The 71,857-nt window shown below is 44.1% G+C and overlaps 3 protein-coding genes and 1 long non-coding RNA gene across 6 annotated transcripts; 2 read left to right on the top strand and 2 right to left on the bottom strand.

The window, feature by feature from the left end:
- Window positions 1-447: 447 nt before the first annotated feature.
- Window positions 448-2,567, top strand: LOC112901925. Its single transcript, XR_003230439.1, has 3 exons — window positions 448-775; window positions 1,704-1,792; window positions 2,518-2,567. It is a non-coding gene; the product is annotated as an uncharacterized LOC112901925 (long non-coding RNA).
- Window positions 2,568-50,448: 47,881 nt separating this feature from the next.
- LOC112903655 lies at window positions 50,449-51,273 on the bottom strand. Its single transcript, XM_025972889.1, has one exon. The coding sequence runs from the start codon at window positions 51,271-51,273 to the stop codon at window positions 50,449-50,451; it is 825 nt and encodes a 274-aa protein (XP_025828674.1).
- Window positions 51,274-54,458: 3,185 nt separating this feature from the next.
- Window positions 54,459-57,189, top strand: LOC112903217 (DNA-directed RNA polymerases I and III subunit RPAC2-like). Of its 2 annotated transcripts, none has more exons than XM_025972450.1 (4): window positions 54,459-54,598; window positions 54,713-54,843; window positions 56,150-56,226; window positions 56,735-57,189. In XM_025972450.1, the coding sequence occupies exons 2-4, from the start codon at window positions 54,743-54,745 to the stop codon at window positions 56,875-56,877; spliced, it is 321 nt and encodes a 106-aa protein (XP_025828235.1). In that variant the 5' UTR covers window positions 54,459-54,598; window positions 54,713-54,742; the 3' UTR covers window positions 56,878-57,189. The 2 variants fall into 2 exon arrangements, with proteins under 2 accessions (XP_025828235.1, XP_025828237.1); XM_025972452.1 differs by having other exon boundaries at window positions 54,465-54,598; window positions 54,684-54,843.
- Window positions 57,190-57,847: 658 nt separating this feature from the next.
- Window positions 57,848-61,894, bottom strand: LOC112903159 (uncharacterized protein At4g06598-like). 2 transcript variants are annotated; one of them, XM_025972374.1, is made up of 5 exons: window positions 61,734-61,894; window positions 60,621-61,318; window positions 59,972-60,047; window positions 59,758-59,884; window positions 58,355-58,554 (listed from the first exon to the last, which is right to left on the bottom strand). In XM_025972374.1, the coding sequence occupies exons 2-5, from the start codon at window positions 61,295-61,297 to the stop codon at window positions 58,355-58,357; spliced, it is 1,080 nt and encodes a 359-aa protein (XP_025828159.1). In that variant the 5' UTR covers window positions 61,298-61,318; window positions 61,734-61,894. The 2 variants fall into 2 exon arrangements, with proteins under 2 accessions (XP_025828158.1, XP_025828159.1); XM_025972373.1 differs by lacking the exon at window positions 61,734-61,894 and having other exon boundaries at window positions 57,848-58,554; window positions 60,621-61,297.
- Window positions 61,895-71,857: the final 9,963 nt, after the last annotated feature.

Below are 71,857 nucleotides of genomic sequence, written 5' to 3'. Positions count from 1 at the left end.
GATATGGTAATTGTTATGAATAGCACTTGTATTCAATATGAGGGCTCTAGGCTCGAATATACACATGTACAGTTATTAGCAAATATGCACAAAATCCCTTATACAATAGGGAAACTACAAAAGGTACATATACATCTAGCACCCCCCAACTCAAGGTGGATCAATGATATTGAGTTTGGAGAGATAGAACCTGTGATGAACTCTCGTCCGTGCCTTAGTGAAAAAGTCTGGCAACTGAAGCTCTGAAGGCACATACCGAAGCGTAATAACAACATCCTATACATATGCTCGTGTACATGAAGCATCAACACCAATATGCTTAGTGAGCTCGTAATTCACCGGATCATGAGCAATGCTGATAGCACCAGTGCTATCAGACAAAAGAGGAGTCGGCCTAGAGTCGGTCTAGAAACAGAAACATCAAAATCCTCAAGCAGCCACCTGTAACACAAAGGAAAAAAAAAAAGAAAAGAGGCTTGTTGGGCTGGACAGGCCAGGCCTAAGCCCATATCTCTCCTAAGCTTTCAAGCAAAAACCCTACCTCTACACTTCTACTCTCCAGATCGACACCCCCATCTCCAGCTCGTTCCCTTCCTCCCTCCCTACTTGCTCCCATGTCTTCCCTGCTCTAATCCCCTCTATTGGCGGCAAATCCATGGGAGAAACCAGCAAAATGGAACGAGGACAACAAGAGGAGCAAGAAGACGGGCATCTTCGAGGTGGATTGGTCCTTCCCCCTCTCTTCCCGCTGCCCTAGGATTTGGGGAAGACCAAGGTGAGTTCGATTTGCACCTTCCCTGCACTAATTAGGAGCTCACGATGATGTTTGGCCGTGGGATCAAGTGGATTAGTGGGAAGGAAAATCGTTTGCTTGTTTGCCTTCGAGTTTCAGACCTTCAATTTCTGCAGCTTTCCTTCGGGCGTGATTTGGTCAAGCTAGGGGCCGAATCAAAACTTTTGGTAAACTAAAAAATTGTAGAGGGCTCCATTACCTAGTAGCTGGTTAAATTTCATAATTTTAGGCCTGGTGGCTGTCGAGTTCTGATGAGGTTCTGGACAGAACTGGATCTATAAGGATTTCGGAAACCTCAGGGTCAGAATAGGACTCTCAAAATTTGAGTATGTTGTAGAGAATTTTATAGTGTTTCCATATTGGTAAATGATATTTTTGTGGATATTGAAACTCCAGATATAGATTTTTAAGTTCAAGTGTCCTGTTTCGCCAGTAAAGATTTCAGTTAAGATTTTGTAATGATTTTAGGCATCCTGATGACCTCTGATGCAATTTGGAATAATACCAAAGTTGTAGATAATTGATTTATCTATAATCTGGTGAAGTTTCAGGATTTTTGGACGTCAGGATTTGGAGATATAAAAATGTTAAGCTTGCTGTCCTGATTTTTGGGCAGATTCTAAAGTCTGCTTTCACTTTCAGTTTATGCCTTCTTAAAGGCATGATAAAAATAAAGTTTCTATACAAAAGTTATAGGGGTTTCTCTTTAGATTTCATAAATGTATTTCTTTGCTACTATAGCATTTGTGGATTAAAAGATACAAAAAGTTGAAGCAGCATTGCTGCAGTTGGCTGGGTGTTTTGTTTGCGGTTGTTACTCGGATGTCAGGATGGGATTAGGAGCACTTTTACCTATTGTACATATCTGTTAGAAATAGGTTGTTATTCTGATCTTGTGGTGCCAAAGCAGGTGGTAATGATTCGTATGGCGCCTAAAGTGGTCATCCCTTCATTGGAGGCAAGTAAACGTAGGGGTGATTTGCTACAAGCTAATACTATGTGAGCTATTTAATCATGCTTTAATCAATTTGATATATGTTATATGGTTACTATTTGTTCTATGTGAATATATATATATATATATATATATATATATATTCATATGGAGTTTTTGCATGATGGCGTATATGGTTTATCATACTCTATGGCATTTGCACTGCATCTCATTCGTTGCATTCAATGGCATATGGAGTTATGTCACCGCTTCTAGCCGCGACCGTACTGGTACAGCATCGTTTATGGATGCGGCTTTATACCTTGTTAGGTATGAAGGCAGGAGACATGGCATTTGCAGTATATTATTACTTTCTATGGCATTTGCATTGCATTCAATGGCATATGGAGTTATGTCTCTGCTTCTAGCCGCGACTGTCCCGGTACAGCATCATTTATCGATGCGGCTTCATACCTTGTTGGGTATGAAGGCAAGAGACATGGCATTTGAATTGCATATGCATTATGATTTTGGATCATGGCATATTTATCTTGGATTCAGGCTTTGGGAGAAACACTGAGAAGCAATGCTTCTCCAAGGCTTGGTGGTGATCGGTATTTATCTTGCATATGAAGTATTTATTTGGTTTGTTATATCTCATGGATTATCATTAGTTTACCTTTAATTGGGAGATTAAATCGATGCTTAATTGAACTTCTAGTTTAAATAGCTTGTTAAAGCAATTTACTTGCTGAGATGTCACATCTCACACCCGCTTTTATCTTTCCAGGTACTTGAGTAACTTTTCTTGAAGGGTGGGAAAGTATAGTAGCAGCACACATCACACTTCTGTCATTATCAATATTAAAACTTATGTTGCAATCATAATCCTAATAGAAGTTGGTTCTTCTCCTTGTCGTTTTCCTTAAATTTGCAATGTGGTTCATGTTGACTAGTTTAGAAATTTTTTTTGGTGGTTTCATCTAGTCCTTAATGTGTTATATCATGCTAGTGTGCTTATATTTATATCTATATGTTGTTGCTTCCGCGATGCACCTTTTTGCAGGGGAGATGCTGCCAAAATTTCTATTAGTTATATACGTTTCTATCCTTTTGGTGGCATCTTGGTTATATTTGGTTTTGGGGTATTACAGTAGCCAAGTAACCTCTGCCGTCACAAGAGCCATAGCCCGCAACTTAGCCTCTGCACTTGAACAAGAAACTGCTACCTGCTACTTAGTCTTCCAAGCAATCAGAGAACCACCAAGAAAAAAACAATAAGCAGAAATAGATCGACGATAAGAGGAATCACTAGCCCAAGTAGCATTAGAATATGCATGGAGCTGCAAAGAGTTGGAGCGAGGAAAGAACAAGCGACGAGATATAGTCCCACGAAGATAACGCAAAACACGAAGAAATGACTATAGTGCATCTGAGTGGGAGCCGAAACAAACTGACTCAAGATATGCACATAATATGAGATGTCAGGACGAGTGAAGCCAAGATAAACAAGGCTCACAACAATGTGGCGATAACAAGTGGGATCTGCAAACGGCTCCCCATCAGTGGCACGAAGATGAACAATAAGTTCCATGGGAGTCTATGATCCGGTGGTCAGTGAGAGAAGTGTTGGTATTTCTTAACAATCACAAAAGAATCCGCAAGCGCATGGAGATACCGTTGTAGGACTTCACCCGGAGAGTATTCAGGGAAATGGAGATGCAACGTATTCTAACTAGTTCCCTTTCGAGAAAAGGAGATAGAATGGCCTCGGTGGTGTGATTGGTCTAAGGGAAAGGATCAAGGAAAGATAAACATAGACTGCTACTTGTTTACTTCAAGCACCAGTCTAACCTTGGTGTGCTAAGGACCTCCATCTATTAGCTCTACTCCGAACCCGAATGTAGGGGACTTCAGTAACCACGACAATTCTGCCGTAGCGGACGGATAGGGCTGTCACCACCTGCCGTCTACCTCTCAACACCATGGGACTCGCGGCAAACAAAGGTAATCTAAGGACTAAACACCATGTTTATACCGTCGACTACTACTTTAGCGTTGCGTAGGGTTATCCCATCTCTATCAGGGCCCTCTACTAGAGTATCTGCTAAAAGAACGGATGATGAACCTGCAAACAAATAACAACGTAAGGATAACTTTACCAAGAGCTTACCAGTAGACAAACCTGGATACTTACTAAAATGGATCGTACTGTTGAGATACAAAGTCGGAGAGAGGCTGACAAGTCCGGCTCTTCTCCATACTTCTTCCTCACAAACTCCCTATCCTAATGATACAAGTGGAAAGAGTCTCCCTACTTCTTCTTCTCCAAAATGTGTTTTTTGAATAGGGGGGAAGGCCTCCTTTTATAGCCTCCAAGGGGGGTTCCCGCCATCTCTTTGTATGGAAACCTTAGCCACCACATCCAAAGAGACAAGAATGATCTTCCAGCCAAAGATTGGGCAGCTAGGAAGACGTCCAGGTTCGGCCGAACCTGGGGGTCGGTCGAACCCAGATGTCACTCCCTCGGGTCTGCCTTCCTCTGGACAGCTGACAGGTGGGCCCTAGTGTTGATCCTTGGTGATGCGTGCCCATTTGGTCTGATTTGTGGGCCCTTCAATCCTGTGTAGCGCAGTGGACGATCTTATGTGCATTTATGTTATGTGTTCTTCATCTTTTCTTCTTATTTCAAACTTGTGTCCCTGAAATGGCTAGATAGACAGTATAACTGTGGAACTAGGTTAGTGATACAAATATTTGAGTAAGAGTTATAGTTTTCCTTTATTTGTAAGTATAGTTGACAATCGGATTTCGCATTTAAGTACCGTCAACAACACCCCCACACTTAGCCCTTTGCTCGTCCTCGAGTAAAGGTTCAAGGACTAAGGTGGATGCAACTCCTTTTGATGGAACCTGCATAAAAGTTATTCTAAGTTTCTTCCAATCCTTGTGAATCCTTTGAGTGGGTACCATGCTTTCTTGGATAATTGAAGAATTGAATGATGCAGACTTTAAGTTCTAGCTCTTTCTGCTTAGAAACTTGGGTTTTTGATTTTTGAAAAAGAACAATCTTGCTCCTCAAATTATTCTCACCAAGGCAAAGTTGTTGCCTTCTTTTCTCCTATCATCTAATCAGGTTTGTGTGGAGCTCAGGGTAGGAGAAAAGAGGCATGCTTGCTTTGCTCATGTTGCTAAGTTAAAGATAAGATCCAAGAAGAAACAAATCATACAATCTAAACAAAATGTGCGAGTGTGTGGTCTTTGTGTATGAACTCCTTTTTGTATGACTCTCTCCTTTGCTTTTTTTATATTTGGGATGTGGGTTATCTCTCTCTCTCTCTCTCTCTCTCTCTCTCTCTCTCTTCTTGGACTTGCAAATGTCCAACCCACGCTTTTGAGCATGCTTCTTTCTTCTCTCTCTCTTTTTTTTAATCTTTTTCTCTCTCTCTTTTGTATAGCCCACATCTTTTTGCTGAGGCAATTGGAGAGAGAGTCACCCTTAGTGGAGAATTATTTGAATGACGGATGAATGGATGGCATGTTTTTGCGCAACTTCCAATGTGAAAGTTGGCATGTATATGTGGAGTGTACGTGATATTGATCATGAGAGCGTGAAAGGTTTCTAACATGGATCACAGAATTTGACAAAGCTCAAAGCAAAGACATGCTGCATAAAAGGTTTTTCACGAAGGTTGTACTTTGGCTTTGGTAGGAATTTTAATTTGAGGAGGCAAGCTATTTGTATTTTTTATTTTCTAAAAAGAAAATCCCAAATACTTTGCAAGGAAGAGCAAGGTTCCATTCATCTTGATCATGTCACATTAATCAATCACTTAGCAAGCATGGGTTCCCTATGAAAATGTTGGTTCACAAAAACTAGAGAGAATGCAAGGAATTAGAGGTATGCAACTTTAATCATGGAAGCGCATGGAGTGAGAAGCCCTTTTTATTTTTGTTTTAGAAATTTCAGAGTTGAATTTTTATTTAATCAGGGAGGTGTGCAAGTTTGAAGTGCAAATCAGCATGTTGAAGGAAGCTTATGACGGGCTTTACATTGGTTCGACCGAACCATGGGTTCGGCTGACCCATAGATGGGCCTCCAGACCCTAGGCTGCAGTGTGTTGCTCTCCACTGGTCTGTGCAATGTGTTTGGGGGAGGTCCTTCCCACACATATTTCTGTACCTGTTTCATTCAAAGACAAGAGACAAAAGTGGAGACAAACAAGAACTCTACCGGTTCTAAACATCGGGGAGTATAAATTTTTATTTAAATTTTGTTAAAGTTATTTATTTATTTTTATTCTTTTTATCATGGCAAATTTGGCATGATGGGTAACTTAGCAGGGTAGAAACATGGGGAGAGGATGCATAAGGTTTCGGGATACTTACATAACAGATCTTCCAAAGTTCAAAACAAAATGCAGAAGTTGCGGGTGCAACAAAGCTTTGTATTCGTTCTGCTTGGTTTCTTACATCTTTCTCCCTGTGGAGCCAAGGTGCGCTTGTGGAAGTGTTGGAGTTTTATTATGTTTTGCTCCTTTGGATTTTTATCTTATTCCCTGCAAAAGGTTAGTGCACAACAAATACTCGAGGGATGCTTTAAAGAATTTTGAAAAGATTTTATTATTGCCTTGAGATTAGTTGTTCACATCCATGCTCAAGGAAAAACAAATTCAAAGATTTAATAGCATGGATCCCAAAATGCTTGCCATCAATTTTTTTCATTATTATTTATTTATTTCAAGAGATTCTTTTATTTCAAAAAGGTTTTTTATTATTGTTCACCAAATTTTTATCTCTCCAGCACAGCTCACCCAAGGCTGAGATACAACTGCATGAACATAAACAAAGGGGTATTTTGCAATATACTCATGGTGATCCTTGAAATGTGATTTGTGCCTACCTTGCATGCCGTGCAATTTTTATATGTTGAAGTGTGCCTCAGGCCTTGATTTATCTCTAGTATGAATTTAGCTTGACGACTTACCCATTTTATTTGAAATCTTTCTGCAGGTGTTAACTCGTTGGTCCATTAATCAAACTCAACACCATTTCTTATTGATTAAACAAGGTTGTTTTAACCTAAGCACCATGCTTAATTTAAAAAGACTATAGAAGCATTCAGCTGAAAGACATCCAAATCAGATACTTACTAAAATGGATCGTATCTGTCAAGGGACAAAATCGGAGAGAGGCCGACAAGTCTGGCTCTTCTCCACACTTCTTCCTCACACACTCTCTATGCTAATGATACAAGTGAAAGAGTCCCTCTACTTCTTCTTCAAAATGTATTGTTTTCTGAATGAGGGGGGAAGGCCTTCTTTTATAGCCTCCAAGGGCGGTTCCCGCCATCTCTTCATATAGAAACCTTAGCCACCACCTCCAAAGATATAAGAATGATATTCCCGCCAAATATTGGGCAGCCGGGAAGCCATCCAGGTTCGGCCGAACCCCAATGGCACTCCCACGGGTCTGCCTTCCTCTGGACAGCTAATAGGTGGGCCCTGGTGTTGATCCTCGGTGATTCGTGCCTTGGCGCGCCCGTTTGGTCTGATTTGTGGGCCCTTCAATCCTATGTGGCATAGCGGACGATCTTATGTGCATTTATGCTGCGACTTCTTCTTGTTTTCTTCTTATTTCAGACTTGCGTTCCTGAAATAGCTAGATAGACAATGCAACTGTTTGGTCTGATTTGTGGGCCCTTCAATCTTGTGTAGCGACGCGGATGATCTTATGTGCATTTATGCTGCGTCATCTTCTTGTTTTCTTCTTATTTCAGACTTGCGTTCCAGAAATAGCTAGATAGACAATACAACCGAGGAACTAGGTTATGATACAAATATATGAGTAAGAGGTATGGTTTTCCTTTATTTGTGAGTATAGTTGACGGTCGGATTTTGCATTTAAGGACCATCAACAAGAAGTACGATCAAGAAGATCCTAAATGTACTTTTCTTGGGACAGATAGAAGCCATGAGGTGTGGAAGAAACCTCAATCCCAAGAAAGTAACGAAGAGGACCTAGAACGGGTATAAGAAACTGCTCACTAAGACGTGCCTTCACAAAGGCAATATACTGAGAGTCATATCCAATGATGATCATGTCATCATCATAATGAAGAAGAAGAGTCCGACCACAAAAGGAAGTGTGAACGAAGAGTGCAGGATCACGAGTACTGGCAAAAAAGCCAACAGCAGTGACCATAGAAGCAAAATGCTGGAACCAAGCACGAGGAGCTTGCTTGAGGCCATGAAGCAAGCGGCGAAGACGACATACCATACCCTTAGGGACCAAATACCCAGGTGGTGGCTGCATATACACTTCCTCACGAAGTTCACCATTAAGAAAAGCATTCTTCACATCAAGCTGAGATATAGACCACTCACGAACAGATGCCACAACAAGAAGAGTGTGAACAATGGTCATATGAGCCACAGGTGCAAATGTCTCATCATAGTCCCGATCATGCTCCTGCTGAAAACCACGCGCTACAAGAAGAGCTTTGTAGCGCTCAAGCAAACCATCAAAGCGGGTCTTAACCTTGTAAACCCACTTACATGTGATAGGACGGACATGTGCAAGAATAAGTACAAGATCCCATGTGCTAGTGCGCTCAAGAGCAGCAATGTCCTCTGCCATAGCATGCTGCCACTCCTGATTATGAATGGCATCACGGTAAGAAGTTGGCTCAAAAAGAACAGTACTAGCAAAACCAAGCCTATCTGGAGGCCGAATCAACTATCACACGCATTAGAAGCTGTCTCATCAAGAGGAGAAGGCGCATCAGAAGAAGATGGCTCATCAAGAGGAGAAGGCGCATCACAAGATGGCTCCGCAACCCACTGAGCACATGTGTAGACACGTGTGGCAGGAGGTTTACTATCATAAGCATTACCCATAGGAACCTGTGGAATAGCCTCCAAAAAAGAAGGGACCACAGGTGAAGGGGCCATAGAAGAAGGCGCCACAAGTGAAGGGACTACAGGCAACTCAACAGGAGCCTCAGAAGAAGGCACTAGGTGTGGAGAAAATATAGGGGCACTACGAGTATCACAAAATAGCAGGAAAGAAAGTGGCTCAATTACAAATGCATGAGAAGCATCAGGAGAAGTACGAGGATAGAAAGGACGAGACACATCAAAAGTAACATCTTGTGAAATCCTCATCCAACGGTCAACAATATCCCAACAACGATATCCCTTATGCTCAGCACTATATCCCAGGAAAACGCACTCAACAGAATGAGCGGTTAGCTTAGTGCACTCACGAGGTGCAAGAAGCACGTAGCACACACATCCAAAGAGGCGAAGGCTAGAATAGTCTGCCAGCTTGCCACAAAGATGCTCATATGGAATCCCACCCTGGAGAAAGGATGAGGGCTGAATATTAATCAGATAAGTGGCAGTAGAGACAGCTTCTGCCCAAAAATGTGGTGGAATAGAAGAAGCAATCATAAGAGCAGGAGCAGTCTCAAGCAAATGACGATGCTTACGCTCAGCGAAACCATTTCGAGCATGAGCACCAGGATAAGAGAATTGGGCAAGAGTGCCTTGCTCAGAAAGAAATTGACGAAGAGCTCCATATAGATACTCCCCTGCACAATCAGCATGAAAGACCCTAATAGAAGTATCAAACTGAGTACGGATCATGGTGGCAAAGTTTTTATAGATAGACAAAGACTCACTATGACTTTTCATAAAATAAATCCATGTGTGACGAGAAAAATCATCTATAAAAATGATATAATAGCGATAGCCTCCTTTCCAAACCAAGGGAGCCAGACCCCATACATCAGAATGAACAAGATCAAAAGGATGTTTTGACATCGACTCACTGGAATAATAAGGAAGCTGGAGCTATTTTTCTAGTCGACAACTGTAACACTGATATAGAGATACATCACCAGAGACTGACCCTAAAAGACCATGACGAACTAGCGTAGACAGGCGCGAGCCATAGAGATGTCCCAAACGATGATGCCACTGAGCAAAAGATGATGCGGATGACATAGATGCAGCAGAACCCACAAGATTGGCAGAAGCAGCGGAAGGAAGACGAAGCCAATCAAGTTCCCAAAGACGCTGAGAATCACGTCGATGAGGGCCAGTACCAACCAGAAGACCTGTGATGCGATACTGGATACAACAAGAGTTGGAATCGAGGATCACAGGACAACCATGATCAGTGAGTTGGCCAGCTGAGATAAGCTGCATGGTAAGTTTGGGAACATAAGAAAAAGCAGGAACATGAAAAGAGGGAGACAAAAGAGTTCCTTGCCCTGCAATAGAGAGAGAAGATCCATATGTAGTTTGAAAAGTGATAGGAATAGGTGTTGGACTAATGGAAGAAAGACTGGTTCGATCGGGAGTCATATGGAAAGAAGCACCAGAATCTAGAATCCATGAAAAAGTACCTGAGGAAGAAGACTGAGAAGCAGCAGCAGCACCTGACTGTGCAAAGGCTTGAGTAACAGAACCAGCAGCTCCGGGAGGTGTAGAGGCAGCTAGGCGATGAAGCAACATGAGCATCTCCTGTGTCTCGGAACTCCGCTGAGAGCCTCTTGTATCAGAACCACCAGCACCACCTGTACCCTGTGAAGGACAACCACTACCACCTCGGCGAGACTAAGCCTTCTTCTTCTTGTAGCAATATGCCTCCATATGAGTCTTCTTACCACAATAGTCACAATGAAGACGACCATCCCCTCCTCCCTCAGAAGAAGGCGCTGCTGAAGGAGGCACCACATGTGGAGGGGCAAGAGCCTTAACGAAGAAGATCGAGCAGCCAATACGGAAGAAGAAGAAGACTGCAATAGGCCAGTATTATGAAGACGCAGCTCCTCATTTCGAACAGCAGCAAGAGCCTCCATCAAAGAAACACAGGGCTCGCGAAAAACCAGATGAGCTTGAAGCTGCTCAAACTCATCACGAAGACGGGTCAAGAAGTCATGAGTGCGCCTAGTCTCCAGAGCAACCTGCTGAGCCTTACACGAGTCACAAGTGCTGGGTGATAATGGAGGACCAATGGAATCAATCTGATGCCACACTGCAGACATCTGAGCATAGAAATCCTCAACTGTAGAATCACCCTGGCGCAATAGCTGTTCTTGACGTAGAGCAGCAATACAGGTAGACTGGCCGGTGGGCTCATAACGCTCACGAAGAAAAAGCCCACAACTGAACTGAATGCATGGTCAAAATTAACAATATCTGCAGAAAGATGCTCCTCCATACTAGCTGCAAGAACAGGACCAGCTTGAGCATCCTTATCCAACCATATCCTGTATGCAGCAAACTGAGACGCATATGACTCCATACAAGTATTATACTCATCAAGCAGCGTCGTCTTCACATCATCAGCAGCTTTATCACGAATAGTAGGCCTTTTTGGAGCAACAGGAGGAGGTGGGCAGGGTATATCACCGGTAAGAAACTTCCAAAGACAAAGATCACGCATGTGCCAGCGTAAACAAGGAACCCAGTAGCGATAGTTGGTGCCATTGAAAATCACCGGATATTGTGTAAGCCGGATGACGGAACGGAAGGAGACGCCATCCCAAACAGCAACAATCAACGGTGAGAGGGCAAACGAAAAGCAGCGGGCGACGGTGAGAGAGTAAGCGGAAAGCGGCAGCAGCAGCGGCAGCAGCAGTTTTTTTTTTACCTTGCGTGCTACTAGCACCTGGCAGCTGCAGGTGTTCTGCAGGACGAGAAGAACACTAGCAGAAGCAACGAACCAGGAACTGCAGAGCAGCAGCAAGTTTTCTTTTTGGTGCCTTACCTTCCCACGGTAAGGTAGGCACCGGGCTAGCGAAACAGAAGAGGGAGCCTCTGGTTCGACAAGCCAACAGAGAATGCAACAGGCGGACAGCAGCGAAAGGAATCGACGGGCGCCGGGCGGGACTCGAATTGATCTGATTCCGGCACGGAATCAATTCAGCGACGAATCAAATTGGGCAATCAGCTCCACGGGCGAGCCGGCGGCGACGCGAACCCCACTGACAAGCCTCCTCTGTTAGAACTGACCTTGACATGGCTGTGTGCGTTGTGTTGTGTTTCTGTCGCCAGACCGAGAGCGTGCCGCAGTAGAGCTGCAGCTATGGCGCGTCGGTGAGTAGTGGAGTGTCGGATCAAGCACACACGCGCAGGGACGCTGCGGTGGGTGGGGTCGGTGTCAGTCGAGGGGGTGGCGTGCGTGTCGCTGGCCGTTGGGCGTGCCCGCGTCGTCCGGGCGAGCGCGTCGCTTGGAGCGGCGTCGTGCGCGAGCTGCGGGTCATGGCGAGACGGCCGGGCGTGGAGGCTAGCTCCGGGGCGCGCCTGGGCCTTTTTTAGCCCCGTTCCCCTCTGTAACCTTGCTCCGTTCCATTCCAGTGAATAAGAAGCCAAGATACAGGCGAGTTCGTCGCCGCGGCGTTCGTCGCCGGAAAAACCCACTGTTCATCTTCTTCCTCGCGTTCCCGTCGTGAGAGAGAGAGTGAGAGCGAGCTAGGGCTGGGCCAACATCCTCAAGATGAAGAGGACGACAGAAGATACAGAAGGGAGCGACGAGCCACAGGTTGCCGACGGCGACGAGGTGGTGATGACTGATGACAGAACAAGGCAGCAGCAGCAAAAACAAGTCGCCAGCCGCAAAATTGAATGGAGCTGTGCTGCCAAGATCAAATTGATGGTGGAAAATCTATCCAATGGATGGAAAAAGCAACTATGGTGGCTGGGCAGCACGCAAGTGCAACGTGCTTTGCTTTTGGAACAGGAACAGCTAGGGTAGATCAAGATAAAACCTAACCCTAGTTTGGCTCGTTACCATATTATGAATAACACTTGTATTCTATGAGAACTCTAGACTCGAATATATATATATACAGATATTAGCAAATATGCACAAAATTCCTTGTACAATGGGGAAACTATAAAAAGATACATATACATCTAACCCTAATCACATATCACTAGTCATAAAAACTGTGTATGAATATGAAAAGATAAATGGAATATTATTTTTATTTTCTCAAGCAATACTTTGAAAGGAATCATGGGCCGAAATCAGCTCCCTTGTCCCTGCCTCCCCCTCTTTCTGAAGCAGGCACGCAGCAGCACCAGTGCGCAGCACGCCAGCACTCCAGGCTGCAGCAAGGCATTTAGTACCTTCTCGCTTTTGGAATCACTAGAACGTTTGGCGCGCAAAGCACGCCCCATCAAAGATAATACAAAGGTGGTTGGCGAATGAGCATGGTATATAAGCATTCTAATTATTAACTTTTTTGCTAATATAAACATTTGCCACTCATCAAAATTAACATATGAGTATGTGTATCTCTGAATTTGTCCGGCTATTTTTATCTCTCTATCATTGCATCTTCTGCAAACAAACACACAATCACGAGAATCATCACCATTTCGATAGCAGTTGTATTATGCTGGGCATCTCAAGCTCACATCAGGCCAACACATATTCATTCAGATCTCCCACAAATAGGAATACAACTCATATGTGGGCACAACCGTTTGAAACAAGCAAATACAGAATTAGAAAGGTAGAAAAAAACATTCAGATAATGGATATAAGAAAAGAAGTCAATGTAAAGATATAAAGAAAAAAAGATGGCAACATCTTTTGGAAGTGAGGAGTTTATGTTTGCATCCACAGCCATTCTTATAAAAAAAAGTTCTTTCACAATATTAACATGGCATCTTGTTAGATATCTGAACATATGAAACTGTAAGGATGTATAGTTTCTTAAATTAGTCAACCCTTCAATAAAGTCACACAATCCCCATGACACAAATGAAAATTCATCATTGTAGTCAGTAAATCAGAGCACACTAATCATCTAAGATTGATCTACAGTGAATGGGAAAACTATATATCTATCATTTGCACCAGATCTATTTGAGAAGTTCAACCTCTGATTAGCTATTTTGACATATAAATAGTCAGTCAGAACAGAGTCTTTTCATAAGCTGTCAAGGAAGTGTTTTCTTACTTCTCCACCATATTGTCTTTTCATTCCTAGGAGGTGGCATCAGTCCACAAAGCAAGTTTGGATTGATATTGCTAAACATTCTTAAAAAATGTCTTCCAATTGTTAAAACATAGCCATTGTGACATGGAATGCCAAGCCATATGGCCAAAAGTTATATGACAAAATTTATGCCCTGAATTCTGACTTTCCTATGATGTTAGATAGGGAGAATAAACATTTAGACAGACCTTATCCTTACGGTGGCTCTGCATGACTCTGTTCCTCAACCAGCCAATTGTGCAATTAGCGCATATAATGACCAATATTCCTCAGCTGTGAGTCAGCCAATGGCATCTGCTGCGGCGCAGGGTGACTGGAGGACATGTCCCATTGAAATCAGAACACACAGGCAAGTAATCACTACAGTCTAGTACTCCTCCATCTAACATAGCAGCAAACCCCCACTAAATAAAGGCCCCGCATATGAAGACATATTGTTAAGAAAAGATGAAACATCCAGTCCCACAATGCTTTGGCTTATATATTTATGTCGATGGCTGAAAGGATAGGTAAAATAAACTGAAACATCGCAGCAGAATTGTTTGCCCAGGATCTTTTACGAACCATACCAAATAAAAATACAGGTTTGAAACTAAAGGAGCAAACGAAATTATTGGAATCAAATTCATCATTCGCAGTGCCCGAAAAATATAGAGCTGTGCTCGCCCTTCAAACTTCTTCCATAATGACTGACAGCATCATTTTTCAGAATCAGATAACTCTATCCACTCTATTCGCACATTGACGTCTGGATTGAGTAATTAATAGAAACGTCCTGAGATTTGTGGTGGAAGAAAGAAGAACTCTGATGTACCTCTCCCACTGCTGCAGCAGGATTTGTTTTCGTGGGGAAGGCTGGAGCCTGGAGGCCATGGTACTCAGCGGTGGCGGAAGAGGAGAGCAGACGCAGGCGGGTTTGGTCGGCATCAGCACAACCTGGCCTACCGGCATCGCAGCCGGCAAGCCGGGGTCCGCGTGTTGGAATCACTCCTCACACAAGTACTAATCTCAAGCACTAAACACACTACTTTGCTTTCCGGTGGACTCACACACACGAGAAGCTAACAGAGCCTATAAAGGAACACGCTATTTGGCCTAAAAACAGCCTCACACTGCTTTTGCCGTTTTCACTAATTTATAGACTCAAATACATGCAAGTGATAACAACCAACAGCCCACTCGGCCGAGACTGACTCCATGATCATATTCTATAGCAACATGCAGGCCACACGTTCTACACAAAATCACTTCGTTCCTTGACTCATACTGCATGTCACCATACATGCAGATGACTCTCTACCTGATCAACTAAACAGAACGATGGCGAGTCTCACGCCACACCTCCATGCAGTCTGGCCACTTCTCGCAGCACCTTGATCGCTTCAAGCGGCAACACCGCATCACATGGCATGTCAACACCTTGCCCATGACCTGGAGCTCAACTAGCTGTGTATGATTCTCACGTACACATCTGCTAGCATGTGGCCTGCTCATACACTAGCATCTACATGCAAAAATGAGATATAAACATGCAGAGATATATGAATCAAGACTAGTTCTAACACCGCGGAGGCCGGTGAGCTCCGCCAGATCGGCGCACTGCCGATCTTGCGCGGCTTCCTCGCACCACTACGTCCGCCGAAGGCTGTCAAGCTTTCGCAACTCCCGTCGAACGTTGCCAGCATCAGACACCCATTGGCGGGATCCGATTGTGGACAAGAAAATGCTTCTAGATAAGGGAAAAGAGAAAGGGAGCAGAGAGACAGGGAGATAATGGCTGAGAAAACAACACGGTTTCTTCTTCCATACTCCCTCCGTATAGGAAAAGGAAGACGTCCTGGTGCCGTTGGCAGGTTGAGAAAAAGAAGACACCGTATGGACGTAGGGCTGTTTTGGACGCCGCTGCCCCTGCACGCGTGCTCCGGCTCTCACGCCGAGTTAATACGGCCGCCTCACTTGGGCTCCCGCGCCGCGTTTTAATACCGCCGCCTCGCAGAGGCTTGCACGCTGCCATCATCGATCGTCCACCCACCAGAGAGCCGCGCACATGGAGAGCATGCCGGAGGAGCTCCCGCCGGTGACAGACAAGTTGTTGCGGGAGTCGGAGGAGATCGCACCAGAGTGGCAGGATCTCATCGTGCCGGAATCGCAGGAGCCGGAGGAGGTCACGCCGAAGTCGGATGAGATCGCACCGGAGTGGCAGGATCTCATCATGTTGGAATCGCAGGAGCTGGAGGAGGTCATCACGCCGGAGTTGCTAGAGCTTGCGCCGGACTCCATCACGCCGGAGTTGCACGAGCACCATGAGGATCGCCAAGCATGGAATCATGCGCACTCGCGATTGTGGCCACGCTCTCGCTGCAGCCTCATCCACGTGGAATATAGACTCGGCACCATGCTTCACGGCCTCGACGAGTTCGACTGTGAGCTTTTCATTCCCGATCTTGATAATATCGTGATGGATGGCAACACTCTCGTGTTACCTTCACACGTGCACAAGATGCTCCACTAGAAGATGCTCAGTAAGATAACTAGCTTTAGTTCTAATTAATTGTTACAAGGATAGATGTCTCTACTAATTAAGATAATTAGCATCATTCTTTGTTTGATGCAGCAAGAATAGCCTCGGCTTCATGTAGCAAAGATGGTTCACAAGGGATAGAAATTGGCAGCCGATATTCTCTTTCTAATGTTTCTTTTTTCATGTGAGGAATCTTGAACTTGTTGCATCCTTTCACCTTCATAGCTTCCATCAAAATACTTTGTAGTGTTACAAACATTTGGTTTGCTTTGTGTGCCGAATACTCTATGAACGCCTACAAAACAAGTGTGCAAGAAATTAATCAATGATCAAATTTGTTGTTGAAGAAACAATGAAACATGTGTGAACAATTTACCTCTTGCACTGCTGGAACTAGAGCTTCTATTATTTTTGCATTCTTCTTGTATTGAATTGCTTGAATAGCTCGAAAAAAACCCAAGTCAAGAATGTTGAAATTGGGAGAATTGGGTGGTTGACAAATTAGGCGAATATCGAATCCTTCTTGCTTAGCAGCCTCACAAAAAATCGGATCATCCAATTTTAAATGGGAAGGTGCATTATCTTGTTGAATGAAGATAGGTTTGCCCACATCTTCTCTTGGCCATTTAGCTCAAATGGCTGGCAACACTTTGTTGATCATGAAATCTCTAATCACATCTCTTGTGATCGATGATATAGGCTTCATAACCAAGTCTCTACGGACACGAACGGTTCTCCCATTACCTCTTATTGCTGGTTCATAAGTAACAAGTGGAAAACAACCAATCCTACCATCAAAAATACAATTCCCATCTCTAAACCTTGGCCGAGCACAAACACACAAGAACATGAGTCTAGGGATGTAATTCTTGTTCTTACAAGTCCTATGAGGATTGTCTTCTTCGGGTAGCAAATAATATTTTTCAGATTTTTAAGAGAGGTAGAACCATTTTTCATCAATGAACACAAAGTCAAACAAATCCTTAAACCTTGGATCAGCAAGAAAATCCCTATTAATCATGTCAACACACCACTTTAATCTAGAGTCTTGTTAGTTTCGGTAAGATAAGGTTTGATGCTACTAGAGTGGCGCCTAAGCAAACCTTTTTTCAAAATACTTTTGAATCTTCCATTTGCTCATGCCCAGTTTGTTACAAACATCCTCTATAGTCATTCTTTCCTTTAGAGGAATGTTGCACAATGCTTCCAAATCAACAAGAATTGCATTACGGCCAACTCTACCCTTCTTTAGACTAGAAACCACAACTGGAACAAAATTTGCAAGTTGTATTTTACGTCGTTTCCATAAATGCTGAACTGACCGAATGTGGAGACCAAATTGATCAGCAACAATTTGAGTATCTTTCTTGCCTAGTTTCTCATTCTTGCTTCTAGCCAACAAAGCTTGATAAACTTGCTTTCTAAGATCTTCTGACATTTCTTTCCTCCGTTGGTTCACTTCAACATTAGCCTCCACAACATGTTCTATTTCAACAAAAAACATTCATTACAAATCAGCATGTTTTAGTAGTACCAAAATTTTAGAGCTAACTTTTACTTACCATTGATGTTTTGAACGAAATCAAAATCAACAGCGCTAAACTCATCTAGAGGTAAGTTCAAATCAAATCTTGTCCAAAGGAAGCATGGAACATGAGAGATGACGCAAGAAAATAGAAACAAATGAGTTGAGGTCATTACCATTGTCATTGTCCAAAGGCAAAACGTTGAGGTCGAATCCAGGAGCATCGGCTTCTTCTTCTACCAGAACAGGACATGCTAAAATAAAACTAATCCAACTGGTTTTACATGTTTACCATTTTTCTACCATTTGCTATGCATTTTCAAAGCTTGCAACCACTTAAAATAATACTTAGACTAGAGCAAAATTTTTCTAATAACACATACAAAATTATATACATACTACATAGATCTACTCACAAGGATTCTAAAACATCTTCATTTGATATTTTACGATTTATATATCACTTTCTATGAATTTGTAAAGCTTTAAACGATTAGGTCCATAAAAGACTATACCTATGAGTCTATGACAGTGCAGAAAACCCCCTGGACTTGTTCTAATTGTTGCGCGAGGTCCTTCCTGTGAGCTTGAAGCAGAGGAGGTGCTCGGGGGGGCTCGGTTCCAGTGGGAGGAGGTCATGCCGGGGGCCGGGGAGCTCGAGCCGTTCACCGGGAGTCCGTTTTGGGGGTCAGAAGGCGAGCAGGAGGGCCAAAAGGAGGTCCTCGACGGTGGGGAGGCGGGGCTCAGTGGAGCAGACAGCTCCGGCCGGGGAGGGCAGGGCGGCGGTGCAGTCCCAACCTGGGGAAGAGGCGGGGCGGTGCAGCTCCGGTCTGGGGCGGCGCTGGGCAAGGCCAGGAGAGCTGCTGGCCCGGTGGCGCGCAGGTACCGGGCGGCGTAAGCTTCAAAAATTTAAGTGCTAGTAAAAGGGTACTTTTGCAATTACAGAAAAACCTAGGGTTGTTTTTGCAAAATGTAATTGGATAAAAGGTAACTTCAAAATAAGTAAAGAGTAGTTTTGCAAATATGTTTTTATTACTTTATGTCTTGTAAAAATATATAATTACCCAACAGTTGCATTAGAAATGTAGGAGTTAAATTGTGTAAAAATTTGAGTAAAGTTGTGGAAATAGGGGTATTTGTGTAATTTATTAAAAGTACAAGTCTTTTTATGCGAAATAGGTGATTTACAAAAGTAACTTTCCAAAATTACTAGAGGCCAAAGGGTAATAATATAAGTAATCATGACTTACTTAGCAATTTGCAATTAGGCCCAAGGTTATATGTAATTTACCCTAACAAGAACAAAAATTTTATAAAATTCAAATTTAGTCCAAGTCTTAAAATAAAACTTCATATTTTGAGTTTTGGAGTTCAAACCCTAAAACAAAGTTGTAGAACTTGAAAAGTTGTACAACTTTCATTTTGGTCATATTTTTGTTTGAGCCCTAGAATGGTGGTTAAATTTGTTTTTACCAGAGGTCCCCGTAATTTTCTAAAATTACAAACAAGTCCTTGGGAAATCCCCATTCTCTTCCTCCTCTGGCGCTCCTCTGTATCTCTGCTCTGCTGTCCGCCGCTGTTCCGGTCGCCCTCGCCACCTCCTGCTGCAGGTCAGTCCACGCGTCGCCTCAGCTCTAACGTTGATCCAATCCTCGGCCACCGCCACCCCTTCGGCCCCTCCTCCTCCCATATCCGGCCGCTCTGCTTGCTCCCTTTTTCCCTGCTCAGCCACCGCGGCCTCCACGACTCCGCAATCCATCGGTTCTTTGCCTCCGTTTCTGTTCCACTCGACGGAATCCCCTCCCCCTCCTTCCCGTGCGTCTCCCCTTCCATGCCCTGCCCCTGGGCACCGTTAGCAGCTACTGCTGCAGCTAATCCCTTTCTTCCCCGGTCTTCCTCCCGCACGGTCACTACCTCTGCCGCCGCTTGCCCCCACGCCGCCCGGTACCTGCGCGCCACCGGGCCAGCAGCTCTCCTGGCCTTGCCCAGCGCCGCCCCAGACCGGAGCTGCACCGCCCCGCCTCTTCCCCAGGTCGGGACTGCACCGCCGCCCCTGCCCTCCCCGGCCGGAGCTGTCTGCTCCACTGAGCCCCGCCTCCCCACCGTCGAGGACCTCCTTTTGGCCCTCCTGCTCGCCTTCTGACCCCCAAAACGGACTCCCGGTGAACGGCTCGAGCTCCCCGGCCCCCGGCATGACCTCCTCCCACTGGAACCGAGCCCCCCCGAGCACCTCCTCTGCTTCAAGCTCACAGGAAGGACCTCGCGCAACAATTAGAACAAGTCCAGGGGGTTTTCTGCACTGTCATAGACTCATAGGTATAGTCTTTTATGGACCTAATCGTTTAAAGCTTTACAAATTCATAGAAAGTGATATATAAATCGTAAAATATCAAATGAAGATGTTTTAGAATCCTTGTGAGTAGATCTATGTAGTATGTATATAATTTTGTATGTGTTATTAGAAAATTTTTTCTCTAGTTTAAGTATTATTTTAAGTGGTTGCAAGCTTTGAAAATGCATAGCAAATGGTAGAAAAATGGTAAACATGTAAAACCAGTTGGATTAGTTTTATTTTAGCATGAAGAACTTTGGAAAAATATTTAATCTACTATTTGTTTAATGCTTTTATGATGTTGATTTAATCTTGAGTAATGCTTGTTTTAGCTTGCTTATTCGATATCTGCAGTACTAGAAGTCAAAAATTTATGAAATTTAAGCAGTAGCTTACTCTTTTGCATGTTTAATTTACTATAAAAATTTCGAACCTAGAAGCTATTGTGCATGTTTGTAAATCTATTTTTATTCAATTGTCTTGTTTAGGCTAAAATAAATACTTTAGGTCGGCAATAAATGCTGGTAAACTGTTTTTACACTCCTTATCAGTAGGTTATCATGCAAGTTAATCTGTGTTACCAGATCCTTGCTGCATGCCAAGTTGCGGCATTTATTTGGGTCCTAGACATAGTTTTCTTGTTGAATGTTGCTAAGAAGTGTTTTCCTACCTGTGAATCTCAGTAGCTGATCCTTGTTCCTAAATAAGTCATGTTACAACATGAATTAGGGTTACAACGAGTGTCTCTGTGTGGTTGCTCAAATTCCGAGCATATGCTTTAAAGTTTATTACTTAAGCATGATATTGTTTGTATGCTTGCTCAAACTAGCTCGAAACCTCAGTACAACTTAGCTAACATACCTGAGACCTTGTGACACTTGTACTATGATGTACGACTTGAAATGACTTATGAACCATTAAAAACTATATCTAATCCTATATGCTTATTGTTGCAATATGTTTCTTGTGCCACTCGTTTAAATCTTAATTAGACTTGTTGTGCAACTTTAAGGCATAAGAGATGTCTAATTCGGACATGAAACATTTAATTTATTTTTAGCCTACTGTTTGTGTGACGCTAAACTTAATTAGCTCTTGATAGCCAAAGTCCTTGCCATAGATTGACTAAAGGTAAATTGTGCACCATGCCTGATGTACTTGCTGCCCCTATGGCAGACTTTTTGTGATGATTGGTTAACCTTTATTCATATGGATGCTCATACCTTTGCTCTGGTCTTGATTACAATCTTGTTAGAGCCTCTTCCTATGTAAAGATCCTAGTATACCTTGTGTATCGACTACTTAGTTGATACACCCTTGCAACTATGCTTAGCAATCGGCTACTAGTTCAGCCGATTTTCGATAGGCGTGACTCCATCGGCCATGAGCCTTTTGACTTCTTCCCTACCGGTGAAAGCCCCTCGGCCCGATGTTAACCACCCTATCGGTCCGATCCGATGTTAGTACCCTGACCGACCTGGTCCGATCTAGACAACCGCGTCGGCTATGTGTCGATCGGTTGTTTTGCTGATATAATCGAACCAATCAAACACTAATTACTTCGGTTAAAACTCCAGTCATTAATCGGATTGGCACATCCAATAGAAAACGTAATTATCGGCTAAGCACAGCCAGTACAGCATAGGGAATCGGCTACTTGTGCCGATTCACAAATCTAACGCATGCGCACATATTAGCTCGGCCGATGCTCACACTTTCGACTAGTTTACCAATGCGCAATCAAATAGTTACATACCCTGATCGGCTAGCATGCTAATGTTCACAGATCGCCTATTTGCTAAAAACACAAATCGGCTATGCCGATGCGCACAGTGATCAACTAGCCATCCGATTTAGATAACGTATCGGCTGCACATAGTCGATATATCGGAGATGCACACACGATCTTAGAGTTCTGTTATCCACTGATCTAAGCCGATTCCAGTTGTTTCCCATAGCGGTCAATTATGGCGGTCAATCCTTAGTTTTCCCATCCTTATCCACACACTGTTATCAGCCGATTTATCGGCTGAGAGATCGGCTATATGCTTACCGGTTACATACCCTCAACCACATCTTCTTTAGTCTAATTCCGCACTTATGGTCTCACCAACCTAGTTTAATATTAGTGTTCTGTTACATCTAATTCTTGAAATAGGTCTAACTTAGATAACCCCATCGGCTGTACGGCACTCAATTGTTGTGTTGACGTAATCCAGCCGATGCAATCACACCTAGTTACCTAGAATAACACTTAAGCACATCTCAGTTAAGACACAACTGCTTTAGGAAACACCCCTTTGCTAAAGTAATCGATGTTTTCATCGATCAATTAGGAAACCGATGCACCTATCCATCGGCTACACAGGCCAAAGTATATAACTCTAGATCAGGAAGATAGCACAGTAGACACGCCTCTGTTAGACATAACCAAAGCACGTCAATCGGCTAAACCTGATGCATCCTCATCGGTTAAGGCCAAGACCTATACACCGACCAATTAGATAACCAAACATGCTACCTAATGAAGTTAGTATAGATGTTTAGGGTAACCCACCCTGTTGCTTAACGTAACTAGTTAGATTTGTTAATACTCAATAAATGACTACCCAGTACAGGGTAGTTAGGTTGTTTATTGAAATGTAATATTCTTTTATTTGGATTGCAACTTTATTGTGAATTAAATTAAAAGTATATGCATTCCATAATTTATAGCTTTGCACGTCATGTAGACTCGACCACTCTCGCCGACGGAGATTACCAGCTAATCCCGAAACCAGAAGGAGGTTATTCTGAAGACCCCGGGAATCTCGTCGCGGAATTCTCTGAAGCCCCGAACCAAGGTTCGGAAGATATTAACTTGACTGACCCCAGCCCCACCAGCGAAGGCAAGCCCCGGACATAACCCTACTTTATTACACTGCAAATTATACTATTTATATATATCTGTATGCATTAAGTTCTTAGGAGTTGTTTGGAAACCTTAGTTGCATAATTCCAGGAACCGATGTATTGAACACTAGTACTTAAGTCCGAATAGCTGCTCTGCTTATAGGACCGGTAGAAGTCGGGTGATTTCCTGTCACTCGCGCGACATAGGAATTGTAATGTTTACATTCCTGTTATCACTATAAGGATGACGGACGGGAGTTTGTGAGGTATCATGGTTGAGATGATATCCCGTCTGTGTTGTTGAATTGGATAAGGTCGCAGTGTGTGGTAGCGGTGGTTAAGCGTTTGAAAGTACTAGCCACATGCCGTGAAATATGGTAAGCGGTAAACCTAGTAACCAATCGGCCCGAGGAGTGGACATACCCCCACCACATGTATTTGCTTCTTTTGGTTACTTTGTTCGACGTGTAGGAATACGTGTTGCTGGGCAACCAGGAGTACGGGTTTTGTAGTCGCGCTACAGACGTACGTCCTGCACTTTGGAAGTGCGTATGGTCCTGCAGTCGCTTGTGGTGGATCTGATCCACGAGTCGGAATGAAAGGTAAACGGTTGCTTCGGAACGACCCTGTGGTGTTCCAAGCGTGTGAGTTAGGTTTACCTTGCAAGGTTGAATCTCGATTCAGGAATCGTCCGCTTCTCACGATGAATGAGACTGCTTGATCCCTTTACCACATAGAGTAAGAAGTGTAACTAATGATGGAACAATCTTGATGGATGATAATCTCTACCTTGCCTGCTTAGTGTAGGTGCTAATCTAGAATGGATAATCAATTAGAACCTGAAAGCTAAAAGTTGAAAATTAAGGATCTACTCTTTGTTGCTTTTCAGCTGAAAACTCTACCCAAAGCTAAAAGCCTTCATAAGTCTAGTTACATGGCTAAGTATACCATGAGACGGGTAAGCCTTGCTGAGTATTAGTATACTCAGCCTTGCTAGTTGTATGTTTTTCAGGTGATATCTGTGAAGACCCTACTCTTCCCTTGAATTCACACAGAGACATTCGTTGTAACCCTAATTCATGTTGTAACATGACTTATTTAGGAACAAGGATCAGCTACTGAAATTCATAGGTAGGAAAACACTTCGTAGCAACATTCAACAAGAAAACTATTTCAAGGGCCCAAATAAATGCCGCAACTTGGCATGCAGCAAGGATCTGGTAACACAGATTAACTTGTATGATAAAACACCGATAAGGGATGTAAAAACAATTTTACCAGCATTTATTGCCAACCAAAAGTATTTATTTTAGCCTCAACAAGACAAACTGAATAAAAATAGATTTATAAACATGCACATAGTTTCTGGGCACGAAATTTTTTTACAGTGAACTAAACATGTAAAAAGTAAGCTATTGCATAAATTTCATAAATTTTTGACTTCCAGCACTGTAGATACTAAATAACAAGCTAAAACATATGCATTCCATAATTTATACTGCAAAACATACGCGTTGCTTTATGTCATCAGAGGGGTGGCGGCGCACAGTGGGGAGAAGGGAGGAGATGGCAGGCGGTAGGTGCAGAAGGCATACGCGTGCAGATGGGCGCTGGTTAGCAGAGGCCGGCGGCAGAGGCAGGGACCGTGCAGGAGGAAGACCGGGGAAGAAAGGGAACAGCTGCAGCAGCAGCTGCTAGCGGTGCCCAGGGGCAGGGCGTGGAAGGGAAGGCGCACAGGGAGAAGAGGAAGGGGATTCCACCGGTGGAACAGAGACAGAGGCCAAGAACCGGTGATTGTGGAGTCGTGGAGGCAGAGCAGAGAAAAAGAGCGAGCAGGGCGGCGGGACACGGGAGGAGAAGGAGCCGAGGGGGTAGCGGCGCGTGGAATGACCTGCAGCAGGAGGTGGCGAGGGCGGCCAGAACAGCGGCTGACAGCAGAGCAGAGATACAGAGGAGCGCCAGAGGAGGAAGATAATGGGGATATCCCAAGGACTTGTTTGTAATTTTAGAAAATTACGGGGACCTCTTGGTAAAGACAAATTTAACCACCATTCTAGGGCTCAAACAAAAATGTGACCAAAATGAAAGTTGTACAACTTTTCAAGTTCTACAACTTTGTTTTAGGGTTTGAACTCCAAAACTCAAAATATGAAGTTTTATTTTAAGACTTGGACTAAATTTGAATTTTATAAAATGTTTGTCCTTGTTAGGGTAAATTACATATAACCTTGGGCCTATTTGCAAATTGCTAAGTAAGTCATGATTACTTATATTATTACCCTTTGGCCTCTAGTAATTTTGGAAAGTTACTTTTGTAAATCACCTATTTCGCATAAAAAGACTTGTACTTTTAATAAATTACACAAATACCCCTATTTCCACAACTTTACTCAAATTTTTACACAATTTAACTCCTACATTTCTAATGCAACTGTTGGGTAATTATATATTTTTACAAGACATAAAGTAATAAAAACATATTTGCAAAACTACTCTTTACTTATTTTGAAGTTACCTTTTATCCAATTACATTTTGCAAAAACAACCCTAGGTTTTTCTGTAATTGCAAAAGTACCCTTTTACTGGCACTTAAATTTTTCAAAAGCTTCACATAAACACACATGAGCTTTATACAAACAAACACATATTTCACACTAACAAATATATGTCTAACTTATAAACACATGAACTGTCACAGCCTTCCCCCCTAAAAAGAATCTCGTCCCGAGATTCGGATGAAAGACTCTGAAGGGAAAAGAAGTAAATCAACCATCAAAAGTAACAAAAAGCAATCACACCAGAGAAGGTTGATGTTGATGGTAAAAGCCGTTAGAGTATGACGAGATCAGTATAACGAGAGCATGGATAGATTGTACATACGCGTTGCTTTATGTCATCAGAGGGGTGGCGGCGCACAGTGGGGAGAAGGGAGGAGATGGCAGGCGGCGGGTGCAGAAGGCATACGCGTGCAGATGGGCGCCGGTCAGCAGAGGCCGGTGGCAGAGGCAGGGACCGTGCAGGAGGAAGACCGGGGAAGAAAGGGAACAGCTGCAGCAGCAGCTGCTAGCGGTGCCCAGGGGCAGGGCGTGGAAGGGAAGGCGCACAGGGAGAAGAGGAAGGGGATTCCGCCGGTGGAACAGAGACAGAGGCCAAGAACCGGTGATTGTGGAGTCGTGAAGGCAGAGCAGAGAAAAAGAGCGAGCAGGGCGGCGGGACACAGGAGGAGAAGGAGCCGAGGGGGTAGCGGCGCGTGGAATGACCTGCAGCAGGAGGTGGCGAGGGTGGCCAGAAAACAGCGGTGAGCTGCAGAGCAATGAAACAGAGCAGCGCCAGAGGAGGAAGAGAAAGGGAATTTCCTGAGGACTTGTTTGTAATTTTAGAAAATTGTAGGGACCTCTGGGTAAAGAAGACTTTAACCACTGTTCTAGAGCTCAAACAAAAATGTGACCAAAATGAAAGTTGTACAACTTTTCAAGCTCTACAACTTTGTTTTAGGGTTTGAACTCCAAAACTCAAAGTTTGCGACTTTATTTTGAAATTTTGGACTCCAAAACTCAAAGTTTGCGGTACCCCCGTGAATACATTGTTTCGACGACGTATGTTAACGTTGTTTGTACGGCGGTAATTGTACAGATGCTGTTTCTATAATGAACAGTAATGATTGGGGACGCTTTCATGACATGCTGGCATGAAAGGTTCAGTATATACATATTGTGTTTACTGCAGGAATGCTAACCACGATTCGATAGGTTCTGAACGGTTAGGATCTATCGACTAGATATGATAGGGAGAAACGTATTTATATTGTGCCACCGTAACTAACCACGTAAGACCAAGACTACTTGGCAGTTATTTTTATTTGTGAGGACGTAGAACGTGCATACATCATGTTATCTTGGATTGACCTGATTGCCTTGTTTGTTACGTTGATGTACTGAAATATGTGCTTGTATTTGAATGCCTGTTTTGACTTTGTGTGGTAGGAGCCAACGTAATCTGCTAGGCTAACCTGGAGTGAGAAAGTCTTTTGTGAATCAAGTGAATTGGGTTATATTTGAACCCTATCACCGATCTTAGCTTGACAGCCAAATCAAATCCTTGATTTTGCTTTAAATCTGTTTCGGCAGAACCATTGAACTTCTCCTTTGATGGTTAAACCTTGATGGTTATCATCAAACCCTTCAATCCATCATCTAGTGATCTATTTATCCTCTCTTGGTGTTATACCTTATATCGTTGACTATTCTAATTACGACACCTGAGAGTTGCACTTTCAGTTTTTGCTCAGATGATTTTGAGTAAAATAAAAAGATTTACGGCAAAAGTCATGCATCATAACATATATCATCTTTGGTCAGTACATGGTGTTGCATCGTCATCGAGAATCCGTAGACTAACTAACGGATGTGCCTCCTGTACAGCTTCAGGTTATCTTCGGTTTCCTAATCTATCTTGCTGCTGTTGGCACTATAGGGTTGCTATTCTTTTTTTTTGTGGTGGTGTTTAATCACATGACCATGATGCCGTGTCGGAACCTAAGGCCTCATGTGCATTGCAGTCACATGATTGAGCCATTAGGAGCGCACTGGTGACTAGGTATATGTCACGTAACCCCACTGCAATCTCCCCTTATGCAACCTTACTAGTGTCCTAACTTTTGATCATCGCTTAAGGATATAGAACTACCCAGGTGTTAGTTACGAGAGAACGGTTGTAAGACGCGAGTCATATGCATCATCAACTCATGAGGGTATGCATCATATTTCATGCATTTCATACGTGCATACATTGCAAGTATCATCATCCTTGCATCATGGTGTAAGCATTGCATCATGGTAATTGCATTGTGTCGTATGCACCATTTTGGTTGTGCATGGAATTCTCCGTCTTCATGTTGCACCATCAATGCAATCATACATCTCAACAGTGCATCATGATCATGGTTAGAGCATTTTATCATTATTCCTTGATTGCATCGGTATATAAATAGGCATGTTTGCAACCAACATCATCTCAATCATTTAGGTAATAAACTCTGAGCAGAAATGTTTCAAACATCACTTATCAGTCTCTTGTGCTATCCTCACTTGTTATTCATGAGTTTTGTGATGAATGTCACCGCCATTAATCATCGTCATGTGGTGATCTTAGTTCTATAAGAACTTGATCACCTTTTCCTCTCTTATCTTGTCATACTCCAATAATTTTTACCATCAACATCAATCTTCTCCGGTGTGATTGCTTCCTGCTACTTCTGATGGGTGATTTGCTTCTCTTCTATTAAGAGTCTTTCATCCGAATCTCGGGACGAGATTCTTTTTAGGGGGGGAGGCTGTGACAGTTCGTGTACTTGTGATGTTAGGCATATATTTTGTTAGTGTGAAATATGTGTTTGTTAAGTGTAAAGCTCATGTGTGTTATGTGAAACTTTTGAAAACTTAAAAGTGCAAATAGAAAGGGTAATTTTTGTAATTACAGAAAAACCTAGGGTTATTTTTGCAAAATGTATTTGGATAAGGGTAATTTCAAAACAAGTGAAAGGTGGTTTTGTAAACATGTTTTCCTTATTTTATCCCTTGTAAAAATATATATTTATTTATCCAAAAGTTTCATTGGAAATGTGTATGTTGAAGTGTGTAAAAATTTTGGGTAAAATGGTGAAAATAAGGGTATTTATGCAATTTTATAAAAGTACAAGTCCTTTTATGCAAATGTTTGATTTACAAAAGTAACTTTTAAATTTACTCAGGACTAAAGTGTAAAAGTGCAAGTCATCATGACGTGTCATAAATGCTTGCATTTAGGTCCTGAATTTTATAAAATTTCATTCTTTAGGACAAACACAATTCAAATCCAACTTTTGTTCAAAGATTCACGTGTAAAAATATAAGTTTTGAGTTTTTGAACTTGGGCCCTAAAGCAATGTTGTAGAGCTTGAAAAACTCTCCAACTTTCATTTTGGGCATTTCTTCATTCGAGTTTTAGATTGATGGGAAATTTTGTTTTAAAAACAAGTCCCTGCAGTTTTCTGAAATTGCGTTTAGGCCCTTGGGAAAGTCCATCTGTTCTTCTTCTCTCCCCTTCCTTATCCCGACGTTTCCCTTCTTTTTCCTTTCCCCAACCGGCAGCTCCATCCAAGTTCCACTTTGCTTCCTTCCTCCCTCTCTCTGTTCACTCGGGCGGCGCCACAGGAGCAGGCGGCGGCCTCGACTGCGCGCAGGGCGGCTCGGGCGGAGGCCGGCTCCCAGGCGCGAAGCGTGTGGATGGCCCCGGGAAGCGCGGCTCGGCGTGGCCGCCAGGCGAGCGCAGCAGCGGACGCGCGGGGAGCGGAGGCGCAGCGCGCGGCGCGGCCCGGCGTGGGCCCAGGAGCGAGCGGCGGCTTGAGCACTAGCGCGGCCCAGCCCAGGCGACGCGCGCGCGGGCATCGCGGGAGGCGGCGCGGCCCAGCTGGCAGTGGCGCAAGCGGGGGCCCGAGCGGCGGCGGCACCAGGTCGGGGCAGCTGGTGGCAGCGGCGCGCCCGGGCAAGCACAGGCGTGCGCCAGGCGGTTCGCGACAGCAGGCGACGCGGAGCAGGCGCCGGGCAAGTGTGGGCTGGCGGCGTGAAGGCGCGGGAGGTGCTGGAAGGCAGGTGCTAGACTGGTGCAGTGCTGGAACAGGAGCAGAGCAGGGCGAGCAGGAGCGACTGGAGGCGGTGTGCAGGAGCTGGTGTAGCTGCAGGAGCTCGCACGCCGGCGCGAGGAGGCTGGACAGCGCGGAGGGACCTGCGGCGTGGTAAGCCCGGGGCGGACGCGTGTCCAACAACAGGAAGAGGAGGAGCAGTTGCACGGCACGCAAGACAATGACGTGCAGGTGTGCGTGTGCGGATGCGGGACCGGCGGCGCGAAGTGGAATGGTCTGCGCGAGCTTGAGCGCGAAGCTCACGGTGCTGGAACGCGCAGGCACACGTATGTGGAGGTGTTGACGAGTCTGTCGGCGATGACGCAGGAGCGGAGCTCAGGGCTCGCGATGCCGCGGCGCGATGACTCGGCGCGGACCCGCATGGGGAGAACAATGGAGCCGCGCGTGAAGTACGTCGGAGATCGTTGAGGAGGAAGCCACGGGCGAAGTCAAGCGGCACTGCGAACTGCTCGTGGAGAACGGAGGTGGTCTGGCGCGGACGGCAGCGGAAGGTGTGATCCTGATGCAGGCAGGCCTCGGTCCTCGCGGAGGCGGAGAAGCGCTTATAGCGCGGCAAGTCGGAAGGAGAAGTTGTGGAGCGAAGGCGGCAGTTAGACGTGACGAGCTCGGAGGAGCCTCGATGCAACCAAACACGACTGCAACGAGCTGCAGCAGATGGAACTCGCCATCACCGCCGGTGAGAAACCGAGGGCCTCTCTGCGAAACTCTTTTATTATTTCATGTGTGCAAAGCAGCTAACTTGTAAAATTCGTAGGAAATCGTAGAAAAATCATAAAAATACCAAACTAATTTTGTTTGAATCCTAAAGTTATCCTCGAATACTTTGATATAGAAAGTTTAAGCTGTATGTGTGTAGTTTTTGATGTAAGTTAAATACTAGGAATTGAGTGTTTTAATTGTATCTCGTGTTATGTGCATGTGTTGTGACTGATTTTTGGAACTTAGGTTGTATGTGATGCAATGTTTAGATTTTATTAAGGATATTTCTATTAATAATTATGTCTCAAATTTTATACTCTAACTTCCTTTCGCATGCGTAACCATAGTAAAAATATTAGGCTTAATATTAGACTATACACTAAATTATGAAGTTATGCTTAATTTCAAAGAAAATTCATGAACAATAGCTCTAGTTCATGAAAAATTATGAGAATATTTTGAAGTGTTATTCTTGAGTAGTGTAATATGTTCACAAATTCTCAACTCATGATCAAGTGTAGGACAACTAAAATAAATAGAACTTGATATAATAATACTATGTTCCTAATTAATCAAAGTAGGTCCATAATTAATGATAACCTAGAGTTATTAAAGATAATTAGCTAGTTAAATAAATAAAGTTATCGAATGTAATTAGAGTGATTAAGTAAGATAACCAAACATGCTATTTAATGTAGTTAATTTAAATGTTTGGTGTAAACGACCATGTTACCTAATGTAACTAGGAAGTTTACTTAATACTCGATAAATGATTGCCCAGTAAAAGAATTAATGATATGAGTGGTAAATAGAATGTGGTTTATTTTGCATTGTTGATAAGTCTGATAGTATTAGCTTATAATTTAGTGGTATTAAACCAATTTACCTAAAAAGTATGCATTACAACTTGTATGCCATATTGATGTGATAGATCTGTGTGATATTTAGTAATCCCTTTCACACGAGTGCTCATGCCTTCTTTAGCTGCACATCTATCGGCACAAACCTATCAACCACATCCTCTTCAGTCTAGTTCTACACTTGTGGTTCCATCAGCCTAGACCAAGTGTAGTGTTCTGTTCCGCCTAGTTCTTGTAACAGGTCTAACTGAAATAACCCCATCGGCCGTACGTCACTCAATTATTGTACTGACGTAATTAAGCCGATGCAATCACACCTAGTTACGTAGGATAACACCTAAGCACATCTCATTTAGGCACAGCCAGTGCAAAGTAGAACAATCAGCTATACGGCTGATATGCCCCAATAGATGTAGGAAAACATTAAGGCTGAAGGCCGGCTACACAGCTGACCCATCAGTCGGTGGAGTACGCCAAGACACAGACCATATGGATGCATAGTTTGAATAGGTTACAAATATACCCTCGACTAGTTACTCGCACTACTCGACTAGCATGCCGATTCACAGATCGACTAGAACACGTACACAAATCGGCTCAGCCAATGTTCACACAATCAACCAGTTTTGTTAAAGCATAGGTCGGCTATGCCAATATGCACGTGATCGGCTAGGTATGCCGATACCCACATAGATTAGTTAAGACACAGCTGCTTTAGGGATCACCCCTCTGTTAGAATGATCGAAGCTTTCATCGATTAATTAGAAAACCGACGCACCTCTCAATCGGTTACACCGACCAAAATACACAACCCTAGATCAATATGATAGCACAATCGGCTCTGTTGTAATCTTCAACGAGTAGCCGATTCTAATTAGCTATCCACCTAAAGCTGTATCTAAGTTTAGTTTAGATCTTTTTGGTTGTCATGTAAATAATATGTTAAATGAGTGTTGAATTGCAACTTTGTTGTGAAGTAAAATAGTTTTGTGTGCATACTTGAATGTAATGTTGCATTACATGTAGATACAATTACTTCAACAACAGTACCTACGAGATCTCCCCGGAGTCTACGGAGGATGTTCCTGAAGATCAAGTGAACGTCACCAAACGATTAACTGAAGCCCCGAACCAAAGTTCGGAAGATATCGACCTTTCTAACTTCAGTCCCACCAGTAAAGGCAAGCCCCGGACATAACCCATTATTTTATTACACTGCCAGTTATATCTACTTATATTTATCTCTGCATTAGGTTCTTAAGAATTGTTTGGAACCTTAGTTGCATAATTCCAGGAACCAATGTACTGAACACTAGAACTTGAGTCCGACTAGCTGCTATGCTAATAGGACCGGTAGAAGTCGAGAGATTCCCTGTCACTCGCGCGATATAGGAGTTGTAATGTTTACATTCCTGTTATCACTATAAGGATGACGGACGGGAGTTTTGTGAGGTATCATGGTTGAGATGATACCCCATCTGTATTATTGAAATGGATAAGGTCGCAGTGTGTGGTAGTGGTGGTTAAGCGTTTGAAAGTACTAGCCACATGCCGTAAAATATGGTAAGTGGTAAGCCTAGTAGCCAATCGGCCCGAGGAGTGGACATACCTCCCACCACATGTATTTGCTTCTTTTGGTTACTTGGTTCGACGTGTAGGAATACGTGTTGCTGGGCAACTAGGAGTACGGGTTTTGTAGTCGCGCTACAGACGTACGTCCTGCACTTTGGAAGTGCGTATGGTCCTGCAGTCGCTTGTGGTGGATCTGATCCACGAGTCGGAATGAAAGGTAAACGGTTGCTTCGGAACGACCCTTTGGTGTTCCAAGCGTGTGTGTTAGGTTTACCCTTGCAAGGTTGAATTCGATTTAGAATCGTCCGCTTCTCACGATGGTTGAGACTGCTTGATCCCTTTACCACATAGAGTAACAAGAGCAACTTTGTGATTATCAAAGATGATGTTTAATTAAAGATTCTACCATGTTTGAGTAGTCATAGGTGCTTACCTAGAATGGTTAATCCACTAGAACCTGAATGCTAAAAGTTGAAAGTAAGGATCTGCTCTTTGTTGCTTTTCAGTTGAAAACTCTACCCAAAGCTAAAAGCCTTCATAAGTCTAGTTACATGGCTAAGTATACCATGAGACGGGTAAGCCTTGCTGAATATTAGTATACTCAGCCTTGCTAGCTATATATTTTGCAGGTAATGTCTGGAAAACCCTACTCTTCCCTTGCCTTGGCCCTGTGCTCTTTCAGAAGGTTGGTCCGTAGAATGGGGTCCGTCCCCGACCAACGTTGGTGATACCGAGTGATGTCGTGCCCGGGCTTAGCATGACATCCACCTTGACGACGTGTTGTAAAACTTCGCGTATGTTTTCCACTGCTAATAAACCTAGCTTTAACAGTTTGTAATCTTTTCTCTAAATTTGAAACTTCGTACTTCTTTTGGAAAACTCTTGTTATGTAATTCTCTATGATGTAAAATATGATGGTGAATGTATCTCTGGACTCGCCTTCGTGTGAGGTAACCTTATTTGATCCTGTGTATCGGTGGTTTATCAGGACGTTACCCGACAGGCCAAGGGATTATACCGTTTGAAGCACGTTGGAGCCCTCGGGAGTGGAATCGCGTACTTGAGCCGGTATAATTCAGGTTGGTTCTGCCACAGCTGGTATCAGAGCCAGGTTTCGATCCTGGCTCTGATGGTTGGTCCGTGGAGTGGGATCCGTCCCCGGCCAACACCGATTCTGCCAAGTGATATCATGCCAGGGCTAGCATGATATCTGTAATAACGACATGTACAATATTTTACGCTTTTAAACTCCGCTGCTTTGACTTAAAAACTTAAACCTGTTTTGTAATAATCTCCCTTCACTGGGAACTGATGATGTTTGGTGTAGTTTTGTAATATAACTGCCTGTGATGTAAACTGTAATGGTTTTTATATCTCTGGACTTGCCTTCGTGCGAGGTACCTTGTTTGATCCTGCATTCGGTGGTTTATCGGAACGTTACCCGACAGGCCAAGGTATTATACCGTTTGAAGCACGAGGTAGCCCTCAAGAGAGGACTCGCGTACTTGAGCCGGTATAATTCAGGTTTGAAGCGGTGGCCAGAGGGCAGTGCTGTCGGCGGCAGAGCCGAACAGAGCAGGACCCACGTGCGGGAGAAAGAAGAAGAGAGGGGAGAGGTCCGGGGAACTGGTTTGTGATTTCCAAAAAGTGTAGGGACCTCTCGGTAAACTAAAATTTCTCACTGCTACAAAGGTCAAATAAGAAAATGGTCAACATGAAAGTTGTAGATTTTTTCAAACTCTACAACATTACTTTAGGGCTTAGGTTCAGAAAATCAAAGTTTACAACTCTTTAAGTTAAGTTTATGAATAAAGGTAGAATTTGAATTACTTTTGTCTTTATTCAAATAATTTGATCAAACCTTGGGTATGTTTACAAATTTTCCTGAAATGTAATGATTACTTGTATTTTTACATATTGGTCCTCAAATAAACCTGATTTTGACGTTTATCTTTCAACCATTTCACATGTAAACCCTTATATTTGTGTTAATTACACATAGGTCCTTAGTTTCATACAAAGTCTATTTCTCTTAGGTTTTAACTTAATATTTGTACTTTTCTTCTCTATGGTCATTTGAATTTGACACTTAATAACATTTTTACACAATTGCACATAGGGACTTATAAAATTCATAATTTATAGATATACCCCTAGTTCTCTGTACAACTCATATACACCTTAGCATGCATACAACTTACTAATACCTAGTGTCTATATTTCTAATTACCTGAATGTTACAGCCTTCCCCCCTTAAAAAGAATCTCATCCCAAGATTCCGAAGCTGAACAGAATCGGATGATTAGATTTGGGGATTGGCTTGAAGGAAGTCTGGGAAATTTCGTTGAAGATAAGATTCTGTTTCCCAAGTCGCTTCTTCCTCGGTGTGATGATCCCATAAGATTTTGTACATCTTAACTGCACTTCTTCTGGTGAGTCTTTCCTTGGTATCCAGGATTCGAAGAGGTTGTTCGATGTACGATAGATCGGGTTCAATCTCAATGGCACATGTCTCAACGATTTCCGTGGGTACTTTGACACACTTCCTAAGCTGAGAGACGTGGAAAACATCGTGAATGGCAGCCAATTGAGATGGAAGGCGAAGTTTGTAAGCCACTGGGCCACAAACATTGAGAATTTCAAAGGGTCCGACATATCGAGGTGCTAACTTCCCTTTTATGCCGAAACGTTGAACACCTTTGGTAGGAGACACTCGGAGATAGACAAAATCTCCTACTTGGAATTGCAGAGGTTTCCTCCTCTTATTTGCGTAGCTTTTCTGTCTGGACTGAGCGGTTTTAAGATTAGATTGAATAACCTTAACCTTATCTTCAGCTTCAATGACTAGGTCTGGTCCGAAGATTTTGCGTTCACCGGTTTCTGACCAACTCAGAGGAGTTCGACATCTGCGACCGTATAACGCTTCAAAAGGAGCCATTTGAAGACTAGCTTGATAACTATTATTATAAGAGAATTCAGCTAGAGCAAGGCATTTGTCCCAGCTTGTACCATAGTGAATAATACAAGCTCGGAGCATGTCTTCAAGGATTTGGTTAACTCGCTCAGTTTGTCCATCAGTCTGGGGATCATATGCGGAACTTCGAATCAATTTAGTTCCCAGAGCTGATTGCAATTGTTCCCAAAAGCGTGCAATAAACTGAGGTCCTCTATCAGAGATGATAGTTTTAGGAACACCGTGTAATCGAACGATTTGATCAAGATAGATCTCTGCATACTTCTTAGTTGAATAAGTGGTATGCACAGGAAGAAAATGAGCTGTTTTTGTGAGTCTATCAATGATTACCCATATGAGTCATGCTTTTGAGATGTGTTGGGAAGACCGACAATAAAATCCATACTAATGTCTTCCCATTTCCATGACGGGATGGGTAATGGCTGAAGTGTACCAGATGCCTTAAGATGACTGGCTTTGACTCTCTGGCACGTATCGCACTCGGATACATATTTAGCAATCTCTCTTTTCATTCTGGTCCACCAAAAATGTTGCCGTAGATCTTGATACATTTTGGTGCTACCAGGATGAATAGAGAATTTGGATAGATGGGCTTCATCAAGGATTTGTTTACGCAGTGGATGATCTTTAGGTACAACAATGCGATTGTTGATCCATAGGACTCCTTGATGATCGGTGTGGAAGCATTTATATTTGGCTTCTCCCAGAGATAGCTTTGATTTGATGATTTTGATTCCCTCATCATGTAGTTGCGACATGATGATTCTATCCTGCAGAGTAGACTCAATGGATAGCAGATTCAGACTACCTTGAGGAACGTTCTCTAGATTGAGTTTCCTCATCTGATGGCAAAGAGTGTCACTAAAGGTGGATATGGATAAGCAGTGACAATGTGACTTGCGGCTAAGTGTATCCGCAACCATATTGGCTTTGCCTGGATGGTAGTGTACCTCAAGGTCATAGTCTTTAATCAATTCTAACCAACGCCTTTGCCTCATATTTAGGTCAGCTTGAGTGAAAATATACTTGAGGCTCTTATGGTCAGTGTAGATATTACACTTAACGCCCATAAGATGATGTCTCCAGATCTTGAGAGCATGGATAACTGATGCTAATTCAAGATCATGTGTTGGATAGTTTTGCTCATGAGTCCGAAGTGCTCGGGATGCATAAGCAATAACCCGGTTGTTTTGCATAAGGATACAACCAAGGCCAATTCCGGAAGCATCGCAATAGACATCAAAAGGCTGAGTGTTATCTGGCTGAGCTAGCACTGGAGCAGTGGTTAAGAGTTTTCTTAAGGTATGGAACGTTTTATCACATTGGTCGTTCCAGCAGAATTTAACTCCTTTCTTTAATAGCCCAGTCATAGGTTTAGCTATCTTGGAAAAGTCAGGAATGAATCGGCGATAGTATCCCGCCAATCCAAGAAAACTTCGAATTTGATGGACTGAAGTTGGAGGGTTCCAATCCATAATTTCTTGAACTTTGGTTGGATCAACCGATATGCCTTCACTGGAAATAGTATGTCCTAAAAATTTCAAACTATCCAGCCAGAATTCACACTTCGAGAATTTGGCATAAAGGCGATGATCACGTAGCCGTTGAAGAACGACACGTAGATGATTATGTCATATGACAAGCTAAATCGTGGTAACTGCATTATGTCATATGCACCATTTCGGTCATGCAAAGAATCCTCCATCTTCATGTTACGTCATCATTGCAAACATACATTTCAACAATGTATTACATTCATGATTATATACTAAGCATCGCATTTTGAGTTGGAGCATTTTGTCATTACCCCTTGATTGCATTAGTATAAATACGCATGTTTTGCAATCAACATCATCCAACTCATTGAAATAATAACCTATGAGCAGGAATGTTTCAAACATCTCTTATTGGACTCTTATGCTATCCTTACTTGCTATCTATAAATTATGTGATGGATGTCACCGACATTTATCATAAGAGAACTGGATCACCTTTCTCTCTTCTCTCGTCAAACTCATCTATGTACAATCTATCCATGCTCTCGTTATACTGATCTCGTCATACTCTAACGGCTTTTACCATCAACATCAACCTTCTCTGGTGTGATTGCTTTTTGTTACTTTTGATGGGTGATTTACTTCTTTTCCCTTCAGAGTCTTTCGTCCGAATCTCGGGACGAGATTCTTTTTACGGGGGAAGGCTGTGACAGTTCATGTGTTTATAAGTTAGACATATATTTGTTAGTGTGAAATATGTGTTTGTTTGTATAAAGCTCATGTGTGTTTATGTGAAGCTTTTGAAAAATTTAAGTGCCAGTAAAAGGGTACTTTTGCAATTACAGAAAAACCTAGGGTTGTTTTTGCAAAATGTAATTGGATAAAAGGTAACTTCAAAATAAGTAAAGAGTAGTTTTGCAAATATGTTTTTATTACTTTATGTCTTGTAAAAATATATAATTACCCAACAGTTGCATTAGAAATGTAGGAGTTAAATTGTGTAAAAATTTGAGTAAAGTTGTGGAAATAGGGGTATTTGTGTAATTTATTAAAAGTACAAGTCTTTTTATGCGAAATAGGTGATTTACAAAAGTAACTTTCCAAAATTACTAGAGGCCAAAGGGTAATAATATAAGTAATCATGACTTACTTAGCAATTTGCAAATAGGCCCAAGGTTATATGTAATTTACCCTAACAAGGACAAAAATTTTATAAAATTCAAATTTAGTCCAAGTCTTAAAATAAAACTTCATATTTTGAGTTTTGGAGTTCAAACCCTAAAACAAAGTTGTAGAACTTGAAAAGTTGTACAAATTTCATTTTGGTCACATTTTTGTTTAGCCCTAGAATGGTGGTTAAATTTGTTTTTACCAAGAGGTCCCCGTAATTTTCTAAAATTACAAACAAGTCCTTGGGAAATCCCCATTCTCTTCCTCCTCTGGCGCTCCTCTGTATCTCTGCTCTGCTGTCCGCCGCTGTTCTGGCCGCCCTCGCCACCTTCTGCTGCAGGTCATTCCACGCGCCGCTACCCCCTCGGCTCCTCCTCCAGTGTCCCGCCGCCCTGCTCGCTCTTTTTCTCTGCTCTGCCTCCACGACTCCACAATCACTGGTTCTTGGCCTCTGTCTCTGTTCCACCGGCGGAATCCCCTTCCTCTTCTCCCTGTGCGCCTTCCCTTCCACGCCCTGCCCCTGGGCACCGCTAGCAGCTGCTGCTGCAGCTGTTCCCTTTCTTCCCCGGTCTTCCTCCTGCACGGTCCCTGCCTCTGCCGCCGGCCTCTGCTGACCGGCGCCCATCTGCACGCGTATGCCTTCTGCACCCGCCGCCTGCCATCTCCTCCCTTCTCCCCACTTTGCGCCGCCACCCCTCTGATTCAAGCCGCCCCAACCATCGTCTTTGGGTCCCTGCACCGCCCGGCTCTTCCCCAGGTCGAGACTGCACCGCCGCCCCTGCCCTCCCCGGCCGGAGCTGTCTGCTCCACTGAGCCCCACCTCCCCACTGTCGAGGACCTCCTTTTGGCCCTCCTGCTTACCTTCTGACCCCCAAAATAGACTCCCGGTGAACGGCTCGAGCTCCCCGGCCCCCGGCATGACCTCCTCCCACTGGAACCGAGCCCCCCCCCCCCCCGAGCACCTCCTCTGCTTCAAGCTCACAGGAAGGACCTCGCGCAACAATTAGAACAAGTCCAGGGGGTTTTCTGCACTGTCATAGACTCACAGGTATAGTCTTTTATGGACCTAATCGTTTAAAGCTTTACAAATTCATAGAAAGTGATATATAAATCGTAAAATATCAAATGGAGATGTTTTGGAATCCTTGTAAGTAGATCTATGCAGTATGTGTATAATTTGGTATGTGTTAGTAGAAAAATCTTGCTCTAGATTTTTGCCTAAGCTTGTTAGGAATAAATTCTTATCTGTAGTTCTGGAAGTTAAAAATTTATGAAATTTATGCAATAGCTTACTCTTTACATGTTTAATCCACTATAAAAATTTCGTGCCCAGAAACTATGTGTATGTTGGTAAATCTATTTTTGTTCAATTTGTCTTGTTGGAACTAAAATCAATGCTTTAGGTTGACAATAAATACTGGTAAAATTGTTTTTATACTCCTTATCAGTGTATCATCATACAAATTAATTGGTGCTACCAGATCCTTGCTGCATGACAAGTTGTTGCATTTATTGGGTTCCTAAATATAGTTTTTCTTTTTAAGTGTTACTAAGATGTGCTTTCCTAACTGTGAATCTCGGTAGCTGATTCTTGTTCCTAAATAAGTCATGTTACCCTTGTTGGATACTTATAACATGAATTGGGGTTACAACGAGTGTCTCTGTGTGGTTGCTCAAATTCTGAGCATATGCTTTAAAGTTGATTACTTAAGCATGATATTGTTTAAGCATGATATTGTTTGTATGCTTGCTCAAACTAGCTCGAAACCTCAGTACAACTTAGCTAACATACCTGAGACCTTGTGACACTTGTACCATGATGTACGACTTGAAATGACTTATGAACCATTAAAAACTATATCTAATCCTATATGCTTATTGTTGCAATATGTTTCTTGTGCCACTCGTTTAAATCTTAATTAGACTTGTTGTGCAACTTTAAGGCATAAGAGATGTCTAATTCGGACATGAAACATTTAATTTATTTTTAGCCTACTGTTTGTGTGACGCTAAACTTAATTAGCTCTTGATAGCCAAAGTCCTTGCCATAGATTGACTAAAGGTAAATTGTGCACCATGCCTGATGTACTTGCTGCCCCTATGGCAGACTTTTTGTGATGATTGGTTAACCTTTATTCATATGGATGCTCATACCTTTGCTCTGGTCTTGATTACAATCTTGTTAGAGCCTCTTCCTATGTAAAGATCCTAGCATACCTTGTGTATCGACTACTTAGTTGATACACCCTTGCAACTATGCTTAGCAATCGGCTACTAGTTCAGCCGATTTTCGATAGGCGTGACTCCATCGGCCATGAGCCTTTTGACTTCTTCCCTACCGGCGAAAGCCCCTCGGCCCGATGTTAACCACCCTATCGGTCCGATCCGATGTTAGTACCCTGACCGACCTGGTCCGATCTAGACAACCGCGTCGGCTATGCATCAATCGGTTGTTTTGCTGATATAATCGAACCAATCAAACACTAATTACTTCGGTTAACACTCCAGTCAAGAATCGGATAGGCACATCCAATAGAGAACGTATCTATCGGCTAAACACAGCCGGTACAGCATAGGGAATCGTCTACTTATGCCGGTTCACAAATCTAACGCATGCGCACGTATTAGCTCGGTCAATGTTCACACTCCCGACTATTTTACCAATACGCAATCAAATAGTACCTACCCTGATCGGCTAGCATGCTGATGCTCACAGATCAGCTAGTTTCCTAAAAACACAAATCGGCTATGCCGATGCGCACAGTGATCAACTAGCCATCCGATTTAGATAACGTATCGGCTGCACATAGTCGATATATCGGAGATGCACACACGATCTTAGAGTTCTGTTATCCACTGATCTAAGCCAATTCCAGTTGTTTCCCATAGCAGTCAATTATGGCCGGTCAATCCTTAATTTTCCCATCCTTATCCACACACTGTTATCAGCCGATTTATCGGCTGAGAGATCGGCTATATGCTTACCGGTTACATACCCTCAACCACATCTTCTTTAGTCTAATTCCGCACTTATGGTCTCACCAACCTAGTTTAATATTAGTGTTCTGTTACATCTAATTCTTGAAATAGGTCTAACTTAGATAACCCCATCGGCTGTACGGCACTCAATTGTTGTGTTGACGTAATCCAGCCGATGCAATCACACCTAGTTACCTAGGATAACACTTAAACACATCTCAGTTAAGACACAACTGCTTTAGGAAACACCCCTTTGCTAAAGTAATCGATGTTTTCATCGATCAATTAGGAAACCGATGCACCTATCCATCAGCTACACAGGCCAAAGTATATAACTCTAAATCAGGAAGATAGCACAGTAGACACGCCTCTGTTAGACATAACCAAAGCACGTCAATCGGCTAAACCTGATGCATCCTCATCGGTTAAGGCCAAGACCTATACACCGACCAATTAGATAACCAAACATGCTACCTAATGAAGTTAGTATAGATGTTTAGGGTAACCCACCCTGTTGCTTAACGTAACTAGTTAGATTAGTTGATACTCAATAAATGACTGCCCAGTACAGGGTAGTTAGGTTGTTTATTGAAATGTAATATTCTTTTATTTGGATTGCAACTTTATTGTGAATTAAATTAAAAGTATATGCATTCCATAATTTATAGCTTTGCACGTCATGTAGATTACCAGCTAATCCCGAAACCAGAAGGAGGTTATTCTGAAGACCCCGGGAATCTCGTCGCGGAATTCTCTGAAGCCCCGAACCAAGGTTCGGAAGATATTAACTTGACTGACCCCAGCCCCACCAGCGAAGGCAAGCCCCGGACATAACCCTACTTTATTACACTGCAAATTATACTATTTATATATATCTGTATGCATTAAGTTCTTAGGAGTTGTTTGGAAACCTTAGTTGCATAATTCCAGGAACCGATGTATTGAACACTAGTACTTAAGTCCGAATAGCTGCTCTGCTTATAGGACCGGTAGAAGTCGGGTGATTTCCTGTCACTCGCGCGATATAGGAATTGTAATGTTTACATTCCTGTTATCACTATAAGGATGACGGACGGGAGTTTGTGAGGTATCATGGTTGAGATGATATCCCGTCTGTGTTGTTGAATTGGATAAGGTCGCAGTGTGTGGTAGCGGTGGTTAAGCGTTTGAAAGTACTAGCCACATGCCGTGAAATATGGTAAGCGGTAAGCCTAGTAACCAATCGGCCCGAGGAGTGGACATACCCCCCACCACATGTATTTGCTTCTTTTGCTTACTTTGTTCGACGTGTAGGAATACGTGTTGCTGGGCAACCAGGAGTACGGGTTTTGTAGTCGCGCTACAGACGTACGTCCTGCACTTTGGAAGTGCGTATGGTCCTGCAGTCGCTTGTGGTGGATCTGATCCACGAGTCGGAATGAAAGGTAAACGATTGCTTCGGAACAACCCTGTGGTGTTCCAAGCGTGTGAGTTAGGTTTACCTTGCAAGGTTGAATCTCGATTCAGGAATCGTCCGCTTCTCACGATGAATGAGACTGCTTGATCCCTTTACCACATAGAGTAAGAAGTGTAACTAATGATGGAACAATCTTGATGGATGATAATCTCTACCTTGCCTGCTTAGTGTAGGTGCTAATCTAGAATGGATAATCAATTAGAACCTGAAAGCTAAAAGTTGAAAATTAAGGATCTACTCTTTGTTGCTTTTCAGCTGAAAACTCTACCCAAAGCTAAAAGCCTTCATAAGTCTAGTTACATGGCTAAGTATACCATGAGACGGGTAAGCCTTGCTGAGTATTAGTATACTCAGCCTTGCTAGTTGTATGTTTTTTAGGTGATATCTGTGAAGACCCTACTCTTCCCTTGCCTTGGCCCTGTGCTCTTCCAGATGATTGGTCCGTGGAATGGGATCCGTCCCCGGCCAGCACTGGTGATATCGAATGATGTCGTGCCCGGGCTTAGCATGGCATCCGTCTGGACGACGTGTTAGGAATCGTCGCGTATGTTTTCCGCTGCTAAGAACCTTAACTTTAACAGTTTGTAATGTTTTCTCTAGATTTGAAATTTCAGATTGCTTTTAGAACTCTTGTAATGTAATTCCCGGTGATGTAACATATGATGGTGACTGTATCTCTGGACTCACCTTCGTGTGAGGTAACCTTATTGATCCTGTGTATCGGTGGTTTATCGGGACGTTACCCGACAGGCCAAGGGGTTATATCGTTTGAAGCACGTTGGAGCCCTCGGAAGTGGACTCGCGTACTTGAGCCGGTATAATTCAGGTTGGTTCTGCCACAGATGGACCCTAGAATGGTGGTTAAAAACAAATTTAACCACCATTCTAGGGTTCAAACAAAAATGTGACCAAAATGAAAGTTGTACAACTTTTCAAGTTCTACAACTTTGTTTTAGGGTTTGAACTCCAAAACTCAAAATATGAAGTTTTATTTTAAGACTTGGACTAAATTTGAATTTTATAAAATTTTTGTCCTTGTTAGGGTAAATTACATATAACCTTGGGCCTATTTGCAAATTGCTAAGTAAGTCATGATTACTTATATTATTACCCTTTGGCCTCTAGTAATTTTGGAAAGTTACTTTTGTAAATCACCTATTTCGCATAAAAAGACTTGTACTTTTAATAAATTACACAAATACCCCTATTTCCACAACTTTACTCAAATTTTTACACAATTTAACTCCTACATTTCTAATGTAACTGTTGTTACAAACTGTTAAAGTTAAGGTTCTTAGCAACGGAAAACATACGCGACGATTCCTAACACGTTGTCCAGACGGATGCCATGCTAAGCCCGGGCACGACATCATTCGATATCACCAGTGCTGGCCGGGGACGGATCCCATTCCACGGACCAATCATCTGGAAGAGCACAGGGCCAAGGCAAGGGAAGAGTAGGGTCTTCACAGATATCACCTAAAAAACATACAACTAGCAAGGCTGAGTATACTAATACTCAGCAAGGCTTACCCGTCTCATGGTATACTTAGCCATGTAACTAGACTTATGAAGGCTTTTAGCTTTGGGTAGAGTTTTCAGCTGAAAAGCAACAAAGAGTAGATCCTTAATTTTCAACTTTTAGCTTTCAGGTTCTAATTGATTATCCATTCTAGATTAGCACCTACACTAAGCAGGCAAGGTAGAGATTATCATCCATCAAGATTGTTCCATCATTAGTTACACTTCTTACTCTATGTGGTAAAGGGATCAAGCAGTCTCATTCATCGTGAGAAGCGGACGATTCCTGAATCGAGATTCAACCTTGCAAGGTAAACCTAACTCACACGCTTGGAACACCATAGGGTCGTTCCGAAGCAACCGTTTACCTTTCATTCCGACTCGTGGATCAGATCCACCACAAGCGACTGCAGGACCATACGCACTTCCAAAGTGCAGGACGTACGTCTGTAGCGCGACTACAAAACCCGTACTCCTGGTTTCCCAGCAACACGTATTCCTACACGTCGAACCAAGTAACCAAAAGAAGCAAATACATGTGGTGGGGGATATGTCCACTCCTCGGGCCGATTGACTACTAGGCTTACCGCTTACCATATTTCACGGCATGTGGCTAGTACTTTCAAACGCTTAACCACCGCTACCACACACTGCGACCTTATCCATTTCAACAGTACAGACGGGGTATCATCTCAACCATGATACCTCACAAAACTCCCGTCCGTCATCCTTATAGTGATAACAGGAATGTAAACATTACAACTCCTATATCGCACGAGTCCACTTCCGAGGGCTCCAACGTGCTTCAAACGATATAACCCCTTGGCCTGTCGGGTAACGTCCCGATAAACCACCGATACACAGGATCAATAAGGTTAGACTTCTTCTTCTTCAACCGGAACGGGAGTGTTGAGGTCTAGCCAAGACATATTGAGAGTGTGTGGCGCTTCTCTAGATTTTTTTGGCATGAGAACAGCAGTCGCAAATAAATAGGTGCACGGCAAAACGCTCGAGCAAGGAAAACCAGTGAGCGCACTGCAAGGCGTCCAGCGCGCGCATGAAATGAAACGCAAAAAAAAGGCGGCTAGCAAGCGCTCCAGCGATGGAAAAGCGAAAAATAGGGCAGCCAACGAGCCAACAACTCGAAACGCAAAAAAAGTGAAAAAAACACGCCTAAGCAACCGAAAAGCGATCAGAATCACGCCAGCACTTCTCCAGCGCGCGTGCTACACGTCCCGCACCCTCCCCGCACAGTGCCATGCAATCCCATGCAAAAAAAAGACAAAAAGAGCACTCGCCAGGAATCGAACCGGCACCCTCTAGCCTCAAGAGAAGCAGCACAAACCAATCGAGCTACGTGCGATTTGATGGCTAGAATGCCCCCGCCACCCTATTTAATATGGGCAAACATGGAAAACTAACCTCTAATTAATCACTCCTTGATATGCACAATCATATCCTAAACAACTTCTAAATCATATACGGAGGGAGTACTCCCTAGGCTCAGCAAGTCAGCATGTCTCGGTCACTCCCAGCGGCCTGTTCAGTACCGCCACGCACTCATCTGGCGAAGCCCACGCCCATTACATGCAGGACCATGCAAGAAAAAGGACCACCAGTCTGTAGTAGACGCGTGGCGGGCCTCACGCTTGCGTTTTCTCCACCACGTCCGCTAGCATGCGTCTTGCTAGGCTCGGTCCAAGCGGAACAATAGTGTCAAGATAAATACCTAGCCAACGACAGAGACACAATGCACCATGATCCGGGTGCACGAGATGTTCCAAGGGAAGCGGTACTTTCGATTGGAGCGCCTCTCCGGTGTAGAGAGCTTTTGTATCGAAACGCGAGGACATCCGCAGGTGCGGAATTGCGGATGTGCAAGGAAAGGGTAGGACTCTTTAATTTCCATGATGACACAGTCCGCTGGTAGCCTATAAAACAAGTGGACAGGTTGCCATAACCAGATTACGTCCATGGATCTAGAATGCGGGCTTGCGGCCTAACGGGCTGTTGGGCTGAATGCCTGATCTCCGAAAATGATACCAAAATTTATATTTGGAGACCCTAAATATAGGGTATTTTCCCGGTAAAATATGGTAGTAGCTGGGAAATCTGCTTACCCGATTTTGACCACATATTCGCTTGGTTGGAATAAGTCTACATACCCTCGAACTATTCGGGTCGGAGTACTTAACCCCCCCCCCCAACGACAAAACCGGATATTTAATGGTCTGTTCTCGAATCCCGTGCACTTAACTAAGCGGTTTCGCCACACTAGACGTTGATGTGGCCTCCTGACTCATGGGACCGGCTTGCAAGCAACACAAGATGGCTAATGGTGGGAACTAAGTCATCTTTCCCACCTAGTAGAGTGCGCTGGGCTATATCTCCCGCGGTGCCGACGGCGGGAGGCAGCAGCCGCGACAGAAGGGAGCGAGGGAGGGAGGGAGGGAGAGAGAAAGAGGAAGAAGACCAGAGGGGAGAGCGTGGGCGTGAGGAAGAGGTTGCGGCCATGGCGTTGTCAAGCTCACGCTCGTCTCGACTGTCTGCATCATCAGGGAGAGGAAAAGGAGGCGGGGAAATGGAGAGGTTGAGTTCGCCGGTGCCATACCGAGTAGGTCCCTATGACTACTCACCAGAAGTGAAGTGTCACAGCAATAGGAAGGCGCCGTGTTGGACTTCATGGAGCGACGACAACCCGGACCGGAGGTACTTATATTGGTAAGCCCTTCGTTGCTTTTTCCCTTTGGATTTGGTCTGGCATGCGATTGATTTGCTATTTGGCTGTGCAATTTGAGTTTAGAAGCCCAGGGATTGCGGCTATTATGTATGGATTGATCGTGAGGCCACCCAATATGAGCGGTTGTTGTTGTGTGATCTTCGTAATGCTGTTTGGCAGCTAAGGAGGGAGAAAGCGCAGGAGCAGCAGCAGGTTGAGAGGGTTCAGGAGCAAAATGCAGAGCTCAGGCAGGTGATCCAGCAACTAGAAGAGGAGAAGGATGAACTGAAGAAGAAGATGGAGAAGATGGAGGAAAAGGAGCAACTTGAGCAGAAAGAGAAGAGGAAGATGAAAGCAGGGCTCAATAGATTGGTTTAGTAGGTGCAATGTAGTTTTTGTTCTTTTAGGGTTGTTGTTTGTCCTCAAGTACTCAGCAATGTGACCTGTTCAATTAGTGCCTGAACTTTTGATGTAAATGTATGCCCAACTTGAAGCCTATTTCAATGTGAAACGAACTGGTTTGGCATTGCATATCCAGTGGAAAATGAAAAATATGGTAGTTAACAATATTGCAGATCTTTGCATTACCATTCCCATAAGTTCTTAACTGAATCCATCCAAATCTTTACAGAAAAAGACAGTCATCACATAAGACAGTAAAGCTTGAGTAGCTGTCATCACCAGCACTAAATATTTACATCAAAAGATAATATTAGCCTGAGTGACTATCATCACCAGCACTGATATCAATTTACAAAAGACACGTTGTATTACAAAGATGTATCCTAATCTAGACATGTTCAGTACTTTTCACCAAACAACAGGTAGGAAAGGCCTCCTCTACTCCTCCTTGGGATGCTCTTCCTGGTCTGCTGAACTAGTCCTTGAGAAGATGTTGCAGGTGCTGGTCTTGGGCCTTGAAAAGTTGATGCATTAGCTGGCCTTGTTGCTTGAGCAGGAGCTGGCCTTGTTGCATGAGCAGGAGCTGCCCTTGGGGCTTGAGAAGCAGTTGCTCTTGCTGAAGGAGCTGGCCTTGTTGCATGAGCAGGAGCTGCCCTTGGGGCTTGAGAAGCAGTTGCTCTTGCTGAAGGAGCTGGCCTTGTTGCATGAGCAGGAGCTGCCCTTGGGGCTTGAGAAGCAGTTGCTCTTGCTGAAGGAGCTGGCCTTGTTGCTTGAGCAGGAGTTGCTCTTGCTACTTTGGTAGGAACTGCCCTTGGGGCTTGAGAAGATGATGCTCTTAGGGCTTTCTGTGCTCTTGGTGGTGCCTACAAGATCAGGCCATATTTATGAGGCAATGAAATGTTGAAACAGAAAATAGGAGGAAGCAAACATGAAATGTTCTTACACTTGATCCTTGAGTAGCTGTTGCAGCCTCACATTGCTTCCTATTTCTAGCAGCATCCCTTTTCATGTGTGCATTCTTCCTTTTGCCTGCTTCCTTGTTGTAGGGGCACCTTCTGTTGTTGTGAATTGTTTTCTAGCACAAGCTACATTTTATTTGCACTCCAACCTTGGTTAACTTTGTTCCAGAAGGCTTCTCACCTATCTCCCTAGTTCTCTTAGTCTTCTTTCTCCCAGGCATCCTCACGTAAGGAGGAGGATGTGGCCTTGGCATGTCAAAAACTAGACAACTCTCTTGTCCTTCAACAGGTTGCAGGCAGATCTGGTAGGTCTTCCTGTATTCTGTGATTGAGAAACATGGATGAATGAAGTCATCCAAATTCTGTGAGCTCATGTAGATTGCACTTATTGCATGGCAGCATGGTAGTCCAGATAATTGCCAGTATCTACAGCTACAAGTCCTTAGAGCCAAATTGATAGTAAACTTCATCTTGTCCTTCTCTTTCACTTCAAACCCATCTTCTCCATACCATAGAACATAGCACTTGGCAGATCTTTCTATGTTGAGCTTCAGTTTCTTGAAGACATTTGGACATATTGTGCCAGTCCATTTTTCTGTCTTGCTTCTGTTCTCTTGAAGCGTAACCATCACTTTGCACCTTATGACCTCATTCATAGAAATGATAGGTAGGAACCTAGAATCCATGATAGAGTTGTTGAAAGATTGACACATGTTGTTATCCACTGAGTCACAGTTAGATCCTAGCTTGAAAAAAGCCATACACCAGTGCTCAAGATCTGTTCTTAGCATGTCCTTAGCCCCATCAGGAATCTCTTGAGCTAGCTTTGCTTTGTTGTAGTGAAAATGACCTGACATGATGATTTAGCACACCTCCAGAATTTCCTTTGCAACTTCTGACCTCCAACCCCAAAACTCCACCCGACCACCCTAAGCGCCGCCTGCCAAGTGCCCAGGAGCAGGCAGCGCTACGCCGCCGCCCCATCTCCTCTACGGCCCACCTCTGCGCTGTGCGCTAGCGCTCGTGTCTTGCGTGCCCGTAGCTCCGCCAAGCACCAGCAGTCATCTGCGTCGTCCCCCAGGCCCTAATCCCCATCTCCATCCCGGCGGTCACCAGAGAGACGCTGCACGGCTGCAGTGGCCAGATCCTGACAAGGAGACGAGCAGCCGCCTAACGAGCTCACGTCCTGACAACAACCAACCACACTGCCACCACAGCCTCAGATCTTAAATTAGTCTTAGTACTCGCCTACTTGTTGCCTGTTATTTGTAGTCAGAAATAGCTGCTTGTGGATTGTGATACTCGATAAATTGTACCAGATGATTTTCAACCCTTTTACTTCCTAATTTTGTTTTTCTTCACAATTTAAGTTGGACTCATCTTGTAAATTGTAATAGTTGTTTCTGTCTTTGTTTCTTTTGCAAATTTGGCTTATGTTTGATCTGCAATTCACTGGATTGGATATTTCTCTGTGCTTCTGTATGGCACCATTGGGTCGGCCCAGGGGCCATCATGTCGAACACCGGGCGAGCTCGGGCCAAGAATTTCAGCTTGATGCTTGGGTCGGGCCGGGTTCGGGCTGACGAAAAAACGCCAGTTTTTTTTTGACCCTACCCGATAAATGATCAGGTCTACTTTCAAAACACCCTTTTGTTGGTCAAGTATGAGAACCCACCCTTCACCTCCATTACTGATTTCCAAGTCCTTCTACAACAAGCCTAGAAACCAATACCATGGGTCATCAGTCTCATGTTCCACATACGCCCATGCAATTGGGTGCATCTGGTTGTTTGCATCCCTTGCAATGGAACATAGCAACTCACCATTGGTTGCACTCTTGAAAAAACAACCATCCAACCCAACTACCCTTTTGCGTCCAGCAAGAAATCCCTTTTTACAAGTATCAAAACACACATAGAACCTTTGAAATACTTGCTTCAGTACTATCTCTGGATTGAGAACCACCACCAATGTGGTGCTAGGTTGCTTCTAAGTAATTCTGCCTGATAATCATAGATCCTTGAGCACTCTCCTTTGGTAGAGTCCAAAGCTTCTTGTAACACCAAAGCTTTGGCTCTCTTGCACTTGGCAATAGACACATCACATATAAAATCATTCAGCACAACCTGCCTGATCAGTTCCACCTTCCAAGTGGGATTGTCAATGATCTGATCCTTGTATCTTTCAGCAATCCTCCTAGAAGTCAGCAACTTGTTATCCCTCCTAGGTGGGCAGCAATGGTCATCCACAAATGTCACTACTTTGAACCATTCAAATCTGCTGGTTTTAGAACCATAAATCAACCATTTGCACCCTTTCCAGGAGCATACAGCTCTAACCTCGTTCTTCTCAACCTTTGGAAATAAAACGTTTCTGTGTGTTGTCAAGCCATACTTAATGAGAGCTTTCTTGATCTGCCTGCTTGACCTGAAAGTCATATCAAGAGCAAATACAGGCACATGAGCTTTGTTGTCATACCTATTCTCAGTGCTCTTCCACCTCACAGTTTCACCATCTCTATCCTCTCCATATGTATAATCATCACTTGAGTTCAAATATTCACTGTCAGCATCTTCTAAGTCCTCATGTTCAGCCCCTGATCCTACTTTCTTAGCTCCTATGTCCATCCTAATCAGCTTGACAAACTGCCTCGATTGTTCTGTTTCTTCATCATCTCTAGAGCTGTTCAGATCTTTAGCTTGGTAGTCAGCATCTGAATCATCACCACCATCTAAATCATCTTTAGGTTGGTCTTGAGCTTCTTCCATTGCTGCTTTGCCCTTGTCTTGAGCTGGTAAATTAGGTGACTTGTAAAATTACTTGAATGACAGTAAATCTTTGTCCACATGCTTCTTTGGGGTTGTCACCACATCAACAGGCATAGATGCAAGAACATCAACATCCATTTCTTCTGCTTGACCATCAACACCTTCAAATTCCTCATCAGCTTCATCATCTGCCTCAGACATTTCCAATTCCCAAACACTTTCTTCCGTTTCTTTTGGCTCCTATTCCACAACCACCTCCTCAACATATATATCAGCCACTACACCATCAGCAATGTGCTTAGCAATTTTGCAACAAGCATTGTCATCATACAATAGTATTAGACCATCATCCATATCCATTTTTGGAAACAGCCAATGCAATTGAACTCCACCCTCCACAAACATGTAATCAGCAAGGTGCCCTTCAATCTCAGGTAAACAAATCTTGTTCATTTCAATGTATGACATCCCAATTGTCCCACCAAAATACAACGGGTGCCCTCCAACAGTCAAGACCCTCCCCCCACCCCCCCCCCCCCCCAATAGTGAAATCTGATCGCCAGTTTTGCTAAAGGATCCATGCTACGTGAAAAAAGGAGATCAATCACCTACCAAAGGGCAAACTACCCTAAAGGTATCTCTGAAATTTAAGCTACATGTAGGCCTACGGTTCAAACAAATACGAATTGCCTCCTCCTAACCCTACAATCAGCAAAAAAGCATCCAAGACGGATAGACTCAAGAGAAAGGCGCTAACTTCCCAATCAATTTCACCACAAATCGATGCTCTAATCCACACGACTACAAAACCCCAACTAAACCCCACTGATTGACCCATGCCCTAGTTCGAATCATTGAAATCAAAGGGAGCAGACTGCGGGAATCAATTTTGAAACACTAACCTGAACTCTTTGTGCAGCACGATCACCAAGATTTTGTCCCGATCATCACCTCGCCATCCACGTCGCCGGAGAGAAGGGGTGGAGCTAGCGAGAAGGTGGGGAAGAACAGAGGAAGGCGAAGGGGTAGAAAGGGCTCCACCTCTCCTTTAATCCGCCATTCTGTGTCGCTTAGGCTAATCACAATGGGGGGTTTCATATCCCTATTTCTAAGAATGCCATGTCAGCTTGGGGGATGAATGAAATACTATGCCTCAATGGAGAGTTTCATTTCACTGTTTCCAAAGCTAACCAGTGTTTCCACGAGTCAGAGTCAACATCAGCGTCGAGCGTGGCGAAACCGCTTAGCAAAACAACTAAAGGGGGTTAAGTGCATGGGATTCGAGAGAATAGACCATTAAATGTCCGGTTTTGTTGTTGGGGGTTAAGTGCTCCAATCTCAATAGTTTTGGAAGGTATGTAGACTTCTGCCTCGCTTGGTTTTCCTGAACTTTTTCCCATTTTCAGATTTTACCGTATGGTATTCAGTTTGTTTATATGGTATATGGACATATGGTGTCTGACCGGTGCAATATCTTTCTGTTCCTGCTTTCATCCCTAGAACAACTTTGACAAGCAGGCTCTTAGCAAGCTTTTCCTCAGTGGCACAAGCACGGCCAGCCGCGGGGCTTGGGGTATTGTAGCACTTGGAGCTATAATTTTGTTGAGGAAGGATTTGCTCCAGGCTTTGTTTCTAGTTTTATTCCACGGAGAATATTTATGAAAATATTTAAAAATAATATTTATTATGAAAAATAGATATTATAGGGAGATGAAACAATGTAAGACAATAACAAAGTATATTTTTTTCATTCATAAAAAGTTGAATATCAAGGCTAAGAGAAATCCTCAACAAAGTGCGAAACAGAGAGCAGAGGAAGGAGAGGTGGTAACGGATCATAACTCTAATGCTCTCTTCACAATTTAACTTGACCTTATTTAGTTTTAGCTCAGAACTATATAAAATTAGAGCCCGACCCTTTTAGTGCCCGGCCGAACCCTTAGGTTATGTAGGCTAAAATTTGAAACCCTTTATCGCCCCTACTCAACCTATCATATTGTGCTACCAAAGATCTATCACCACTTGTTGTCTTTCTCCATCTCCAAAACCGTCCTGTCTCTCGCATGCCCTAGAAATTGTGTTCGATCGAATAAAGAGGAAATAGCTATTCACAACAATTTCTCCGTCTCCCATGCCCCCCTTACATTCTACACCACTCCTACTTAGGGATGGCAACAGATCCAAACCTATTGGATTTTGCCGTTCCAAATCCAAACCTATGAAAAATATCTAAACTATTAAAAAATTCATACCTGTGACGGGTTTAGAATTTTGCCAAACCCAAACCCATCGGGTTAACGGGTACCCATGGCACCCGTGGGTCTACACTTTATCGTACTAGTTTTTATCATGATCAATAAGTTTAATATAGTAAGCATCAAATTTATAGCATATAGAAATACATGATGAGTAAGAAGTCCATTGTTTATTAAAAATTACTGAAGGAAATAAAAATATAAATAACAAATTCTATATTTAAATGATCATAACACCATACAAAGTCGCAAATCAATCCATCATATGTATATACAAACACTACAACTGCAAAGCAATAACACCCCTACCCGCTACCCAAAATATTCAGGGTTCACCAAAATAAAAAGCGAAGGGAAGGGATGTTAAGTTTACTATAAATTCTCAAAATAAAATGACAATTGCACTAGGTTGGATCGAGTTTAAAAAACTCACGGGTTTTTACGGGTTCGGATATTGTAGGAACAAATCGTGCCCATAAACCTAATGGGTAGAACTTTGTGCCCATTAATAAATCCACGGGTCTAAAAATTAACCTAAATCCGTGCTCTAATGGAGTAAAAACCCGTCGGGTCTCGGATTTCGGGTACCCATTGTCATCCCTACCCCTAATATAGATCATTGGGCATCGGCTAGCGTGGCATTTCTTCCTACCTATTTTTTTATAATCCAAGTAGTTTTTTCCCCCCAAATAAGTAGTTATAAACACAATATATCTATCAAGGTTGCATACTAATTATGCATTTAATTTAACTTATGAAAAAGGAAAAAAGAAAACACAAGAGCTTACTAAATGGGCCAAGTACTCTGCTGGTGGCCCGTGCGTGGCCTGTGTGCTTCTTCCCCCGGTGAGCTGCTCACGATGGGCCTTGCTGCTTAGTAGTCCGTGGGCCGTCGGAAACGTGGAAAGAGAGATCCACCGTCTTACCTTTCGGCGCCCGTGTCCGGAGTTCCGAAATCCGAACCACTGCGCCGCGCCGCCGCCACCTCCCGCGCGAGAAATTTCTTCTCCTTCCTCCACGGTATCAAATCCTCCCTAAAATCTCAAACAACCAATCCTTAGCTACCACTGGTGAGTTTCTGCGTCCTGATTGATTTCTCATTTGTTTTCGTTTCCTCGCATCTTTTCTATTTCTAATTTCCTTGCCAATGTTGAGCTTCTTGCCCGTGTTTTCTTGGGGAGCAGCTCGCCGGACCGGAGGAAGGCGGCGCGGCCATGGAGCACGGGTCGGTGACGGACTCGACCGCGTCGACCTTCTCCATCATGGAGGAGGACCACACCCTCGCTAACTCCGCCAGATTCGTCCTCAACCAGGAGTAAGTGAAGCCAGCTGTCCTGTTCCCCCTTCATCATTATCCAGCCTCCAGAGAATCCGTACCTATCCCGCTTGTGATCTGTGGAACGCTGCGGTTGTGCTGCCATTGTCCGATTGAGGCAACAGAGCGTGCTTGGAGGAGGAAGCAGTTCCGGGAACAGTGGATAGAAGGACGGCCAGTAGGTTGTGTTTCATGGCCTGTGTATGTTTGTAACACCGGTCTCAGTGTGAGCCGGGTACAAGATTCCACTAGCTGACCATGCCTTTTATCCTTCCTGAGGGCCATGATCAGCGATTGCCTGTCTTTTGGACTTCGATATGACTTCACGTTTTCATTCTAGCATAAGGCGCTAGAACGGTTACCTGATTTTAGCAAATTAATTGCTACATTATTTCTACTTCTATTCTACTAGTTTGGGAGGGAGAACTGCTGCTGCTGCCAGGATTTTATTTTATGTCTCTGGTGTTTGGATTCACAAATCAGGTTGGCCTGTCTTCGTGGATCATGAATATGAAACTTCGTTGGAAGGGAGAGCTCCAGTTGCTGCAGAAGTTGACATTTCCAGTTTTGGGATTGAGAAACTATGTTGACTTGTCTTTGTGACTTTGTGGGTCATGACTATGAACCTTGTCATTGGTTAGAAGTATGTAGCTCAGGCAAACAACTCTTACCAGATGATAGCAGTTTGTGGTTAAGGGAAGTTTTTGGTGCAGCCCCTTGATCCGTATAACAGAGGATGCTCAGAGAATAGTCACCTTTAACTGTACTTTGATTTGTTCTATAACAAATTATACACCCTAACTCCCTGAGTTTAGAACTGGACATCTCAAGCACAAAGTCAGGTACACTGTACACATGAAGCTTTGCTTTTTCTTTCATGCATTGCCTGAGTCCCAAACAAGACACTATTAAAGTTATACCTTTTGTTTTCATAGATATGTTAAGTCCCAAGGCACACTTTAAGCTTTACCCCTTTTTTATGAGAACTAAGCTTTACCTGTTTGTCTCCATACATACACTAAGTCCCAAGGCAATCTTTACAGGTGAATTGTTCAAATTGCATGTTTACCAAATATATAGGACAAGTAAAATGTTCAAGTCAACTCCAAAGAAGCATACATACAAGATGTTGCCATCATCGTCGTGCTTAAACCATTTTTTTCAATAGAGTTTATTATTAAGAAGTGTGGCGGAAAGCATTCAGTGAACCTTGCACAAAAATTTGATATGGATACCAGAAATTTTGTACATTTTGTAATTCAAGGCTACTAATTCTTTATATCTGACATTCTTTCTGTCTTCACAGCCCAAGGGTAGCATTTTGTGGATATAGCATCCCTCATCCTGCTGACAAGAAAATCAACATTAGAGTTCAGACGACAGGTACCATGAAGTGCCATATTATGCTGACATTCTGGTGTTTCCTTTGGTCATTGTCAAACATACTAAAGGATGAAGCTGTTGTATCGATATGTTCTTCACTTAGTGCTTATTTATTGAATTTTCTAGAATCATATTCATTGTCATGCTATTTTCTACAATTATGTCTAGTACCTTACATAGATGGTTTTTTACTTTTTCTAATACATTAGTGTGGTGGTGGTGGCCATGATGCACTGAATCATTTGTCATATAGGATATCAAGATGTGTTGGGAACTTGTTGAATATTTCATCCCAGAAACCACAGATCTAATATGTTATTTGTTTCAGGGATTGGTTTTTTGCTAAAACTAACTGCTAATGTAATATTGATGCTTCACTTTACATTCTGATCAGATGATACCGTGATTCCATCTCATTGCCATTAACTGATCGTTCAACAGCTCTATTGCTGCTCTAGTTCCTGAAGCGGGTGCTCACACTCCTGACTCATGTTTGTTCTATTGGCAGGAGATCCAGCAAAGGATGTACTGAAAGATGCTTTGCAGGATCTGATGGTTATGTGCCAGCATGTCAGAGGGATTTTTGACATTGCAGTGGCTAACCACAGAGCAAAGAAACCTGCAGAACAAATAGACGTTGATCAGAAATAGAAACGCTGAAGCTTCTGAGCACCCCTCGTGGTGGAGACAAACTCGATATTTGTATGCTTTATGCCAATTTTGCTAAAATCTTAGTATTTGGATAAGCACTGTTACTGCAAACATCTTGGTCACTGCTTTGGAAAGAGTCGGAGCTCATCGTCAGATTGAGGTGTCTGTTGTAATTGCTGTATACACTGGCTTCCTTTTGTGTAACACAAACTCTTGCAGTTTATCGCAAACTACTTTCACCAGTATTTATTATGATGGTTTAAACTATATGTATTATGTAAGTTCAGTTTCCAAACGGGCACTCGATGCACACATTTCTGTTGCTGAGTCATAAGGATGCTCCCATATCAAACTCTTCAACACTGTACTTGCAGTTTTCTCGAATGGAGTAAAAGCACCATCTACCATGATGGGCTTTGCCATATACAGTTATGGTCATTTACAGGCTAAATTTTACATACTACTCCCTCCATATCAAATTGTAGGTTGTTGTACATAGTTAATGTATATCTAGTGTATAATAAAAACTATGTATCTAAATTGCATACCAAATTGTAGGTCGTTTTAGCAAATCTAGGTACATACTGCTCCCTCCATATCAAATTGTAGGTCCTCTAGGTACATAGTTAATGTATACCTAGTGTATAATGAAAACTATGTATCTAGATTTGCCAATCAACCTATAACTTAAACGTAGGGAGTACCAAACAAAGAAAAATTTAAGTTTGTGCAACTGACTCAATTATGGTTTTGATTATTGCATCTGCTTCTTTAGTTTTAAAAATTTAAAACCATACCGACAGGGGCACATGAATAGAAAACATACAGCCTTGTCATGAATAGTAGGAGACAAGGAACAGCACAATGTTTCCTTGAGAGGAGAGCAAATGAAAAAAAAACTAAAAAGTATAGCGCAAATTGAAAAGGTTGACAAATATTGACAGAATTTTCATAGGAGACTTGCAGCATCAAGGACAACCTGAACTCTGAAAAACGCTAATACTTCATTTGTACTAGCTTATTGAGTACTGATAAATAATAACACAACATACAGTTATCAGGGATGTGGCACATTTTCAAAGCACAACTTATCTGATGCTGACTAGTGCTCCACATTCCACTGATAAGGCAGAACTAATCCAAACATGGCTACAATGTATGAAAAAAGCTCAGGAAACAAGAGGATAGTAACAGATTAGAACCCTAGCATGCGAAATGGTACAATGATGCACGAAAAGCGTCTAGCTAAAAAGAAAACCCTAAACACCGCCGACTGGTCGAGCATCAACAATGGACGCAAGCTGAGGATGACCGCCAGGTGCATATCCCGAAAGAATAAAGATCAGATCCATAGCTATTAGCCTTTTCCGGTGTTATTCACGCAATCCAAGTGCACTTCTCCTTTCTTGATGGAGATGACAACCACACAGTGGTGGCGATTGATATAGAACCCACAAGAACGGAAAGATGAAAAGAATTAAGTACGAAGAGGCCCAGAGAGAGCATCCCGGCCTGAGTTGGGGTCTTTGTGTTTCAGAGACAAGTTGGCAAACTGGGCATCAAGGTCTCTGCTGTTACTGCGAACAAGAGCAGGAGCCTGTTGTTGTTGTTGCTGCTGCTGCTGCTGATATAGTGATCTGAGACGACCAATTTCCCGCTCAAACATCTCCTGTTGAACTGAAAAATTGAGAGAATGTTCAGAAAATTTATTTATTTTTCTTATCAGAATAAATTTGTTGCTCGCATTCAGTATCAACAAAGCAATGCACTGCTGAAATGAAAATCAATGAAACGAAGATGCTTAGTTTCAGATTAGGTTAGTTAGTTATTTTGGAGAAATATAGATCCTCGTATTTTTGTTTTGTTAGCCAGTTAATTTCTAAGATGCCATTTACTATTTGACTGTAAAGCGGATACAACGAGTCAACAACATATTGAAGGCCTTATGAAACATGACCACTGACATGTTGATTATGTATTTGACTGGCCACATGATGGACGGCTATAAAGCACTATGCATGGATAATCGGATATATGAAACAGTTGCTCATTTCGGAAAGCAATATGCATGGATGTATGAAACAATTACTCATTTTGGCTTTAAAGTATACACTGTGACGTATGACCTTAAGTTCAGCATGTATATTGGGCTATTCAGTGGTCACGCAGAAGTTGTATGTATACTTGCATACGAATTTTAGCTGTCACTGGGGTGTGTGGGTGTGCGTGGTAAGAGTTCTTGTCCTTTTTACTTCTTAATACAAAGATATGCAACTCTCCTGCGTGTTTGAGGAAAAAAAATAGCTGTTATTGGTTCTACCATGCTTCTCCAAATACAATTCCTTAAACATCTTGGTAAAGGTTGGAAACTGGATTAGCCAAGTTTAGATTGGCTAGGTAGTAGGTAGTTCAGTTTTCTAGCTATTAGATACAGGTTCCTTGGGTCCTTGAATTAATCAAAGAAAGGAGTGGTATGTCAACTGAATTTAATACAAGTTAGAAACCAAAATTTTCTCAGAACAGCTCCGCCGAGGGTTCAGCCATAGATGCATAGACATCATACATCTTACTGGAAAAACTATTCAATGCTAAGGCCTCACTTTGGAGTTGGGACAGATGTCTGCATGCCATTGCTTTTTTTTTTCTTTTGGATGCTTTAGTTGATAAGACATAGTTCCCTAAAAAAAGTATCCTCTTTGTAGATGCTTAATAAGAATTGATGTTACATGTCCTCTTAATCATCATAGGATGCAACATGGGAATAAACCAGAAAAAAAAAACAAATGGAGCCACTATCCAGTTAACTGAAGAATTTTATTTGACATGTCTCAAGCTAACATGTATATCTTGTCACATTATTAATATCTCAGCAAAACTTACAGCGTTTAATTAGTTGCTCCTGTGTTAGACTCTCCAGTCTTTGCTTCAAAGCTTTATTTTCCAGGTCTAGCATAATATTCTGCTGGGTAAGAAACTCCATTTCAGCAGACACTTCTACCCCTTCTGACTGCATAATCAAACATAGATTTCTTTATGTGGCCTATAACACCAAATTTTATAAGACAAATGAAATTCATTCATGCAGTAAGCTCACCTGTAATGCCTGAACTCTACCCTCAAGCTCTGCAATATACTGAAGCTTCCGGACACGGGACCTCTGAGCATATTGCCTGCAACCAATAGAAAAGTACACTTTAATGCATAAAAAACACACAATCATTGTAATCTCTATTCTCCACAAATAGGACTGAATGAACTGGATGATCCTAATTTAAATATTAAATTGTGTGATTCCAGATTTAAATTGACAAGTCTATATTACGATATCTTTGCTTTCAGCCAGTGTAAATAAAATTTGCAGCCCATTTTTGCTAGCATTATAGCGTGTGCACATCGCAATCTGTAGGCCTGCTCAATACCACTTGTTCATTAAGTTACAACACATATGTGGTCATCAAAACATATGAAATAAATATGCAGTTATGTGCCCACAATAATTCAATGCCCTGTGGCATACAGAACAAATTTCAACAAAAACACTGCTACCGCCCTCATGATGAAGTCTATTCTCAAGGTCAAGAAAAAACACCAAATAACATAACTGTGCTATTCTTAGTGTGTGCTTAATGTTATGGTGAAAAGCCTAGTTCTTTTCAGATTATCATAGTGATATTGTGACTATTATAGCAGTATCATGCAAGTGCGAAACCATAAAATTCACGTTGAGCAGTAATCAAACTCACTGTTTAGCCCGCTTGTTGTCCGCCTCTGACTGTGCATGCTTCGGCGGCACACCTTCCTTCACCCCAACCTTTTGATCATGACCAGCATCAACAGGAGTTCTCTTGTCCATGCCATGGTTATGATCCCTCAACGTGTTTGGTGGCCCATGATGCCCCCCAACCTTGTCTTTTGTTGGCATCGGCAGGCCGCCGCCATGCCGGAAACCAGCCAGATTCGGCATGCCTTGCTCCCATGGCCGGCCATGTGCCCTCCCAAACGAACCTGGCTTGGCATAGTACTCCTGAACACCACCCCATGGCGCAGGCTGCCCACCTCCTCCCCCCATCCCCTCGAAGCCATTGGCATAAGCACTGGCGCCAGCAGCAGCTCCGTCGAACAGTGCGAAAGAGTCGCTTGACGACCTGCGGTGGCCGGCCCGGCCGTGCTGCCGCGCCGCTGGCGTCTCCGGCTCGTTGAGCAGGTCGTCGAGCCACGACGGCGGCTGCTCCTCGATGAAGCTCTCGGACGACGTGCGCTGGTGGTGCCCGTGGCCGTGCCGGGGATGGGCGGCGGCGCCCTGCGGCCGAGCGATCGGGCCGCGGTCGGCGTACGGCGACGGCGCCCCTGCCGCCGCCGTCGGGAACGGGCTGCGCGGCGGCAGCAGCGCCTGCTTCTGGAGCTTCGCGTTCGCCATCATCGTGCGCTCCGACCGACCAAACTGCGAAGGAAACACAGGGCACAGCTCATATCTCAAACTCGACGCCAAGACTCGAGCAAATTCGACGGCGAACCACCGAGAGCTTGCTTCCAATCCAGGAAGGCGGATTGGAGGAGAGGTTCAGCAGCAAACTACCTACAGATCTCAGCAAACACGCGTGCAAAAACAGTCAAGTAGTCGGCTCAAATTCGCGTCAAAGATTCGATTTTTCCTAGCACAAGCATCAAATCGCAGAAAGAAAACGGTCAAGATCCACCAGAGAACGAGCTGGAACACGCAAACCGGACGAAGAAGAGCGGCACGAGAAGCAAATCGAAACTGAACCGCAAGACAAACTGGAGCGGATCAAGAACAGGACCGGACCTGGCCGAAATTCAACGAGAGAAACAACCAAAAACCCATGAAAAACACTTACCAAATCGGCGGCTGCTCGTCCAATCACCCCCTCCTCGAACTGGGCCTGATACTGATGTCAAGCAATTCGGATTTTTCGGCGGAGTGTTCAATAGAGGAGAAGAAGGGGAGGGGAAGGGGAGGGGGGGAGGGGGAGAAGGATGGAGAGAAATCGCAGTGGTGGGGTGGAGAAGAAAATCAATATATTGCGCTTCTTTTTTCGGGGTGATCGTGTTTGGGGAAATGTCGGGGCATCATTAATTTACGGAAAATATAGTCCGTCGGATTCGACGATCGGACGGTGGATGATGCTGATACGGATATTCTGTGGTGCGGGGATGCTGGTGATCCTACTAGCGGCGAGATAAAAGCTATGGTTACCCAGGGGCGCTCACATGTGGAGCTGCACGCCTGCTCCAGCTTAAGGATCGTTGGCAATGGCACCTACCAAGAAGTGAATGCTGGACCTCTTAGCATCATTTAAAAAGTAAATGTAAAATCCATTTATGAAAACAACTTTTGTAGGCCGACTGGATAAAGTACTAGTTTGAATCTTTGGGTACAAAAGTTATCGCAACAGTTATTTGTTGAGGAAAATTATTGCAAAAGTTCCTAACATATTTTTTAGCAAACAACTAACCATTTCATGAAATTCCAACAGTAAGTGTAGCTAGCATGGGGATGAGGCAAGTTATATTTTATTAAAAATCCTAGCTTAAGTAGTTAGGCAAAAAAAATTATGGTTTAAGTGAGCAAATTTGAATAAATATTAAATCAATTTTATGCTCTTTCAAACTGCAAGCATGTACCAACATATTACTTGTATGATTCACGAATGTACGTGTAAAGAATCAACAAGTTCAATGTGTTACCATAAATTGTAATTTGTGAGGATGCAAAGCCAATGGCCACTTTTCACTGACACAACGGATGCTATTTTCTAACTTCATGGTGTTTACGGTGGTGCTAATAAAGCTCAGCATCATAAATCCACTTGGAAGTTGGCACAAAAGGCCAGAGTGAAAACCGATGAGCCGTTTTGTTTTTATTTTTATCTCTATTTTTCGAACTGGCAGAGCCGTTGTTGGTACATGTAACGAAGCAAATAAATGTGTCCTTGTTTATGGAGCCCATATTGGGTAGTGGGGCAGCGTGAGTGAGCAACCAGAAAACAGCTAGTGCCAACAGCAAGACAGCTCAGGGATCCAGCTGCGACCACAACATGATTCGGTGGTGCCCTGCTGTTTTTTAATTCCGTGACATGATAATATCTTTATTTATTCTGCCTGGTCTTGTTTTCTCTCCCCTTGTTCCCTTTGGCCCTTTTTCTATATCCTAGAGATCATCCCATTGGCCTCATTGCGAGAAAGCCCAAAAAGCAGCTCATGTTGGCTGCGAAAGGGAGAACACAGCACACTAGAAAAAAGGATGGCAACATGATTAGTGATGTGCAAGGAATTTTGCAATTTATTTATGCTTGCAATAATTTTAACAAACAGACACACACTAAGGGTTAATTTTATTGGGAAAATAGCCAACAAGGCAGGAAAATTTGCTCGCTGCAGTCCACTTGTACGTATATAAATGTGTGTTTCATTTGAGCCATGTAAAATGTCTCGAGATGTGCGGAGGTTACAATGATTAAATCCTACTCCCTCCGTTCCACCTCCGTTCCAAAATGCAGGTTATTTGGGGATTTTTAGATTCATAGTATTTGCTATGTATCTAGATATAATATATGTCCAGCTGCATCGCAAAATCTATGAATCTAGAAAAGTTAAAACAACTTACAATTTGGAACAGAGGGAGTATGATAGTATTATATTTTAGGTGGCCATGCATATAAAAAGAGCAATTCTCTTGTATAGTGGTTTCATGATAGTATCTAAAATAAATCTCTACTAATTTCTAGAGAGTTTGGCGGATCATTTCTTCCATCCTTTGACTTTTGGTCTGAAATCCATGTAGAATTAGCGCTTGGCGAGTAAAATTGAGAAAGACCCAAGTTCTCAACCAACACGTATAAACTCTTTTAAGTATTATAATAAAAAATACCATTACAAGATATGTCTAGTGTCTAATATATCACAATTTTTATAAAATTACTTTTAGCATTATAGTATGCTAATCAGTATATTTATATGGCTTTGTCCACAGCAAGTCACACACATATTTGCTAGTAAATTACACAAGAAAATATCGCAACTATAGAAGAAAAAAACGTAAAGCTTACTATATTTTATTTGGTATTCAATACTTTATACATACCCATTTGTTCTCCTGCCAATAATTGTCTCATTAGTTGCACCTCAAATACCATTAATATATATACTCGGGTGGCTGAGGCTAATCAAACCCACTCTTTCTATTGTGCTTGCTCATGGTCCCAACTAATCAAGGAGGCAATCACTGTAGTGTTTCAGTGTAATGATGATGGAAACTTAAAAGAAAGCCCGCATATTTGTTTTCCTAATGTAAGCATTCCTATACTTTCCTGCAGTATTGTTAAATGGCAAAATTGTACTTGTAGCCTTGCTGCTTTCTCAAAGGGAAATATTATCGTTGACGATCAACATTGACACATTGGAACTTCCAAACGAAATCAGAATGTTCGACTGAATGTAAGTCCAGTTAAACATCAAACATTCCGTTCATTGGACCTTTCAGTGAGAAGCAGAACTTCCTGCTACTAAAATGTTTTTGTCCAAACAAAGAACCCAAGTCTGGCCAGGCATCAGACATTCTGGTAGCATCTGAACTTCTGATCCAATTTGAACTAGGTCTTTTAAAAGGGGACAAGTCGGTTTGAGAACGAGTTTTGATGGATGATTCAGACTTGAATCGGGATGTTAGTTTTGGTTTGTCATAACATGTCCATCGTGTTTGTTCGTAATACTTGTTTACCAAAAAAATCTTCTAGCTAAAACCATCTAAGGACAATGGCCAACAACACCTATTGGTCATACATGCTTCTCAGACGATAAATTTTATCTGCTATACATTATGTCTAAGGACGATATCCGCCGTACATGATTAAACATCTTGCCACATGCTATGTTAGGATAATATTTCTTCAAGTAACACTTATTAATTGCTGTAGAAATTTCTCCTTTTGTAAAGTTTCTATCACATAAGAATTTTTCGAGACGATACTTACAACTTTATCCGACCTCTTCTCGTAGCACGAGGGGTCCGTGTGTTCGACATATGTGGCATGTTGTTGTGCAAATAATTATGTTTACACTCTAACAATAGTAACAATATGTTAGAAGCATATTGAATACTTCTTTAAATAAAGTGTTGATGCAGACACACACATAGACAGACACATAGATCTAGGCACACTCACCCCGATAAGCATAAGCATGCGCACACACCCTACACCTATGTATGGGTATTTATTTCCAAGAGATTGGCGATAGATCTTGAGATGATCTAAGTAACCACATGGCCATGCATCACTATCGACGGACAAAATGCCTACCACCTACCACCGGAAGAATAGCGTCATTTAATCCTGGAATAAATCCAAGACAACCTGACTATGTGAGCCCATACGCTAAGTTTAGGACTCAAATTCGGGGGTGCAAATTAGATCACAAGGAACATTACTAAGTGAGCTACGTGTAGTTCATAGGAAACTGAGTGGTCTAGTGGTTCCATTTTCATAGGTACTTTTGGAACATAATGTTTGGGACCACTTCAATTGTGTATCAAGAGGGAGGGTGTATATACATAATTTATAGTCTCACGTCAAGAAGATGAGGACAAGCTATCCGGTTGGATGTCACCATTGGAGTACGTTGGCTCATGAGTGTCACAGCAATGTTACAATCTAGCACAGTTCCTAGCACTACTACCAAAATGATTCGAAGCAACGTCCGATCTTTTTTCAGGAGCGGGTCAAAATATAATCCGTTCCTCAAAAAAGTGAGGATGTTGTAGCAGCTAACCCGCCCCTAAAAATGGGGCTCATTTTCAGATGTGGATGATAGCGTCACTTACCCCAAAAGATGCATTTCGCCCCGCCCCTAGAAATTCCATCTTTAGGGGCGGGTGACGCTAGCACCCGCTTCTGAAAATGCCCACAAAAATCTGGGTGCCACCATTCTTCCTCCTCCCGGCAGCATAGTGTTTGCTCGAGGGAGGTGGTGTCCGAAAGTCCAAAAAAAAGGCAAAATGGGAGGGAAGGTTTTAAACTTGATTTCCTTCAAGTTAGGGGCTTTATGAGGTAAGTTGAAGCTATCCAATATATTTTCTAAGCATTTTTGGATAGTTTTAAGGCTCAAATGGAGCTCGCTTACCTCTAACTAGATCTAGATCTACATGGTGTGGATGTACCATTTGGGGCTCCATTTACCTCAAACCTTTGGATGAATTTAGGATATTTTAGTAGGAGAACAAGATTATGTAATCATTTTGTGACGCCCTGAAAATTCACTTAATAAAATCATGCGCTAGAGTGATTCGTAAAAACGGTTCGACGTCAAAACCCTAACTCTAACCGGAGCGCTGTTCCGTTCCGCATCGCTCGCCCACGCGCGACCGTCCGCCGTGATTAACGCAGACGCGACTCCCTTCCTTTTTCCTTCCCTCCTCGCGCGAATACCGCGCGCATGGCCGACCGGCCGCGACCGTTGCCGCAAGTAGCGCCGGCGTTCCTCGTGCCGCGCGCGAACCCCGCGCGCGCGTGGCCGACCGGCCGCGGTCGCCGCCGCGACCGGCGCCGACGCGTCCTTTTTCTTTCCCCTCTCTCCTTTTCTTTTCTCCCTCCCATTCTTTCTTTTCTTTTTCTTTTTCCCAACCTCTCTCTCTCCTCTCTCTCCTCTTCCTTTTTCTTTTTCCCTTCCTTCTTTCTTTTTCCCTCTTCTCTTCTTCTCCCCTCTCTTTCCCCTGTCTCTGCTCCCGAGCCCCTGCTCCCGCGCGCGTGCCTGGCCGCACCCGCCGCACCGGCCACCGGCCCCCCCTCCCCTCGCGCGCGCCTGTGCACGGTCGCCCGTACCCGCGCGTGCACCACGTGCCGCGCCGCCCGCCGTGCCGCCCGTCGCTGGCGCACGCACGCGGCCGCACGGCCGCCGTGGCGCACACGCCGCCGCCCTGCCCCGCCCGCACTCGCCGCGCCCCGCCGTTGTGCCGCCTCGCCCGCCGTGCCGCCCCTGTGCCCGCACACCGCCGCCCGGCCCCCCCACGTGCACGGCTGTGCACGGCCGCGCCCCGCCGCAAGCCACGGGCGCCATTAATGGCCGCCCGTGGAGCCGCCCCGCCGGCCACCGCCTCCCCGTGCCGCTCGGCCGCCTATAAATAGGCCGGCCGCGGCCTCTCACCCCCCCCACTGCCACTGCCCGCCGCCTCCCTCGCCCCCAGCGCCGCCGCCGCCTGCAGCTCGGCCGCCGCCCGCAGCCCACCGTCGCCGCGCCCCCTCGCACCGCCCCCGCCCGAGGTGAGGCCGGGAATGGGCCCCCCTCCTTCCCCTCTCCCTCTTCCCCCATTCCCTGGCCGCGATTGAGCCCTAGGCCGCCGGATTGGGGCCGGCGCCGAGCTCCCTCCCCCCCCCTCTGTTTTCCTCTGGCAAGAGGAGGAAGAAAGGGGGCTGTTGCCCAAAAGCCCCTCCCCCTTTCCTGTTTTTCCAAAGACCCCCCCCCTCTAATAGCTCCCTTTCGCAAAAGGAACCCTGCCCATTCCATTAATTCAAATTGAATCCCTCCGTTACATAAGAACCCAACTATGCCCGACACCCTTTAGCATGCCCCGATTAATCCTAGGGTTCGCAAATAAGCCTCGGCCCTCTTTAGATAATTACGAACAAGTCCCTGGACCCCGTTTAAACCCTGAAACCACCTTTAGCGCGTCATTTTATGTGCGAAACGATCTCCGATTGACCCGAAACTTTACCACGCCCTTTCTAGTATAGTTTTAGCCGTGCCATTAAGAAACCACCCAAAGATATCGCCCCTAACTCCGTAACTAAATTATTTCCGATTCAAGCCCAACGATGAAAACTTTTAGTTCTTTCGCTTGATTGTGTGCCTATTTGTTTGCGTCGTAGGACACGGAGTGAACGACGAGGTTCCCGACCGCGACCAAGCAACTGAGGACCAGTACTGCGACCCCGAACCCGAAGGACAGCGCTTCGATCAGGACTTCTCGCAAGGGTTTGACGATGGCAAGTTCAATTCCGCCCTTTGATGCATGTTTTTGTCCTAGTTTTTATAAACACAACCCGATGGCCTGTTTTATAAAATTGCATGGTTTTGCGTGCCGTAACCATGGTAGGATAGCCACCCTTGTTGTGACAACCATACCTTGACCACCTGATTTTATAAAGAAAATGCGTGTGTGTGGGAAAGGGTAAAATGTGGATTTGAGAAACGAGTCGGACGGGATGGATGGCATTTCTGTGTGAATTGCCGTTGGTGTGCTCGTACCTGTGTGGTTGAGCGTGGAGGGGAGATATCCATCTTGTCACCCCTAAGGACCGAGTAGATGTGTCGTCTCACCTAGCTTCCTGTCGTGCAAACCACTTGACCGTTGTATGGGCAACGGCTTGGCCTAACCCCACTAGTTAGTCTGATAGCCATCAGGAGAGCTGGGAGCAACGGGTGATCAAGGAGACGGGATAAGCTCTGTGTGACTTATGCCCCGGTTAAACCTCGGTGGTAGGTCGAATGACCCCTTGATAAATCCCGTGGTGGCTAGTCAGGTCTAGCTAAGGTGGGTAAGGGCTTCGATGGGATCTGCACCGGCACTAAGGTGTTCGTGCTGTGGTACCCCACCTGTGGGTAAAGTTGCACACCTCTGCAGAGTTAAAAATCTATTCGAATAGCCGTGCCCACGGTATTGGGCAAGTTATGGTGTGGTCACATAACTAGTGTTCATCTTGGGAATGATTGGGCTGGTGTGAGTTGTTTGGACAGTGTCCGGCAGTTGTGCCGTGTGCTACGGCGGACGGGGAGTCCGGTGGCAGTTTAAAACCTGGATCCTGTGTGGATCAACACTGTGTGCTCCTTGGTATAAGAAAACCTGTTTTGAAAAGTGCTTTTAAAACGAACCCCTGTATATAACTGTGTTTTCCGCAAATGAACCATAACCTTATCCTTGGATTATCCTGTGCATTAAATTCTCTTATACCCCTTCCGTGGGTGTGATTGGACTTGCTGAGTACGTTTGTACTCACCCCATTCTTACTTTTACAGTGGAAGACCCAGACTACGTCCCCGAAGACAACGAGTAGGGTTTCGTCCTGCACCCAGTCTTGCCTGTGGTTGAGGCCACCGTTGGATTCCGCATGGCGCAAGACTCTGATGATTCTCTTTTCGTAACTAGTGTAGTGGTGTGGGTTTTAGTTGTAATCCTCGCGATAGTGGCGCTTCACTGCCCATTACCGCGTAGAGTTGTACGGTGATGTATCATCTGATGTAATAAAAGTGTTATCAGCCTCCTGGGACTGATAAAACAACACTTTTAAGTCTTCCCTGATGGGGGGACGCTTCAGGTGGTATCAGAGCCGTAGGCTGGCCGTAGGACGTGACCCTAGGAGCGAAACCCCTTTTCAAACCCTAGGACTTGTTCCAACTTAGATATCTTTTGCACGCACACTTACCCCTGGTTTTTACCCTGTTCCAGATGGCTGACAACGGATGGGTCAACGGAGTCTGCTACGCAGAGCCTGGCCTTCCTAAGTTATTGTTGCTCAGCCTGGAACGCGTTGGGGTTATGGAGACGCCGGAGTACGCCTACCGAGAATACATCTCCGGTGGCACCCTTCGGTGCGACACGATGATCTTTGTGGAGAGAAGCACCCGCTACCCTGAAGTGGACCCTTGGTTCATCTCCACCGCGGGTTTTCGCTTCCCCGACACCTACCGAAAGGCCGCCCGTAAAGCCCTGCGCCGACTGCGTGTGCTCTATAGGCGCCACCTACAGCGGACTCCTATGGGGTTTTTCCCACCCGCTGAAAGAAGTGGACGCACTTGGATTGCCCGGATGAGGGGACTTGGACGAGAAGAAGAAGATCTAGAAGATACGGTTTCCCACCTGTCCATCTACCTTACTGGCTTGAATGCACTTTGCAACGAGCAGGCGGCACAACTGAAGAAGTTAATCCATGGGATTGAAAAGATAACCCAAGAGCTGGAGGAGCAACGAACTAGAGCCGCAAGCGCCGAGTATTCCTTAGCCGCCCTCCAAGCCCAGATGCAAGAATACGAGAGCCGCAACGGCATAGGTGGATGGATAGAGGAAGAAGAAGAAGAGGATCCCGTGGAAACCCATTGGGATAAGGGTACTCAGACCGAAGACGAGATGGATCGGTTCCTCCCAATAAAGAAACGCCGTATCTGGACCGAGGAGGAATCCCCGTGATAGGATTAACACCCCGAGCTAGAACCCTACCCTAATGACCACGTATCCATGAAAACTGTACCGCCCTTGCTGTAATAATAATTATCATTTACCCCTTTCCACCTGTACCAGATCGTTTACCCTGTTTCTGTTTCAGATGGCTGAGGAAGGATGGACCCAGGGCGATTGCCAAGCTGCACCTGGATTCCCCAGCCTTTTAATCAATACCCTGGAAGGCCTTGGCGTCACGGAGCGCCCAAGGTACTACAGCCGAGAGTACGAGCACCATGGTACCCTCCGCTGCAGGGTGATCCTGGTCATCGCCAGGAGCAACCGCTACCCCGACATCCAGCCCTGGCGAGTGACTGCCACAGGGTTTAGACACCAGGACACCTATCCCCTGGCCATCAGAAAAACACTCCGTTATTTGTGCCGGATTTTTGAAGAACACCTCGCCCCCACACCAGCAAAGTTCTTCCCGCCGGCCATCAGAACCCCAGTTTGGGAAGCACGCATGAGAAACCTGGAACGACGTCGCCACGAAGAAGGCCCCCTGTACCAAGTGGCTATTTACCTAGCCGCCCTGGACCAACTCTTTGACGAGCAAGCCAACCTTCTGAGGGAGCAAACCCATCGAGCCGAGCAAGCGGAGCTCGCAGTGAGGTTACAGCAGATCCGAGCCGCCCACGCCGAGGCAAGAGCCGCAGCTGCGGTCAGTAGCGAAGCAGTCGCCCAAGAGAGCCTCAGGCAAGCCCGAGACCGGCGCATGCAAGATTGGACCCGAAGTGGAACACCGGTGCCGGCAATTGGAGAAGACCATGTTCTACTCGGGACGCCTGTCATAGGATGGGGAACGCTCTTTGGGAACACCCAAGCCCCACCCGAGAACCCTGAAAGTTCCGCTGCTGCCACCGAAGATGACGCTGCAGCGCAACCCTCGACCAATGGGAATCCAGAGGACGGCGACCAGGGGTCACTCACGCTTTCCGCCCCAGAAGAAGGCCTGCCCCGCGAGTAGAATGATCGACGCCACCCTAGTGATGTGTCCCTAGCCGCTTTTGTTTAAATCGTGCCTGATCCCGGGCGAGTAGTACGAGACCTAGCCTTACCCCAAGCTGTACCCCCGTTGCAGTAATAAAGTTGTGTGTGCTTGTTGTTTGTAATGTTGTGTGCTGTTTTGTTGTGTGCTACGAGTTATATAACTACTGGCAGGAGGTAGATTCTGCCTTATATACGAATTAAGCAACTTAAACATCACATGATAGTAACCCCACTCTACCCAATCAACAGATGATTCCCCGGAGCGTCACGAGGGCCTCCCGTAGCTGGAACCCCGCAGCCGCTGGTGCCAGAGCGCAGCCTGCTGGACGAAATCCCCCTCAGGCAGAACAAGAAGTAAGCCAGAACCGAGGGGAAAATCAAGAAGGAGAGCAACTGCCACCACCCCCACCCCTCGGAGACCTGGCACAGATAATCCATAACCAGACCCTCATACTGGAAACACTGGCCAATGCCCTTGTTAACCGGCAATCACGCGGGCAGAATATGAATGACAAACTGACAGCCTTCCTCAGGACCAAGCCGCCCACCTTTGCCGGATCCTGCAACCCTCTGGATGCAGATGATTGGCTACGAGTGATTCAAAGGAAGCTCGAGCCGTTCGAATGCCAGGACAGAGACAAAGTTCTTCTGGCAGCCCACCAGCTCACCGGAACAGCATTATCCTGGTGGGAAAATTATTGTGCTGCAGCCGAGGATGCCTCTACTATCACTTGGGAAGAATTCGTGAGGGAGTTCCGCCGCTAT

The sequence above is a fragment of the Panicum hallii genome, chromosome 8, assembly GCF_002211085.1.
Source record: "Panicum hallii strain FIL2 chromosome 8, PHallii_v3.1, whole genome shotgun sequence".
Classification (NCBI taxonomy): Eukaryota; Viridiplantae; Streptophyta; class Magnoliopsida; order Poales; family Poaceae; genus Panicum; species Panicum hallii.
Note: the sequence above shows the minus strand (reverse complement) of the source record. Positions and strands in the feature narration are given on the sequence as shown.

Excerpts from the sequence above, each read along its gene's own strand:
- LOC112903655 (XM_025972889.1), bottom strand. The coding sequence starts at position 51,273 with ATGGAAGAAGCTCAAGACCAACCTAAAGATGATTTAGATGGTGGTGAT.
- LOC112903159 (XM_025972374.1), bottom strand. The coding sequence starts at position 61,297 with ATGATGGCGAACGCGAAGCTCCAGAAGCAGGCGCTGCTGCCGCCGCGC. Across the intron at positions 60,048-60,620 it reads GACAACAAGCGGGCTAAACA|GCAATATGCTCAGAGGTCCC; the intron begins GTGAGTTTGATT and ends TATTGGTTGCAG. Across the intron at positions 58,555-59,757 it reads GGAGCAACTAATTAAACGCT|TTCAACAGGAGATGTTTGAG; the intron begins GTAAGTTTTGCT and ends TCAATTTTTCAG.
- LOC112903217 (XM_025972450.1), top strand. The coding sequence starts at position 54,743 with ATGGAGCACGGGTCGGTGACGGACTCGACCGCGTCGACCTTCTCCATC. Across the intron at positions 54,844-56,149 it reads AGATTCGTCCTCAACCAGGA|CCCAAGGGTAGCATTTTGTG; the intron begins GTAAGTGAAGCC and ends CTGTCTTCACAG. Across the intron at positions 56,227-56,734 it reads CATTAGAGTTCAGACGACAG|GAGATCCAGCAAAGGATGTA; the intron begins GTACCATGAAGT and ends TTCTATTGGCAG.